The sequence below is a fragment of the Pagrus major genome, chromosome 5 (genome assembly GCF_040436345.1).
Source record: "Pagrus major chromosome 5, Pma_NU_1.0".
In the NCBI taxonomy this organism is placed as follows: Eukaryota; Metazoa; Chordata; class Actinopteri; order Spariformes; family Sparidae; genus Pagrus; species Pagrus major.
Window position 1 is genome coordinate 7,972,172 of NC_133219.1, and position 60,948 is coordinate 8,033,119.

Genomic DNA, 60,948 nt, shown 5'->3' on the forward strand with positions numbered 1-60,948 from the left:
CACTCGTTATTGATTGTACTGTTCTGACAGAGATCTTATCTATTAAACCTGTTGGCGAAGGAAAGAAAGATGTTTGTTTTTCCTTCATCCACTCCTCACAAGCTTCTGCATATTTACTGTTAAGTGGTTTTCCACAATGACAAGCATGTGGAGACTGCCTGGCCACACCCACGCTCCACTCTAACAAGGATCTACATCTGTGTAAACTATAATATAGATCCTTGAAATTTTCATTCCTATCTAAACCAGGTCCAAACTTTACATGCGTCAGATATTTAATTAGTTAAATAGTCCATAAATCATCGCCGCTGTCTTCCCAACCACACCCTCAGAGATTGCATCAATACCTTGAAGGAGAGCGGACCTAAAGCTGGCACATCTCGCACCAAACTTCCCCAAACTCTCACACCTAAAAGCTGGAGAACAGATGTAAGAAAGAAATGTAAGACAGACTTACCGTGTGGCTTTTAGAAGGAAGAAGTTTGTCTCGCTGAGTTTCCAGGGGCGTTGTAGCAGCAGAGAGAGTGTATTTATACACATGATAAACCCCACCTAGTAACCGGTCCAGCCCATCCTCCTCTCCACAGCTGCCATTGGACTGAACCGCTGCCAGGCTGCCGCACACATCAGTGCAGTGCGTAACGGAGCTGCGTCCAAATCCGTGCGTAAAAATGGAGGAACAGCTTCTCCTCCAGCTGATTGGAAACAGGCACGCTACTTAGACTTGAAAACATGTGTTTGTTCAAGTTTCAGGTCGTGATTTTTCATTAAAGGGGGGATTTCATGGAAAATCACTATTACCAAGGACAGATCTGGGAGTTAGGGGGAAGTTTATAATCCTTCACCTTGTTGTCCTTTTATGGTTTTGTGCTCATAATGAGGTTTCAATGCAATATTCAAGTTATTTTGTCTGCACAGGAATTTCTATTTATCGTAATACTTGATTTGCTTTGTTTATTATTTTCTATTCTATTATTTTTTCGCACTTTTTTATATAGATAAACTATGATTTCAAGCTCTCTTGACATTTCAATTTACAGACTAGACTCACTAAATAGTCGAAGAATTGCTGACATTGGGTATGACTGGAAAGCTATTTGCAATGATTGGAGAAATTGGATATGACTGGAAAGCTATTTGCATTCATTGAACCCAGCTGTATTCATGCGTGGTGATATTACTCCCCATAGTGACTCTAGTCCTGTTAGTTACACGTTTTAGCCAACAAGCTGTCCCACATGAACATTAACATGCTGGGGGTCATGGTATGTTTGAAGGTGTGTAGCTTCTAAAAAAAACGTTGTATTCACATTTAATTCCAACATAGAAATTTTGATAAATAATAAATGTTGAATGTTAAATGTTTTCCTACAAGTGAATATTGATGGTTTTATAAAATGAACACTTTTTGTGTGGTGTTAAAGGACTAGTTCACCCCAAAATGAACTCTCAGTCATTACGAATGAAAAGTCTGGGTATGTTTCTTCAGTCCACAAAACATGTCTGGAGCCTCACAGCAAAACTGAAGTAGTTGGAGACTTGTTTTAAAGCGTAAAAACAACTGGAAAAGATAAAGAAAATGGCTCCATACAGCTTTTCAGCCGTTATCTGAATCTCTAGAAGCTCAGAGATCCCAAACTGATTTGAAAATACTTTATTTTCACCCTTTATTAAGCCAAACTCTTCATAGTAGCTGCTAAGCTAAAAGCATGTACTCTCATGCTCGACCGTGCATCAAGAGTGTAAATAATGTCTATTCAAATCAATTTGGGATTGGGTGAGTAGATAATGACTGATGACATTGTTGGGTGAACTGTTCCTTTAAGTATTGCTCTATCACTCTGTGTTTGTGGTTCATTTGCTTCTATTGATGTGTTTGGTGCAAGCTCAAGTAAGCAACACATTATTTGTGTGGTACTTATGGCTTACTATGAACACAGGTTTTTTCCACAGGTGATATATTCACTAAAGTAATCCAGAATAAGGAATGCTTTAATGAATCCATGACTCCACTGTGAATCAATCAGTGGAAAGAGTATATCCTGAGTATTACAATACCTGTAGGAAAGACTGAGCAAAGACCACCTCAGCATTCCTCAAAAGACTCTGATGAGGTCATAAGTGTCTATAAGGTGTGCCGTGTTGCCATGACAGCACAGCCAGAGCCTGACGCCACCTGCAGCCTACGTGCCTCAACAGAGGCTGCTGCTTGCACACAGCTGAGCTTAACAGCCGGGAGGATAATGACACATCTGACTGATGACTTCATGTACGAGCTCAGTCATACTGTGTCAACACACTGTGGGTAACAGCCCAAACATCAAGACTTCACAGGCCCTTAATGACGTCCATAAAACATTTGTCATATATAAATCATATATGTGTGTGCTGAAAGACAACCTTTGTTTTGTTGTGATGAGTTTATATGTGTGTTGAACAAGGGATGCACTTATATACTTATCACTTATCTCTTATCTAAGTACACATACTTTCTATAAGTACACTTATTTACAATTACTACTAAAAGTATTTGCAAATTTGTATACTTTTAAAAAGTACACAAAAGTACAACTTAAAATAAATAAACATTAAAGTGCACTGTTTGTAAGTCTACCAAAATGTATCTACAATTAAGTTAAAGTACAGGTCAAAAAAGCATACTGACAGTGTAGTACAAAGGACATGAAAATAGTATACTTTCTATTAGTACACTAAATTACTGCTCTAAGTATTTACAAATTGGTATACTTTTTAAAGTTCTAAGTTGCATATGTACAATTTACATTTTACACAAGTACGCTTTTTAAAAGTACACTAAAATACCACTTTAAGTATTGTTGAATTAATATATTTGTTTATTTTTTATTTAATGACATCTATTTTGAAGTACACTTTTTTAAAGGAAATTTAGAATAAATTTAAATTACATTAAGCACACGAAGTAAAAGTATACCAGTAATAAGGTTTCTATACTTAAATTATATTTTTAATCAAGTATACTACTACTCCTACTACTACTACATTTTACCTGGGAAACTTTCAAATACAGATTGGTCAGGAATTAAGATTCCAGTTTTAAAAAAGTACCGCAAATCCATCAAATTGGATCAAAATGTAAAGATTAAATCACAATTATGTGAGAAACTAGTGCATACAAGGTTGATAAATTAAACCACAGTTCACACAAGTAGTATAAATAAGTAAAAAACAAAGCATTCAAAATAAAACATAAATTTTTTAGCTCGAATAGGCCTGTAAACTTAGAATTGAATAGATTGGATTGACTCAGTATTGGACCATTATCTGATATCAGTTTCAGACTGGTACATCCCTATGTTTTATTTTTATTAGTTTGAAGTTGTCATATTTGATAAAGTGACACTGTATTCATCCACAGAGGAATATAGTCAGGGTAGGATTTGGATTCTGATAAAGGAAGGAGGGCGCAAAGCGGAATTTTCATTAAAGTGGCATCATGGGAGGATTTACCTCTAAGTAAGGTGTGTCAAACAGATGCTCAAGCTGTGGTCCAAATGTTCCAAATGAGTCTAAAAAGAAAGGAAATCCTCACAGAAGGGTTAGGCCAAGAACAACAGGGCAGAACGAGTGCAACATCTTTAATCGTCAGCAGCAACAACCATGAAATTGATTTTATTCTACTTCTTTAGGAGGTATATGGACGGACGGACACTGTACAGTAGCAAATGTTTTTTGTCATCACAACAACCCTATATAAAGATAACTTCCTGATACTCCTTCAGTGCAGTTCACCTGGGTCACCTCGTCTCGGGGTGTGTCGGGGTCTCCAGCAAAACAAACAGAAACAAGAAAAACTGAGTGAAGCGAGTGTGTGTATGAATGTGTGAGAGAGCATCTAGTTACAATCTCTAACGTACACACAGGAAACCTGAGGACTGTTTGGGGCATCTTTTTACCAGCAGGCTCTGTGGGGTTCAGGCCTGACCTGCATGGTGAAACTCCATCTCTGCAGGTTTAATATTTAAAGACTGTTGAGAGTTTGGTTCCCCTTAGAGATCAGGACCAACGCGTCCTGGTCAGCATAGCAGCACACAAACTGCACTGAATCACACTGAGGGGATCTCATCTGCTCCTGGACCAGGTAGTCATTTTATCACCAAGTCTTCCTTTTTGTTTTCTCATTAATTCATATGTGTGTTTTTGTTTGTATGGATCAGTTTCGTGGCAGTGTTGCTCATTTTGTAATTCACAAATTTCAGTTTTCAGCAGTGTTTTAAAAAGTACCTAAAACTCACACTTCAGTAAAAGTTATTGTGCTTAAATATTACTTTCGTAAAGGTGGAAGTTACTCTTATGAATAGTATTTGAGTAAAAGTCTTAAAGTATCTAATATTAAATGGACTTAAGTGTCAAAATGTATTTTCTGTCAATGAATTTACTGAAGTAGTAAAAGTAAAAGTACGAGTTAATTACACATACATTTATATGTATGCACATATATATACTGGATTCTCTGGGTTGACCCGTATTGGATTCAATATTCAGCAGTTTTTGATCTAAAATTGCTCTTTATATGGTGGCCCTGAACATTTCACAAAACACAACAACATTTTAGAAACACAACATTGCAGAAAATAAACTTTCCTGTTTTACTGACCAGAAATGTGTTTTCGAGAGTTGTGTTTTGACCCTCAGGGCCACCGTATATTGGGCTCTGATGCAGCATGCAAGCTGCAAAGTTATTAAATAAGTAAGTAAAAAATACAATGTTTGCCTCCAAAATGTAGTGAGATGGAGGTATAAAGCTACAGAAAATGAAAATACTCAAGTTAAGTACAAGTATATCAAAATGGTACATACATTGTAAGTACAGTACTTGAGTAAATGTACTTGGTTACATTCCATCACGGTTTTCTTCAATTCAAATGACTCTATATAGTAAAACAACTAGCAATGTGCCAATCCCTGTCAATCTTAAGATTTGTCCTTATATAGCACTGTGAAATCGGAGAATTTGATAAACAAAAAATAGACACACAGTCAAATTTGGGGATTTTTCAGTTTTTCCTGTTGAGAAGCTCGTAGCTTAAAGAGTCTTGGAGAGGCTGACAAGAGGATTACACTCCCTGGGTGAATCTGCTGTGTGCGCTTTTTGACATCTGCAGTTAGTTTGAGAGTTGAACCAGAGTTCATTGTATAGATTAAAAATATTTAGGGATTTTCAGTTGCATATGAATTAAAATATTTCATCTTTCTGGGATCTTTGCGGCTTAAAAATAATTTAAACCCTTTTTTTTCTGCGCAGAACAGTAGCGACAGCCCACACACAGTTATATGCACAATGTATATGAACCCTTCTGGAGCTGAGAATGGATCTTATGCATTGACCTTCCTGGGAAAGAAAGTGGGGAGACATCACTCTGTGGCCCCTGCAGGCAAGCAGCGTGAGTTTAAAACACACAAACAACTTATAATCACATTTACGTTTGCATTGACTTATATTCATCTGCATCCTTGTGTTGATTTCTGTATCAGATCTCAGATTTTCTGTTGTAGAAGAAGCTGCTCTGAGTGATGAACGGGTGACCAGGTTTAAATATTTCAGCTGCTTGGCTGCCTCCGTTGTGAAGCAGTGGAGCAGTCAGTGCAGAACAAACATAGCACATTGTTCGTGGCAGGTCCGGATGGAGATCTGGTTGTGAATGCCAGCCGAGTCCACTAAAACCAGACTTGCAAGCACACATGCTAAAAGACCGCCATGTGCGGACTTAATGCATCTTTACTGTCAGTAGAAAAACAGCTGGTGTCACGATAACTGTAGTAATGCTTTACATGTGTGCATGTGAATTCACATGGCATGCATGCAGAGGACTGTGAGTTCTTATGAGATATATAAAGACTGGCTTCATGCCTTCGTTATGTCACTGTTAGTTCTACCATCTTCTGTCCAGATGTTTTCAATACCTTAAAACCTGTTCTCCTGCTGCAGCTTCTTTTAGCGTTGTATCTAAAACAGTGACTTTAAAGCAACATTTTACCTTAAAATAGCAGCTTCAAAATCACTTTTTCGAATTTGATTTTCTCATCATGCACCATCTGCATGTTTCATTTTTCTCAGGCGCCTGGGAGACAACCAACAGGTCTACCTGCCTTGAGGACCCCGTGGTGTCGTTGCGGCCTGGACGGGTCCGGGTGGCAGCCCAGGTTCTGGATTTACCGGGCAGTGTACCTGAGCTGACAGATGAAAGGCCGCGTCCAATAATTCACACCACACAGTTTGACCAGTATGAGGATGGCACAGCAGGTCAGGCCAGTAAAGCACCCTCCCCGCCACACACATACAGAGTTGTAAACTTTCACAGTTCCTTGCAGAAGATAAATAACATTAAGCCTTTTGGATTCGTCCCCTGCCTGCTTTCCAGCTCAGACAGCTGATAACCTGAGTGTTTTTTTCTAACCAATTTTTCTCTGAAATTCCTGACATCATTTCTGTTTCTCCACTGAAAGGTGTTTCTGGGAGGAAAGTAGCAGCATGATGACACGCCCACATTCCTGTTTGAGAAAACAAAGAGGGGGAGAGGGTGGGATGGGAATGTGAGAGACAGAGGGGAGGCTTTTTATGCAATGTGTCAATATTTGAGATAAGCCTGGCTGCACTGATATACTCACTTAAAAATGAAAATAAACAGGGACTAACTGCTGTGTTAAAACTCATGCAATTAGGGAAATGATTCATGTTTTGAGTGTCATATTCAGAAATGTAAATAGACAATAAACTGCATGATAATCGCTCATCTTAAAGATGTAAACCGTGTTTAAAATCCAAGAAATAAAATGAAAAAGATTTCACTGAGATTTATGTGTTTTATTTTAAGTCTGCGTCCATGTAAGTGCAATAAAAATGATAAATGCATTTTAAACAAACACACAAGACACAGAGAAACTGGTGAGAGAAGATGTTGAAAGAATGATTTCATTGTGACTTTATCCAGTTGTTTTATGATTGGTGTGGCTGGTTTGTTCACTTTTGAGAGCGATCGGTTAAAATCAGAGCTTAATAAAGCACACAAACACACACACAGCCGAGCTGGAGGGGTGATTTATGAGCTTCTCCACCCAATAAAACTATTAAATTAGTCTGACATTCATTTGTACACTAATATGATAACATAAATGAATATTTGCAGTTCTCTTCAGTTAAATAACCACAAGATAATTCTTTGTATTGCTGGAATTTTTGAGGGGATTTTCTTTTTCTAACAAAGAAAGCATGAATTATTATTATTATTATTATTATTATATTATTATAATGATTAAAATGTTCTAACATATAATATATATTATTCTGTTCTGTTCAGCTTATTTAACTGTCCATTATTGCCCTGATATGTCTTTATGTTTTGATTGTGACAGTAGTTATTTGTTGATGTATATATATGTGTGTGTGTGTATATATATATATATATATAAAAGATAGCATGAAATATGAAGAGAGCCGAACTATCACACTGGTTATTATTATTAATTGGCGTGTGGTGCAATTTTAATCACATGGCACATTCACTCCATTGCAAAAAAAAAAAAGTAATAGAAGAATATGTGTTTCAGTGTTTTGTTTGCTATAACTCTTTTTACTCTTGCGGCTTACTCCACCTGTCAAGCTGTTTCCAACTGTTCCCCGACATTTGCTTCATTGTTCAAGCTATCATCCATCACAAAACTCTGTGGATGAGGAGGTGGGCCGCGTTCAGACGCTGGATCGGCACCGATCGCAGAAAACACCCAGGACAAGAGGTCAAACTAGGTGTGTAAAATGATGAAGAAATATGTGGAGGAGGAGGGATGATAGTGTATGTGTAGAAGGGAGGGATGATGATACTGCAGTTACATACAAGCCGTGGAGGTTGAGGTTAGTGAAATGTCTTTCACTGCATGCCTGCTCTGAACTGAAAAGAATGAAATGTGATTTAGAGCATGTTTCTTCTTCAGGCTCATCAGAATCTCAGCTGTCAGACAGCAGTGATGCACATCAGGCGGCAGAAGCTGAGAGGTCACAAGAAGTCAAGATCTACATCCCCTATGAGTCAGCTGAACTCTGTGTCACTCAGGTAAATGCTGAGCATGAGAAGAAGCACTGTGCTCCCACAGCAGTAAGCTTTACTAATAACACAATCTTGCAAAATGATAGATAAACTAACCAATGAAATACAGATAAGATAACTTTTATTCTATCTCATAAAACAGAGAATCTTTGTCAGACGTGTGACTCAGAGCTGTGTCCAGTCGAAACACAATGAAGACTCTGTCCGACTCTGTGTTGTGTTCTTCCTCACACTCACATGGCTGCCCTGATGCTGCTGGTGTGACCCTGCCAGGCATTCGATCAGTATATGCTACCAGGGTGTTATTTCATGAATGTGAGGTCTTTTTGTGTGTGTCATGTTTACTCCAAAACAGATAGCCGAGGACATGGAGGCGATGAAGAGAAGGCACCTGGAGATGGTGCAGGAGCTGGAGGAGAACTTTCACATCGCAGCACGGGAGAATCAAGTGAGGAGGCATATGTGTGTGTGTGTGTGTGTGTGTGTGTGTGTGTGTGTGTGTGTGTGTGTGTGTGTGTGTGTGTGTGTGTGTGTGTGTGTGTGTGTGTGTGTGTGTGTGCGTGTGTGGCCATGGGACTAACAGAGAGCCCTAACACATAACAGTGATACAGATCTTATTGTGTGGTCAGGAGTGGACTGTCCAGAGGATGAGATCTCATTACCAGAACAAGTTGAACACGCTGAGAAGAATCCTGGACCTCTACCAGGAGAAGGTGGAGAAGAAGAACGCTGACTGGGAGAGGAGAGTCTGGGTCAGTGGTCTTCATTTGTCTCCCTCAGTACAAACTCTTATTTTAAACCCAACCAGATCCCTGTCCAGTTTCCTGTCAACTCCTGCAGCTCTCACTGGTTCAACAATGCACTCAAACTCTCTGGTCTCTACTTTTACCTTTGGACGCTACACCATATTGTAGAAACAGCTTAATGTGTCTATTGTTCTTATTTCCTGCAGGCCTTGACTTCCCAGAATGAGCAGCTACTAGAAGAGCAGCGAGCTGAGAGGAGGAGGAGCAAAGAGGAGGTCCTGCAGTGGCACAGAGAAAAGGTTGGCAAGGATTCATAAACTCTTGTGCCAGCCTCTGAACTGGAGCACTCCCTTGTGGCCATATTAGAAAATAACAGGTAACTATTTTTAAGTCATTACATCATTGTTGGACCACCTTTGTTCCTGTTTTTCTTATAGAGCAAAATGCTGGAACTGTTCTCCAACAGGCTGGATGTCCTGCACAGCCACCAGGCCTCCAGTGAGTCTGCATGTGATTCATGGAGATCCATGTCTGACATATATATCACAGATCTTTGCATTTAACACGTTTATTAATGCCCTGTGATGCTGAACAGCACTCCGGGAGCTGCAAATGGCCCGACAGGAAGTGGGGAAGGTACAAGAAATGTTGATGGTATCATCACAGGAGCAGCAGGAAGCTACTGAGGAAAGTGAAAGTTCAGAGGACAAAGAGCTTTCAGCACAGCAACAGACTGTGGTGGGTTGGACTTTGTTACCATAGCAGTCGAAGATTATAAACACATCAACAAAGCAACAAAGGAAAATCTTCTCAGACACATTCTCAGGAACAATATGTAGATAAGGTCATATTACAAAGACAAGGATAGGCTAACGATTGAAACACATATGTGGAGTAGCAGAGGTTTCATAAGTGGTATCTGAAATATTAGCAGATAAGAGCATGACAATTTGCTGCCCTATATCAGAATAAATATGGGTTATGTATGTTTCTGCAAACCAAGGATTTGTTGAAACTTTACATTTCTTTATGTTGCAAATGTGCTGTTCTTTAGGCTCAATTTTATGTTATGAAAACATCTATGCTTGTTCGGTTAATCTGTATAGGCACAAAAACCACTTGGTTAGGGTTAGGAAAAGATCATGTTTTGGCTTGAATTACCCCAGCCACAAACATGGCTGGAGATGTCCCAACTTCCCCTCAAAAATATCCAACTTTTGTCACACAAGCATGACTGGAATCCCCCTTGGGTGTCCTTAACCTCCAGGTACGTACAAATGTGATAATTTGGGTGTACTGACCCTTTAAGGTGGTTCACTCCGCAGGCCTGCAATGAGTCAGATCAGCCACTGGAGGGGGCTAAAGCCCGTCTGGAGGAGCTGAAAGAGAGTTTGTACCAGAGGGAGAGAGAGATCACTGAGCTGCTGGAGGCAGAGAGGAGCCCTGTCCCTCCGGTGCCTCAGCCTCCCTGCAGCGTTCTGCTGCCCACCATCATACACAAGGTCAACTATTAAACTATATGTACTGTGCATCACATTATTTAAATACGGCATGCTGTGTTTTGCTGCTGGCAGGAAATACTTCATTCTATTTTCTGCACATCACATTGTTTTTGCTGATACTAGACTAGGGGTGGGTAGTAACAGTCAGTGGTGGAAAGTCTGTACTCAAGTATGCTTACATTTACATTACTGAAATTACAACTAAAAGTACTAGTAATAAAATAATACTTTACATACCTTTTCTATATGCTCTGTTTTGTTTTCCAGGCTCATGCAGTCTGCAGTGCAGTGGCTGAAACCAGAGCTCTTCTGGGCCAGATGATTGAGGAGAATCGTGTCGCTCTGATCGAAGCCAGAGACAAACTGGACAGTCTACAGACGTCCAGAGAAGAAAACAATGGCAGAGAGGATAAGAACACTGACGGGTTAGAGATCATGGAAACAATAAATGGCCTCTTTTTGGTTTAAATAGCCAGAGCCAGTCAGAGTTAAAGTGAACTAATTTACATGTTGCCTTCATTCCTTTTATTGTCTGAATTGTGGTTTTCTTCTACTTCTCAGGTTGGATGAATATGAGTCAAGTTTGACATTACTACAAGAAACAGTGAGGGGGTTTGAGGTCTGTCAGTTGGCTTTGGACTGCATCAAAACTGGAGAAAGTCCTGAAATAAATGGTAAATAAATATTATAGATAATTGATTGAAGCCAATGATAAATCAGTTATATAGTATATTCACATTACATGAAATCAACAGCCATTTTACTATTAAGAGGAGACACTACAAGTGAATAGGGTAAAAAAAAACATTTAACTAATAGATATCATCATGAAACTTTCCCTGTTGGTTTCTATCATTATACAATTTTTATTTTTATTATCTAATTAAAAATGCACTAATCTGCATACATTTCAACATTTGATGAAGCCACAATTCAAAATTCTTTCTTCATTTTGTTGACATGTTAAAGTGAAAGGTTTTCACAGAGGGAACATCTCTTTTTATCACTCCATAAATCAGAAAATACTGTCAAAAAAAAAAATCCCGTCTGTAAAAACCTTCAAAATAAAGAGGAATAAGGAATAAGAGTTTGGTGTATGTAAGTGTGAGTGAGTGTAAGATGCTTCACTGATATCAGTATTTGTAATCTGTGTCTCGTTCAGACTGCGATGCAGTCTCAGAGCTGGAGGACATCTTGGGACGAGGGACAATCCAAACCACAGAGGGAGTGAAGAGTGTCGGTCAGCAGCTTCTCTTGCTGCAGGATCAGGTCGGTTTTGGGTGCATTCCGTTGTCATACCAGGATTCGTTATTATCTGTGAATAAACACCTTTAATATATTGTTGCAAATCCATTCACTTTCCATATTTCTCTAAGAACTCAGATGCATTAAGTCAAAAGTTTTGTGTTATTATTATTTTTAATAATCTATAGCATGTTTTACACATATTCTTTAGTGTTATAGCTGTGTGTCATAATTCTCTTCTCTCCAGCTAAAACAAGTCAAAGACGAGAAAAAGAAAATAATTGAGAACTACACGTCAGAAAGGACGATGAGGAAGAAGTACTACAACATGGTGGAGGACATGAAAGGTACACATTAGCACTAAATGTCTGTATGAAAAAAGTGGGGCCTTCATGTGTTATTTTTCCTCTTAGGTAAAATCAGAGTGTTTTGTCGAATTCGACCTGTGAGTAGAAACGAGGTGGCGCAGGGCGGAGCCGTCGTTGTGGAGAAAATAGATGAATACTCGGTCACCGTGGACACACCTCGAGGGCAGAGGGAGTTTCAGTTTGACAAGGTGTTCAGTGCTGAGGCCTCTCAGGATGACCTGTTTCATGACACCCACAGGTGAGAGGGTATACGTATATCAGGGACCAGTATTCACAAATATACCACAGCGACACATACTGTATACTGTATAATGGGCCCTAAATGTAAATCATTTGGTCCACCATAAAGTTACAAAGTAGATTCTGATATTTTATAGAACAAATATGTTCCAATTGAGCCTCAAGCCCCCTTCATCAATATTTCACCCATTTAAGGTTATTTTCAGCCTGGCAACAGCAGATATACCATTTAGGGTACAAGTGCCCCCGGTTGTGAATCACTAACATGTGTAACACACTGATGAAGAGACTGTAATCAAAGTACAGATGTTTAAATGCTGTCAGCTCAGCAGTTTCAGATATATTTCCCCCGCAGGCTGATCCAGTCGACCATCGATGGCTACAACGTCTGCATCTTTTCGTACGGCCAGACGGGCTCAGGGAAGACCTTCACCATGGTGGGGGACAAGGAACAGAAGAAGCCCGGGATCATGCCGAGATCTTTTAATGCCATATTTGATCTCATACGGGAGAACAGCAATAAATTTGATTTCAAGGTAACAGACAGTATATCACCAAAGTACAGTAAGAAGAAGAATCCCACATCATCTGTATTCTCTTGTCTGTCCCTGTGCTTCCTCATCCTTTAACCTCAGGTTTCGGCCTATATGCTGGAGCTGTACAATGACAGACTGCAGGACCTCTTTGTGAGCCCGGCTGGTGAGGCCCATGCACAGCCCCAGTCCCATGGTCAGTCCAGGCGGGTGGAGATCAAGAGGACCAAAAAGGGGGTTGTGTTCGCACAAGGAGCAGAGACAAAGGAGGCTTCCAGTGCCCAGGAGCTCTACGCTCTGTTCCAGCAAGCCTGCGCCAACCGACACATCTCAGCCACCAGTGAGTCCTCTATACCGTGCCGTGCCGCCCAGTTCAAACAGAGCCCTGCTAAATGGTTTGGATTAATCGTGTTAGTTACAGTCAGTGTGAGGGGGCAGCAGCTAGGTACATCATTACTGGACTGAGCGGTGAGCAGCCAAACTGCGAATCAGCAACATTGTTTTACAGATGCACTCAGGTCAGCAGAGTCCTGCAGGATTCACCTAACAGGGAGCTGCAGGCACTGAGAACTACAAAGTTATTTATACCAATTACAAATACAGCGAGATGACAGTGACAAAAAACACTTGGTTAAGAGTTGGAAAAGATCATGTGGTTGCCACAAACAAGGTTGGAGATGTCCCAACTTCCTCTCAAAAGTATCTGTTTTTGTCTCGACGTCTGCTTAAAAATATCCAGTTGCTTCACACTTACAAATGAAACACAGTCTCGAACTGCGCTGTATGGCTTGCCAGCCTTCTTATTTGTAAGTCCACCACCAGATATGGCAGTCAGTTGATAAACATGTAATGTGAGCATCATATGACACATTTTCAGAAAAGTCAATATGGTACTTGACACATACAAATGTGAACACATCAGTGGTTTGCAGAAACTGACAACTGTCACATTTAAATTGTTTCATGTGTGGAAAGAAGGGTGGTACAAAACAATAAAGAATAGCAGTGTTTTCACATTTTTTATTGGTAATTATACATTTTTATATACAACAACTTGACTAGACTAGGATGATTAGATGATTAATTGATTAGTCAATCATCAGTAATATAATCTGCAACAATTTTGACTATTGTTTTGTCATTTAAGCCAATTATCAAGAGAGAAATGCCAAATATTCCAACTGAATTGCCAGGAGACATATTGTATGTTTCTGCAAACCACAGACAGATTAAAACTGTATTTACATTTTAACATTTCAGTTTAAGTTTTTTGTTATGACAATGCTGTGCCAAAGATATAGTTAGGTTGAGACCAAAAAACACTACCAAAGTTTGCAAAAAGAAAGGACTTTTATTCACAGATAATACCAAAATTAACCAAAACTATGGAGTATGGAAGCCAAAATGAACAAAAGGATGGGGGAAGTCAGGGGCAGCCACGCAGTGGGCTGCAATACCCAGAACCTCCCTCCCTTAACTCAGAAAAACTACTTAAACTAAAGTAAACTACAAACAAACAAGGCTGTGAAAACAGCACTACCAGACCTCCATCCTCAATGAAAACAAAACACCAACCGAGGAAGAAGACAGAAACACTTAAATGGTCAGGACTGCTTGGTCTGTAGAAGAGAGCTCTCTCTCTTCCAACCTCCCTTCAATCTGGGCAGGGCTTAATTCTCTGATCAGGTGCACCTGAGAGGAGAGAGTAGAGAACAGGAGGAGAGAAAACACAGAAGGAGGGTGCGTGTAAAAGAAAAGATCAAGTTTTGGCTTAAAATACCTTCTTGCCTTGCCTTCAGAAAGGCAACTCATGTACATGTAATCATTGTGAACGTAATATGAGATGTATTATAGAAATGTTGATTGACACGTAGAAGATGTACAAATTTAACATATCTGTAGTTTGCAAAACTTGGACTGAATAATCTCAAATTTGAGGATTTGCTTCTTTTTTCTCTATTTAATGTGATTCTAAAATATTTGGGAAATTGTCAACATCTGTATCTGAACATCAACAATTCGCATGTATCAAAATCCCAAATCCACTCAGGGCCTTTTTGTTTCCCAAGAGATGAATGTGGAGAGTTCCCGCTCCCATCTCATCGTTGGCATCATGGTGGAGAGCAGGAACCTGACCAATGGGAGTGTAAGCACCGGGAAGCTGAGCCTGGTGGACCTGGCAGGCAGCGAGAGAGCAGCCAAGACTGGTGCCAAGGACCACCAGCTAAAGGTTTGCCCATATGTTAGGGACTGATTGAGTAGTATCTGATATTTTCTCTTGGCCTCTTTAAATTCTCCTCTCCTCCTCTCTGCAGGAGGCCAACTCCATTAACAAGTCTCTGAGCGCTCTGGGTGATGTGATCTCAGCGTTATCTTCTGATCTGCCACATGTTCCATACAGGAATAGCAAGCTGACACAGGTAATAACTCTTAACAGTATACTTTGTCAAGCATTTGCTGGAGGATTTGCTGCTTTTCTTTGACATGTATGACAGTAAATGAAGACTCTTTGTGTTTTGGACTGTTGTTAGCAATTTGAAGACGCCCCTTTACAATTTTTGGCATTTTATTGATTGAAAAAATTAAATGATTACTCATATAAATGCAACAAATTAGTCGATAATGGAAATAATCATTAGTCGTATTCTTACTTTGCATCTCTCTCAGGTGATGCAGGACTCTCTGGGTGGAAATGCCAAAACCCTCATGATAGTCAACATCTCTCCTTCTGAATGCAACCTTGAAGAAACGCTCACATCTCTCATGTAAGAGACAAAGAGAGAATCATCTTTTCATGTATTTGAATGCTAACAAAGTCCTTAATAACGCCTGAACCTTCCAGTTACGCGACACGAGTGAAGGCCATAACCAACAATGTTCAGAGAAATGTGGACAGCAAAGAGATTGCACAGCTAAAAGAGGTGAGTCACTGTCAGTTGTTACAGCCAGTCCTTAATGATGACTAAAATAACTTTATTTCTGTTGTCTTTTCTGACAGGTGATCATGAAACTGAGGTCAGGACAGACGGTGGAAGAGGAGGACATCATATGAACTGTACTGTAAACGTTGCAAGTTGTGTATAATAGTGGAGTAAAGTGTTGAACTTGGAGCGTTTCTTGAGTGGCCTGTCTTGTACCTTGTATGCATTGTTTAAACTGTACGTGATTATGGATTAGTATAGACAGTGGTCAGGGCTGGATAGTAATAGATTGCATGTAGTTAGAATTACATAATCAGATTACAAATAATAAGAAACTATAAAGTTTAAATTTGAAACTACAATGGCACTCATTAGAGAACAGACCTCCGCCAAGGCCAGTTCCCTTTAATTCGGGACTGTAAAAAGGGGACTGTTGGGCCTTGGCAGAGGTATACGCTCTACAGAGTGCCATTGTAGTTTGCACCGTGAATGTTTTCAGATGTTAAAAGAACAATATTTTCAATGTTTGATTTCGAAGTAATCCAAAAATATGCGGATTAGATCATTTACTTATAATTGAATGGATTCCATTACTAATTACAAAAATTGCCATATAATTTGCATTAAGTGATCTGACCCAACCTTGGCAGTGGTGGAGGAAGTATTAGCATAGTATAAGATATAAAATATCAATACCACACTGTAAAAAATATTCCACTGAAGTCCTGCATTCAAAACATTACTCAAGTAAAAGTATATATGCAAAATGTACTTTAAGTATTTAAAGTAAAAGTACTCATTCTTCAAGAAAATATTCCCAGATGTTTTTGCAATAATATTACTGCTGAATTAATGTGTATGTTGCACTTTACGGCTGTAGATGTTTAAGGTTGAGCCCATTTCATCTACAGCAATGTATCATACTGTTAAAGATTATCATATGCTTGTGGCATGGATGTCCCGTGAGATTGACATGACTTTAGTGGGTCAACTTTTAATGGTGTTTTCTTTGTGACAATGAATTTTCCAGCTAATCGAAGAGTGTTTTTAAATAGTTTATTTAGCTGAAGAAATGTGGGAGTTTTCACAACCCATACAGAAACACTTCACCTTTTAGTTTATCAAACATTCAAAATCAAAACATCTGGAGACACAGTCTTCACTGAAATTGTAAAAGATGAAAAGTAACTAAAGCTTTCAGACAAATGTAGTGGACTAAAAAGAACAATATTTTCCTCTGAGATGTGGCTATAATGTATAAAGTTGCATAAAATGGAACTACTAAAGTAAAGTACCTCAACGTTGACTTAAGTACAGAACTTTGTCACATGCCCACACTTGGGTGGCATCATCACTATATAGGCACTGACTGCATTGAGGGGATTGCGTGCAGTTTGTTAATGGGTGCTGCCTGCCAGCATCGATAGAATGAGGCCGCCACAGTATACAGGGCCCCATGTGTAACTGAAGAGGCAGATAGGAAGTCAGTCGGTCATTCAGTTTGCGCTCCTATTGTATGTGGGAAACACCAACGAGTTTCTAGCCCATTAGAGCCTGAGCGGTTAAGTTTCTAGTGCCCATGATCCATTTATATACTGTTACGGGGTCATATCGCATGGCTGGGAATACACGCAAAGGCCCCATCTTGTTGTTGTGGTTTACTAAAATTAGAGCTTTATGATAATAGAAGGTGAAGACAACTGTGAGAAGATTTTAAAAGTGCGGGAGAAACAAGCTGATTTTTATCCCCCAAAAATAAAAATTCAGTCTTTATATATTCACCCTCATGCCTGGAAAGTCAGTTGAAGTTTCATAGTCCACAAAACATTTCTGGAGGTTCACAGCAAAACAGTGTCTCTGTAACTCACACCAGGATTTAGGTGCAAAACCTTTTAAAAAGCACTCTCACCAAAGACAGTGCAAGTTTGAGGAATTACTTACATAATTTGTCCACATGTCTGATGGTTGCAGCTGCTAATAGATTTAGGAGTCAGGAGAGAGCACAAATTAGGGGGGCAGTTCATACAAAATGGCGTTATAAGGATTGATGTATCGATGTTCAAATCTGCGATGTGCAAAGAAGACGAACTAAGTTTCTCATACAAGCTGCAGTGATGTGTACGAAAACCTGAATCAGAGACAAAACGCAATGTAGCATGAGACACTGGAACATTTTCAAAAAAGCAAAATTTGCATACTTATATAAAATATTACCATAATCAATTATAATCAGTTACTAATGAAAATGTCGCTTGAATTAATTTCTTCCTTGCACTAAAAGAAAAACAGCATTTCTTTCTGTAGCCCCATTCACACTGCCTTTTCAACGCAGGAATATTGTGCCAGTATTTCGCCTTGCCGTCTGTATGAAAGTTACAAAGGAGGAATGGGGGGGCCGTTTCATTCTGCCTCTGATCTGCCAGCGGAGGAAGAAACAGAGCCACAAGAGGCAAATCGACGTCTGTGTGGAAGGGTAAGTTGGCAGTGGGACAGGGGTGTGACGTTCTGATGGTGTTCACAGTCTGACAACTTAACAGATCCTTCACTCATCAAATAAAATACAATTGTCCCAAAGTTCAACCCACTACACAAAACCAAACACCAGTAATGTGGTAGCAAATAGTGTCTTTGGAGACTTGTATGAGGGGAAAAAATGCAGAATTTATACATGGAAAAGTCACCATGTCTGTCCTACCAAAACTTCATCACACTTCCACCTGAAAAACAGCTTCAATGACACACTGGAGCAGTGTTAGGCAAGCCTTCTTTGCAGCACTATTGTGGAATCTTTGTCTGAAAAGGACATATAATAGAGACCCAACTTCATCCTTGCTAACAACGAAGCAGAACTAAACATGATGGTGTCGTCTGCATAAAAAATCAAGTTTTAGGAACATTACAACACATTATTAAATGAATTGTAAATGAGATAGGACCCAAATGGACCCTGGAGGGACACCATTTTGTATAAAAGAAAAAATAGAAAAAAGACCATCAACTTCAACACTTTGTTTTCTACCACTCAAGTAGTTTTCAAAATACTGAACAGCTTTTGAAGACGGCCCTATAGTAACCAGTCTCTTTGTTGCATTATCATAAACAACTGAGGAAGATGGATAAAATGTAAAAAAAAAACAACAACTGGTCTTTACTTAAGTCGTTTAGGAGAAAACTGCAACGCTGTTTTGCTGTGAAGCTCCAGAAATGTTTTGTGGACCACGAAACTTCACTTGACTATCCATCGGCATGGGAGTGAGTAGATAATGACTTAATTTTCATTTTTGGTTGAACTTATCTACATCAAAAGATCTAGGCCTTGTTATAGGCCTTGGCTCAGTCTTGAACAGTCACAGAAGAGTCAATGCCTAAAGGGTGGCATGTTAGCTGCACTGAAGGGGGATAACCACTTCTATAAGTAGACTGTCCTTTGTCTGCAGTTGGGCCCAATCTTAATTGTTCAGCATTTTTAATCTATACTGTGGGCCCCACAAGTGCTTCTCTTTGTCTGCTATGATTCCCAGCTTTGCGTGCTATGTTTTATTGGCTGCTTTAGATCAGAGGCCACTCAGCACATGTTCACTGTGATTTGTTATTCTTTAATGGCAGCCATGGTTTAAATCATGCTGTGAGTTCTGTGGACTAGAACAAAGTGAGAGACAAAGACACAGAGAGCTGCAGGGAGTACGTGGCGAGGGAACAGGGTTGATGAGGGGGCTGAGGTCTCATCCTCCTGGTGTGTTTTGTTAATTAAACCAATTTACTGCTGAAAATGGTTTGTATACATGACCACACAAAGGGAATGATGCCTTTAATACAGTGAATGCCTGAAGGCCTGCTGTCATGAGACGGTGTTTGCACGTTCGGAAGTCACTGAGGGCAATCTGAGAGTTTGCGACATGACACATTTGGCCTGAAAATAAAAACAAATAATAAAAATATGACAGATGTGACACAGAAGTTGAGCTTTTTATTTTTTATTTTCAAATTACAAGATATTATGATATTCATTATACAAAGAAATTGTTAGAAGTGACATTTAAACTACTGTCATACTTGAAAATATTCCAACATTTTTAGCGCTTATACTCTGAACAAGAAACGGTTGGTGGCACTTAATCTGTTATTTTCTGTATAAGAATATCCAACAAAGTCTGTTGAGATCAATAACTGTGACAATGACATTTAACTTAAAAATGTAACGAGGTAATTCGACATGTTTACAGTTATAAATATTTTTACAAAGGAAAGAAGAAACTATAATACTACACACACAAAAAGTTCCAGGGATTTCAAAGTTAATTTCAACACTTTACAGTCATGCAACGAGGCTGTGCTTTGAGCTAAATGCCAACATCAGCATGCTAACATGTTTAAATTGTCAATGCTAATGTCTGATGTTAAGCTGATAGAAAGTTTCATGTTCACCATGTTCACCATTGTAATTCAGTATGTTAGCATGCTAATGTTTGCCAATTAGCAATAAACACAAGTACAGCTGTGACTGACAGGAATGTGATGCAGTCATTTGGTTGTGAACTACAGGGCAAACAGTTTGACTGATGATGGCGCTACATAAGGAGTCAAAGGACACCAAAGTGATAGCATTTTTTCCTGTTTGAATGTGTTGAGCAACTTTCATGATCTCATATCTCAATCCAGTTGAGATATTTCACTCAAAACCACTAAAGTGAAGCTGGTTTCGACAGACAAAAAGCCAGAGGACCACCAAAATGATTGCAATTCATCCTCCAGGGATCATGAATGTCTGTAGAGTGTACAAGTGTAACAACGCACTGGCCGACACTAGATGACTGTGTTTATAAAATGTTATCTACAGGTAGGTTTCTGCTAGAAAAGATCACGATCCCTCGGCAGACTTTCCTTGGATGGATTAGAGTTTAAGAGAGAATACTGTTGTGAAGATAACTTTCCATTTAAGGATGAAGTTCCACTTAGTAATTCTGCTTGACTCCTCTTTTAGTCATACATATTCTGCCACGCTTCTTTACATTTAACTTGTAAAATTAGAAATGCCTGACTTCACACTTCACTGTCCTATTTACCGCCCTCAAAGATGTGTCTAATCTGAGAGTGTGGGAGGTCACTGTACTGATGGGCGAGGAGAAGAATCTTCAGAAAGATGGGGTACTTGTGTGGCCTAATATATATTTTTTTGTGTCATTCCTCAGAGAGCCACTGGGGGAGACTTTGTAGATGGGAGTTGGTTTTTGCCTTGAAGCTACAAAAAAGAGGATGAGGAGCTATGGAATAAGAGGGATGAGGAGAGGAAGAAGACGAGGACGTGAGGGGGGCAGGAAGATGAAAGGAATCCTACTGATGAGGAAGAGATAGGAGAAAAGTTGAAACAAGGAGAAGGAGAAGAGGGCCGAGGATGAACCCTGCATGAACACAGTTTGACGCCTGAAGCACTGATCTCCAATCTGAAACAGCCTCTGTCTCCCTCCCTCAGTGTTTAACTGGAACTAATAGCTTGAGATAAAAGCTTTTAATGAGGCGCTGCTTTAAATTTAGTTTCATTTTTAATGTGCTGGGACAGGAAGGAGGAGGGAGCCTTTCAAAGTACAAGCACAGAAGCACTTTGAATGACCCTAGAATGTCATTAATATTGTGTTCAATTTAATCACGAAGTTAGTTAATATTCAACACTATTTCTAGACAATTTCTAAAATCTAAAAAATACATTTGTTCATACAGTATATTTCCCTTTTGTGACCCCATTTGCCAAAACAGAAACTCCAGTCTGAACAATGATTAGAGGTACTGTATCTTAAGAATAGCCAAATATGGAGGCTAATAATAATAATAATTTGAATTTGTGTTGTGATATTCCAAAACATCCACACAGAGCTTGATTTGCTTTTTGGCGGTCTAAAACCTTGAGGAGACGGTAATCCTGTATGGACGTGGTTTCATAGTCAGACCGAAGTCGGTGCTGAGATCCAACTCCTGCCCCGGAACATTTTCAATCCGCAGCCTGTGGAGCAGCGTGGTGAGGAAGACAAACATCTCCAAACGTGCGAATCCATCGCCAAGACAGCGTCTCTTCCCCATGCCGAAGATGAGAACCTTCTCCGTCAGCTCCTTGTTGAGGAGGCCTGACAATCCCAGGAAGCGTTCAGGGCGAAATGTGTCTGGGTCGCCCCAAAGATCACTGGAACAAAAACAGAAAAAACATATTCATTGATTAAAGAGAAGATTTTGAAAGAGACAGACACATTTCCCTCTTTACAGATACAGTATTGGGTCTTGTAAAGGCCAAAATCATAATGTGGTGATGATTGTTTGTGGCTACTCACATATCATGATTAACCTGATACTGGTTAATGAACACACATGTATCTTTGGGAATAAAATATCCATTCAGGGTGATGTTTCTCGTGGTACTGAAGAGGAGAAAACCAGAGAGAAGTTTTAAAAAACAATACAAAGGACTGTACACATGAATGTAATGTAATCAAAACTACTGTCTTACCAGTGAGGAATGGTGAAAGGGACATATGAAGCATGACGAAACACTTCATATATGAATGCCTCTGTGAAAGGCATCTTGGGCTTATCTGAGAACCTGGGCAGTCTGGCTGTGCCAATGTGGTCGTCTAGAAAAGACAAAAACACACCAAACTACATTAGAAATTCTTCGGTCGATGCTTATCTGATGTGTCACATCAATATGTCTCGTGACATTCCTTCCATCAATTTGTGAGGCTATGTAAGTGCTGAAAAACTCTCTCATCTCAATTGTATATGGTTATGGTTAAAAGGCTTCTGAAGCAGTAGCTTTATTATTTATTTATTTATTCTTAAAAAGACTGTTTAATGGTAAAGAAGGTTATATTAAAAGTTGTTTCATGAATTTGTATGATCACATTTTGTGCTCTCTCTCGGTCAGTGTGACAAAGGGCTGAATTACTTTAAAACAGTTCAATTATCTTTAACATTAATGTGTCTTTGTTTCCCTGACCCGAAAGAGGGGATGGATGGCAACAAAAGCAAACAACAACAAAAATACATCAGCCTAATTGTTATTTTAGACAACAGTATTGGTACAGAATCATTAAATTCCTTTGAAACAGACCCTGAACTAGGATGCAGGTTAAGTCTGTTTGTCCAGTAAAACCTTGACGTTTGGGTCTGCAAAGACAACAAATCACTATTTAGCTATAAGTCGGTTTCTGATATAATTACATCATCAGTACTTTTCATTCCTGACTTCTCTGTCTGTAGAGTTGAGCTGCACTTCAGTTCATTAGTGGTTGAAACGGCAGAGATCTGTGTTGTATCTGTGTTGTACTTCACAAGTAATTACACAAAGAATGCAAGTTATTTAAAATGTTGTCATTCATTAATAAGGTTTCCAGTAAAGTGGCAAGCGCATTGTAAGCAGTAACAGCTTCATTTAAAATTAATTGAAGTGGTGAGTAAGTGGAGAAATTCAAACTATGTGTGTTCAGTGCCTTGCGTGTTACGGCCTTTGTGTCAGTCTGGGACAACTCTCTAACCTTTCTTTCTTTCTCTGGCTGTTTGTTCCTCCCTCTCTCATCCCTCTCTGATTCATCCCGTCTCCTCCTTGTGTCTCCCCCTCTCTCCCTCTCTCTCTGTCTCTCTCTGAAAATGCAACGTGCCTCTGAACAGAAGAACAGACAGCACCAATTCTGTCAACCCACAAAAGTAGCTCTGGCGTCAGCAAATTGGACCGATCTTTTGTGAGGTTCTCTGGTGGCTGACGGATTCTGTCTGTTCGGGAAGGGCACTCAGGTTGGCCATTGTCGGGTTTTTATTACAACAGGGATTCCACAAAACTCGGGACATTGTGTAAAATGTAAATAAAAGCAGAATGCAATCAATTGCAAATGAATTGTGTTTACAGACAAAAGTTTTACAAAGTGTTCCCGACCCCATGTCGTAACATCCTTTATACAGTCATATGGTTCACAAAGTGCTCGTGAAGGACTGAGCCTTTCGAGCTCCTTTCATACCCATGTTCCAAACAGGTGTCTTTTGATTATTCCACATCTTGTTCTTGCTCCTGTCTCAACTTGTTTGAAACGTGTTGCTGGCATCAAATTCATTATAAGATTGTTGTTGAGAGTTGATGAGGTAAAAAATTCAATATTTTATCTCTGTATTGTTTTCAATCACAATTAAGTAAAAATCATAGGTAAAAATCGATTAGCAAATAATCAGCATGACCTCTAACTGGTCTAACTGTGTTTTTACTTAACCTAACTAACTTTTTTTGTTAATTAAACCTAACCAAACAGTGACAGAAAACTGAAAAGAAACCGAAAATAATAAGTGAACAACATAATAAAATGTTCCAATCAGGTTATGAACGCCACTCTTCAGGGTGAGAATCCAATGAACACCCATGAAGCTGAACGGCTTATGAAAGAGTGGCCTTTGTCACCTTTTCATAATTTGAAAAGATGGTCCTTTGTAATTACAATGTTCTGTATTGTGCTGGCAGTCTTTAGTTTATATTAGCAGACTAATTTGTAACCTACCGCTCTCTCTGTTAGCAGAGCGGATAGACGCACTAAGACGAGGCATTCGATAACTACAGTTTTGCATGCATGCAAGTCACATCCTTTGGTAAGAAATCCGCAGTCCAGCAGCATTAAACAACTCAAACAAATCATCCACAGGCTAATTTTTCTTGTCTTGTTACTATCTCCTCACACATGTAAATTGCTCCTTGCTAGAGCCCCTTTAAGAGCTGAACTTGGTATTGATCTCTGTATCTGTTTCATATCTCAGATATTAAGAGCTACTGTTTGTGAAGCAACATCGTCTCCACTAAATGTAATAGGTTTTTAATATAAATCAGTAGCCACAATCTTTGCTCATTAATTAGTGATGTGTTAATCATGAATGAGCAACTGTCTTATTCTGCGTTATGAGAATGAGTCAGTGCACGGGCCCTAATGATTTAGCATAGCATGAATTATTTCTCTTTAGATAAGATGCATGCAGTATTGCTCTCTAAGCACAAGGTATAAATAAGATTCATGACACAATTTGTCCATCATGGTCACATTTAAACATAAGATAACATTTCATAATAACCATTATTAAAAATTGGAAAATCTAGTTATTTGAACCTATTTAAATGATATTTGACTGTCGACAAACAATGAAATGCTTTATAAACCATTTATTAACGCCTCATTTTATAACACTTGAATAGGATAATAAATACTGTGTAGTTCATCTATAAACATTATTTGGATGGCCATTATAAAGATGCAAATGATGTTTATAAACATTTACAATTGCTTTGTTTAAAAAGCATTTCACTGTCTGTTAACAGTCAAATAACTATTAAATTAAATATACTATAAACCTACCATTTATTAATAATGGTTATTATAAAGTGTTAACGATTAACAAGGACAACAGGACATATTTTGTCCAATATTGGCAGAAGAGATTGGTAGAACATAAGTTTGTCTGAACGATTCCTGGGTTAAAAAACATAATAACAAATGGTTAATTTATAGTTAACCAATCTTTGCTAAATAGTTATTTCACTGTTAACAAAAAAATAAATGATTGATTAAGCAGCTGTGTGTTCTACAGCTGCAACTGATGTTTAAGATACTTTTGTAAATGGTTAATAAATACTATGTACTTCAACTATGAATGTTATATGGACAGCTATTTTAAAGTTGCAGCTGATGTTTACAAACCTAATGCTTAATAAGTGGCTTATACAGCAGTGAGATAAGTAAAATAACTATTAACAAAAGATTAACTATAAATATACCATTTATTAATGATGGTTATCATAAAGTGTTACAGATACTTTTTTAGTATATATTTTAACATTTAAGAGCTACATTTGGCAATGATCTTTGTGTTCTTTCATGTCTAGCATATTAAGAGCTATGGAAGCAACACCTTCTCCCTAAATTCAATGATAGACCACCAGCTACAATCTTTGTTCATTGCTGATACGGTATGTTAATCATTAATGAGCCACTGTCTTTTTCTGCACTGTGAGAATGAGTCATTTCACGGGCCCTCTTGATTTAGCAGAGCATGAATTATTTCTAATTAGATAAGATGCCGGCAGTTTTGCTCTGTAAGCACTGGATTTGCCAGTTAGAGATCCCTCATAAAGTATATATACGATATAAAAGATATAAGATTTATCGACAATTTAAAAGAAGAACAGAACACATTTTGTCCAATATGTACAAAAGAGACTGGTCATATTTAAATATAAGGTAACACTATAACCATCGTTAATAAGTGGTACATTAATGGTAAAGTTTAATCAACTATAGGCTTACCCCTTATCAATAATTCTTAATTCAAAGTGTCACTGATCGGTAAATATCAGTAAATATTTTAACATATAAGAATTAAATTTGATTGATCTCTGTATTCTTGACATATCTTGCATATGAAGACCAACTGTATGAGTACACCTGACACCTTCTCCACTAAATTACTACTAAAAAAATACTAGAATTATAATTTTTTTAAAATAATTAATCACCAGCTACAATCTTTGTTTGTAAGCGGTACAAGAATGAGTCATTGCCCGGACCCTCATGGTTTAACATAAATGAATGAAAGCATTTGTCCTATATTGTACATTACAAAACATCCAGACCCCTCCGGTCACGACAGGATTAAACGGTGTTCCTAGAATCAAAACCAAGCAAGGTGTATGGAAGAATTATCCTATCTTTATTCAAGAGCGTAGATTTTCAGTTTGAGAGCATGATTTCATTCCTTTTCAGTGACACAGCTCCTTCTCGTGCTCAGATTTATTCTCCTCACGCTCACATTTTGTGCTCACACTGAGATGTTTGCTGCTTTCTTTCAAAATGTGTGCTTGAACTCAAAAATCACATGCTTGTGCTCACACATCTTCTTCTTGCACACAAAAATTTCGCTCGCATTCAAATATGTCCTGTGCTCGCTCAGATCTAAAGTCTGCGCGCTCAAACCTAATGTGCACGCACTCAGAACAAGCACCTCCTCTCCGGTTGAGGAGTCTGCTCAGACTCAAGGCTGTCCCTCCCTGCGTTCAAAATATTGTGTTTCACCGGCCAATAGGGAGACAGCTACAGTGTGGGCCAATCAAATGATGGATGCCGCCTTGGGTGCGTTCCTTCGCACTTTTTTTGAGTGCTCCGTAGGGGCGGGTATATGGTCTGTTTGTAAAACTGCTTCTCTCAAAATAATCGTCACCTATTTAAGACGCCAGCATATGTATGTATAATTAATCTTAAGTAATCCTAAAAAGAGTTATCGTAGTTTAGACTTTTTTCAATTTTTCAATTGAGACTCCTCAACCGGAGAGGAGGTGCTTGTTCTGAGTGTGTGCACATTAGATCTGAGCGCGCAGACTTTAGATCTGAGCGAGCACAGGACATATTTGAATACGAGCGAAATTTTTGTGTGCAAGAAGATGTGTGAGCACAAGCATGTGATTTTTGAGTTCAAGCACACATTTTGAAAGAAAGCAGCAAACATCTCAGTGCGAGCACAAAATGTGAGCGTGAGGAGAATAAATCTGAGCACGAGAAGGAGCTGTGTCACTGAAAAGGAATGAAATCATGTTCTCAAACTGAAAATCTACGCTCTTGAATAAAGATAGGATAATTCTTCCATAAAGGTGAAGGAGCTTTTAGTTTCTATGCTCCCCACCTGTAGAACAAGCTTCCTGAATACCTGAGGTCTACTAAAACTTTGTTTTCATTGTCTTTCAAATGCATTTTTTACATTTTTTTTATTTCTATGTCTCTGTAAAGAAATTTGAATTGCCTTGTGTCTGAATGGTGCTATATAAATAAACGAGCCTCTAGCCTTGCCTATAAAGCAGACATTGGTCACATTTAAACATTAGACAGTACCTATCTCCTGGTGTATTCTGTCCTGGATGTCAGGAAACTTGATCAGGTACAACAGGCTCCACTGTAAACCAGCAATGATGGTGTCAAATCCTTCAAAAAAAATCACAAACAATACAACAATGAAAAAAAGACTCATCAATATGATCAATTGCAAGTTTTCAAGTTTGTCCTACCTGCTCCAAAGATGTCAATGACACTGTGAATGATCTGAGAGTTGGTGAGCATGGACATGTCCTTATTTTCATCTCTGTCCTCACAAAGTGCAATCAGAGCGTCTGTGATGTCACGGATACAGTTCTGCAATCACACACACACATAAAATAAGACAGGATATCTAACATTGATTGTGTTGCTGTCTTTCCGAAATCATTGTCAGTATCGTCACTGAAACATCAAGCTATCTTTATAACAATTATGCAGAATAGAATATAAATAGATGTTCAAAGTTTTTAAAGCAATAATTATGTAAGAGATGGTAATCAGTTACGGTATGACGCGTGTCTTCCAGTGGGATGCTAATCCCTAATTAGAGTGCGTGCGAACATTTTAGCCACTCTGCACAAGAACAAAGGCACCTCCCAGGGAACTTGTTTGTTATGTTTTTTGGCCACAGTCACTCTCACAGCTACTACTACATGAGTGCAATGTCAGATTAAATAGTGGACGGCAAATTAGTGGGACAGATCTAAAGAAAACAACACTTACAGACGCGTCCACCACATTACTGTTTGTATTTTGTGCAACACACTGCTTCAGGGTAGGATAATATTCATCAAACCACTGATTGATTAGTCAATATAACACATTATTATAATATTTAACTGATCATTGTTGTGGCTTGGTCTTGGTAAGCAAGTTCTTAGTTCTTTTAAATATCTATTTTCCATTGCAAGTCCAAAAACACATTTAAATATACAATATGTAACATTTTCACATGAAAATGTGAATGACTCAACCTTTCTTATATATTTTGTTAAGTTATGTATTTACATTATCCTAAATTTTTTGCAACAATGTTGCATGGTCATTTGTTGTTAAAATTTCCGAATAAAAATAAAATGATGAACTAGAGGATGGGTGGCTGACAAACAGGATGTTGTTTTGTAATGTACAATACCTAAATTACCTTGTACATTTATACCTGAGTCACGTTAGATCGACCTCCAAATTTTTTACTGTAATGTGACAGAGTAATTCATTTCCTTTCGTGATTTCTTTCCATTTAAAGAAATAATAACAACAAAAGTATCTTTTCTGCATTAAAATGAAATGTTTGTAAAAACGACTACGCTTTTTTTGTATTTTGCTGACTTGTGTGCTTCGATTATTTCCAATGTTTCCAACAATGTTCACACCCAGGGATATACTCAAATATACTTTTTTATTAAAGGAAACCTATGCCTATCTGTCACATCAGATATCATTTTATTGAAGACATGATCTCACACTCCCAACATCTTTTGTTTTGTTTTGATTGAGAGACCTCTCACGGTAGAAATTACATACTGTGCGTTTAAACAAAATTTTGCTCTACAAGTGTATCTGCAGCCTCCCTACCTTATCAAAGGTGTTGATGTGCTCCTCAATGCTCCGCTCCATGAATCCATTCATCCTGCGGATGTGCTGAACCATCTTCCTCAGAGACGGACTCGGAACGTAGCGGAACACGGGGAAAAAATCGGCCAGGTTTCCTGCCGCAAAGATCCTCAGGACCTCATTGTTGATGTGAACAATCGTGAGGAACTCCTTGTCATTGTAGTCGTATCGTTTCCCAAAACAGAGGGCACAAACCACATTTGCCACTGAGGTTACCAGGGGCATCACCGGATCTACACCTGTCATATCTCCTTTAGCAGCGGCCTGTTCCCGAATAACCTCCACCATCTCAGCTGCCTCAGCGCAGACGTGCTCCTCCAGCAGGCAGGTGGCACCAGATCCTCTGGGCTCAGCCTGGGAGAAAGACCTGAGGGCATTCTTACACAGCTTCTTATGGAGCATCCAGGCCGGTCCATACTTCTCACTGAAGGTCATACTGGTTCCGTTGGCTACGGCAGAAAAGGTGAACAGGTCAGGTCGGCCAGCGAAAGCTTCTCCCTGCCGAACTAGTGCCTGTCTGATGGTGGAGTATCCACTCAGGACGACAACAGTCAAAGAGCCCAGACGCATCTGAAGGGAAGGAATGAAGAAAAGTATTGAAGGAAATTAATCAAAATCCTCAAAAACACATTTTACTGTACATACCTTGAAAACATCACCATACTGCAGCCTCAAGTGGGTCAGAGAAAGATGAATCTGGTCCCCCATCTGGAGCAGATTGCCGACAAGGGGCCACGGCGTGGGGCCAGGAGGAGGGGGATATTTTGTGTGGTCCAGTTGGGAGTAGTGGTGATGGCTCTTTCGGCCCCTGAGGGCCATCAGCAGGAGGGTGAGAAGACACAGAGCAACTGTGACACCAGACAGAGAAGCACAAGGGTTCTCCTTGATGGGCAGAGTCTCAAATGTCAGTCTCATCTTGGCAGGTAGACTGCAAATACTGAGAGAGAGACCCTTAATAGAAAAAGAAGTCGAAAGTTAATTAAATTACTCTTAATCAAGAATCAAAATACACAGTGTATTTTTTATATAAAGTAAGTAGTTGAAAGAAGGAAACAGGAAACAAAGAGCGAATAGAAAACTCACCATGCAGTATCCTCTGTAACTTTGGTGTAAAAAAAAAAACACTGAAGAGCCGGACAACAGAGAGCAGAGCACAGACCAAAATACTCAGCAGGCTGAAGTTTGAGGTCTGATCCACAGGAACGATCCAGGACGTCCCTTTCAGCAGCAGCTGGGCCCCCTGCAGAGGGAGCTGCTGCCCGCTCACAATAGAGAGGCACACATGGCGAGAAACTTGGCTCAGGGTGAAGGACCAGTACAGCCCGGCCAGTCAGTGACCGCATCGGCCCATTTGACCGCAGACCGGAACCGATCACAACATGGGCCCCTCCTGTCCTGTTCCCTTGGTGCCTCACAAAGGGAGAGGCTGTTTGTTGTTGCAGTGCATTGGTTCATAAAGTATTTCAAGAACTTATATGTTATGAGATGTGTTTTAAAATATGCAAGAATGGAAAAAAGCCAACAAAACAAACTCTGAGCACCCTAAAACTGTACAATGACCAACCACCAATAATTTATCTTTAATTTTAGTTTATGACTTTTACTTGTACAAAATAAAATACTGTGATATCAGTGCTTTTACTTTAGTAAAGAGGCTGAGTTCTTCCTCCACCGGATGTTCAGAGACTTCAGCATTGTTTTATGACCAACGTAATACTGTAAAGTGTCACAAGGGGGCGCTCACGTCTGCTCAAATTGACTTAATGTCCTCTACAGACTGGACTGAGGTCATGCTTTCAGGCTGCATGTTATTCATAGCATCACAACCACAACACTTCAGGGGGTGTGGACAAAATAACAGGAACACCTCACAGTGTATTGCAATACAGTTTAAAATCAGATCAAATCAGATCAACAATGAAAGATTATTTAAAAGCTTCAAATTGTGTGACTTCAGTGTTAATGCAGTTGCTGGAAAACACCTTGTAGTTTATAATTACACTATGAAAAACACTTGTCAGTAATAGTTATGAAGCATGCATGATTGGCAGTCAAAACATCTACCAAAGACAGATTATATTGTGGATTTGTCCACCTAAATTAAAGGGTAACTCCACCAATTTTACACATTAAAGTGTGTTTACAGCTTTTGGTGAGTAATACTGCATATCTTAAAAAGTAGTATACAGCCTTTTGTGGCTCCAGAGGAAGCTGCATGTAATCTGATAAATTTCCTCCAGTGATGTCACATAATGGCTACGTTGCATTGTGGGTAATGTTGGTGGCAGGTTTTGAAAAGCAGCCCATTGCTAAATTGTTAAGGTTTTTGTCTCTTTTCAGTGCATTTATTGTTAATATTTCTAACTTTGTCATGCTGTAGATCCGGAATCTGTACAGGGTGTTTTATTTTGAAAATTGCCCAGATGCACTGGCGCTCCACCAGTACTATGGACAGTTTAAATTGAATAATCAGAAGCAATACAGCAGAACCAGAGATATCACAATTTTTATTCCCTGCATTCTTCTTCCTTTTCTGGTGCCTACATTACCCAAAATGCAACGTAACCACTGAGTGACATCAGTCACAGTCAGGGGGAATTAATCAGATTACATGCAGCTACCTCTGGAGCCACAAAAGATTTTACACTACTTGTTTCCACATGCAGTATTACTCCCCAAGACCTGTAAGCACATTTTAATGTGTAAAATTGGCGGTGGTATCCCCTAAGAGAACTGCAGAGTCACCCATCTATAATTTAGTGATTTAAAACATCATTCATAAATATTTTATTTATTGTAATATCTACTTTGTGGACTCTTATTTGATTTCTCTCCTCTCTTTTTCCCACCTTCTCTCTTGCACCTTCATCCCTCATTTCCCTTCTTTTCATCCATCCCTGTGTTACATCCTCTCTAGCTATCTCTCCATCTTTCACTCCTTTTTTTTCTCCCTTCTTTTTTTCTCACTCTCCACCGAACCGTCAATTTAGCTCAAGTTCAACGGTGGAACACCCGGTGCTGTCAGGCCGAGCGACAGCTCCTTTGACCTGGTGGTCCACGTCCTCCCCAGGCCATGGCGGTCCGACTTGTTGTCATTAGCTCTGGCAGACAGAGCCGAGACACACACTGACTCTGTGGAGCCAGTCTGGAAGGGGAAGGGTCTAGAAGGAGGAGTTTACTGTACATTCAAACATAAAGCGAGACCAGGGTTATAGAGCTGCCAAAAAAAAGAAATGAACACTGTGAAATAATGACAATCAGTTATAATTTCTCATGGAGGCACAAAGATTGACAAGCAGAATTTGGACAAATAGTCCAGTGTGAGTCCTTACTCACACTGCCTTCACAGAACAAGCTTCAAGTCAACTGTATAACAAAACAGAGCCACACACATTAGTATGGGAAGATGGGTTTCCACTGCAGTTCTGCTGATCTTTCAGTTGTTTAACAAGGGTTAATTACAGAGGTTGTGCAGTCCCTGGGGATAAATCTCAAAGGGATGTGTGTACAGCCAAGATCAAAATAGGCGCACCAGACAAAGTTATGTGATTGCATTGTTCCTGGGAGACAGTGAAGCAGCGGGAGGCCTCTTATCAAAGCAAACATCTTCCCAATTATGTTTGCTGCCGTGTAGATGGGCCGATCCTCTGCATGTGCTGCATGCAGACACGACGGGATGCAATGAAGCCGTAGGCGCAAGACTGAGAAGCCCAAAAAGAAGCTTTTTGTTTGTTTGTTTCAGCTGATGTTGTTATTATCTACTCACCCCAATGTTGTTGGAAAGTTTCATGGTCCACAAAACATTTCTGCAGCTTCACATCAAAACAGCATTCCAGCATTCTCCTAAATAACTGAAGAAGTTAAAAGTTAAAAAAACAAGTAAAAGATAACATATAATGGCTCCGGTCAGATGCTCCGGTGAAATTCAAGTCTCTGGAAGTTAGAGATCCCGAAATGATTTGAAAAGACGTTATTGACACTGTTTTTTTAACCTGAAATCTCACTTGTGTGTGAATGCGCTGAAAGAGACAACACTGAACTGAACATAACCATTTGAACCGAATGACAAGAGTTAAGAAACTCAGCTTCTGACTGGTAGACAGCCACAAGACTGCCGAGTGAGTGACCACTGGATCTTTTTGACAAGGTGCCACAGCGTTTAAACATTTGTAAACGTGACACCACTGGATACTTTTAAAGGGGCTTTATGTAACAATTTGCAGCAGTTTACATGCATTAATCACTTTTCTATTTGCTGTCTCTAAGCACATTGTAACGTGACATGAAAAAGGAGACCTTCCTCGTCTCTCTTGGTTGCCTATACAAGCCTGTGGACGATTTGTTTAAGTTGTTCAATGCTGCATGACTGTGGACTTCTTTGTGAAGGACTAGAATCAGATTTTCCGGGACAGTCCGAAGGATGTGACTTAATGCGTGTTCTCGAGTGCCTCGTCCCAGTGCCTCTGTCCGTTCGGCTAACAGAGAGCAACAGTAGCTTATGTTAGTTCAGAAATGGAGTCTGCTGACATAAACCAACAACTGGCTTCCTGCACAACACAGAAGTTCCACAGAGCTCCTTCAAGGAGATTTTGAGACAATGTCCAGCCATCGCGTCATGATCGAGCCGTGATTGTGGAGACCAAAACAGGTATTTTAGGCCAAAACCAACCCAACAGCCAAAATAAATATTAGCTAAGTAAGTTTCTGCAAAACCACAGATAAGTTAAAGCGTTCTTTATGTTGCAACTTTACATCTGTTTAGGTTGAATTTTCTATTTTGTCTTGTCAGAACACGGTGCTTAAGCTCTGGTTAGGTTTACGCACAATAAACACTTGGTTAGGGCTAGGGGAAAAAATCATGGTGTGCCTTAAAATACCGGTTTTGGTCGCCAACATCACAGGTGGCGATGGTCTGACGTCCCCTGAAAAATAGCTGGTTTTGGTCGCCACAAAAACAGCTCGAAATATCTCCAGGTCTCCTTAAAAATATCCACTAGTGTGACTCGAACTGCGGTCTGTCGTTTGGAAGCCTTGTTGGTTTGTAATAATGCCTGCACCTCATGATGTGAACAGTGGCTAATAAACATAATGTGTATGTGATACGCCACGTTTCATACAAATCTTAACCTCTTGTGTATCTGTGGTTTGAAGAAATGTTTGAAGATTATATCCTGGTGACTGGGCTGGCCAAAACATGATGTTTTCCAAACCCTTACCAAATGTATTTTTGAGTCTAAACCTAACCAGAGCGTAAGCACAGCATGGTGACACGAATAAAAGTAAAAATTTACCTGTCGTTTGAAGAAACGCACTTTGCCAACATTTATTCTGGTGATTGGTTTGTAAATGTAAAAATTTTACCAAAATACTATAAGTAATATGTTAAAATTACTTTGTCAGTGATAAATTGCTGTTGCTTGTTAATTTTTTATATTGCGTTACACTCAACACATTTTGGGGTTGGGGATAAACAGTCAGCAGATTCTATTTAAAAAGAAAACCTCAGAGCAGCACATTTAAAAGAAAAAATACAAGAAATGAACGTGAAAAAGTTCATTTTTGGGACTGTGAAGTTAGTTCAAAATTCAAAATTATGAACCATGAATGTGAAGTGGTTCATTTTAATCAGTGTAAACTGAATTCTGAACTTTGAAACAGCTCTTGTGAAGCATGTACTTGCACCACACTGACACTAGCTGCCAAGCTAAAAGGGTTAGCACACACCCTGTCTGAAGTGGGTTCACACGTTGGACCGCGCATCAAGGGTTTAAATATCATCTTATGAAATCAATTAAATTGTTTGGGGTTTTTTTTATATTTTAAAACAAGTCCCCATCAACTTCACTTGTTAAGGTGAATGCTGCAACGCTGTTTTTTCTGTGATTCTCCAGAAATGTTGTGCGGACTCCAAAATTTCACCCGTATTTCCCTCAGTATAGGGGGCAAGTAGACAATGGCTGATTTTTTTTATTTCGGACACAGATAGACAGGTTGATACGGTGATTAACTACGTAAACGGACATAAATAAACTGGGGCAAACTGATCGATGAAAAATACCTACAACAACAGCAAAGTATAAGGATGCTATTAGCTTACTTATTCACCAAAAGTAATGAGCTAAACAAAGTCCTCCTCCCTCCTAACTGTTTATAACCTACATTAACTGTGCTGAAAATATCAATGAACAATAAATATAAACTCATTTAATTCAAGAATATAAATACTTACATTTCACTTTACTGTTCTTCATCTTGCTGAAACAAACAAACTGAGCAGCGCGCGCGCCTGCCTGCCTTGCTGCCTGGCGGGGCACGTGGGCTGAGCTGGGATTGGCTCCGTCTGAACGGTGAGCAGCGCGTGCAGCGGAGGAGCGGGGAGGACTCCCGGTGCGGCGGGACTTGATGCAGCCGTTCCGCGTCCAGCAGCGCTCAGAGCGGCACGTATATAAAGCTGCTCGGCGGCTCTCCGCTCCACTGACAGCGGTGAGAGGAGGCGGACACACAGCTGCAACATGCCCGATACCGGAGTGGGGATCCAGCAGACTGGAGGCACCTCAGCACCACCTTCCACAGGTAACACCACTTTCTAAGGCTTCTGCATTAAAAAGCTATCACAGTCTTCAGTTTACACAACAGATCTGACAGATATAACGTTATGATTTGTGTTGGGACTACATCTAAACATGAGATAAACAGAGGATATCAGACAACTTTATATCAAGATTTAAACTTTGACTGAACCTTAAATACTAATCAACTTTTATCTATTTTTTTCTACTTTCTCAACTGATTTTTAAAGATTTCTATTCTTTTTAGCAGCATTTTTGTGGTTTCTTTAACTTTCTAGGTTTTTAATGCACTTTGGTTGGCTTTTTCTGTGAAATAAACTTGTTTTGCCATTTGATTTTCAGGTTTTTATTTATTTATTGATCATTTCTGTATGTGCAATTACTTCTGGAGGAAAAACTGGCAAGCTATTAAGCTATATAGCAAATTATTCATATTATTCATAATGTTTTTAGGATTTTTTTGTCATCATTTTCATCAATTATGCTGCAAAAGTCAATACTTTACTGAAAGTACCAGGCCTGGCCTATACACACACACACACACACACACACACATACACACACACACATATATATATATATATATATATATATATATATATATATATTGAATGGAACAGATTACAGAAATATATTTTTTTGCAGGTGTCAAATTCTTAATCATTTCTTTTTCATTGCTCCTTTCATTTCCAAACTCTAACAATTTGAAATCAAAGTTTAGAGTTTTCTGGGGACCACCTCTTGTAATACTTTGCATGCATCCTGCTCTTCTGCACTCCTCTCTGTCCAAATGAGGTCAGCCCAATCCACAGCTCGGAGCCGGCCCGAATTTACGGTGCCAGTCATGACCTTAACCCCGTGGTGTTACCCTGCGGACAATGCCAATACCTCATTTGGCACAGTGTCTCTTTCAGTGGGATGGGGTAGCAACTTACGCACAGGGTTATGACGAAACACGAAGGGGACTATTCTCACTTAGCGATCCAGATATTAACTTTCCCAATCGAATGTTCACACACACACATGCACTACTGTGTATGGGTAAACACACACGCATGCACACAAACAGGCTCAAGTGGACTTTAGGGGTGGAACAAAACATCAATACGGCAATATTTATATCGTATTGCTTTCTCTTGTGATACGATTATCGATACACTGGAGCCTACTGTTGTTATTTTTATTAAAACATGCCGGAATTTCTAACTTCGATACGATACCTTGAAAAGTATCGATGTTTCAATACGATGTTTGATACCACTGGGAAAAACTGATAAAACATTGAGGGCATAAAATGTTTGATTTTTAATCAAATATAAGTATAGCAAGCCTTGCATACTTTGTGTTAAGCACAAAGCCTCTGTGGAGACTGCAGCGGTGTGTGTGTGTGTCAGAGGGAAGAGAGAGCAAGATATTACATCTGGTATCAGTATTGATACCGTGGGAAAGGAATATTGAAAACGTTTCAAATATTTAGTATAATGGCTTCCATCTGTACTTTTCAGAGGGAAAGCATCCCAACATGAATTCCAAGCAACAGTCTGGTAACGGGTGCAACCACCAGGGTCCAAACCAGAACCATAAACCAGAGACTGTAGGGGCACCTGAGACTCAGGTCCTGCCCATGCCAATCCCAGACCCTCCCATTCAATACACCAAGGTAAGCTGCACCAAACAGGCAAGTGATCCACAACTGATGGTAGAGAAAGGCAAGAGGTGAAGAATTCTACATAATTTACCAATAAGATGCTCAGGATTTAGGGATTTTACTGGAGTATCAGCAGCGGTTGGCATATGTTGGTTTTGGCTTTTTCTGTCATAAGGATGGTACTGTATGCAGAAAACTCCATTCCAGAGTGATCCTTGTATGTGTTTTACATCAGGCAGTCAAATGTTACAAAACGTCAAAGTTAGTTACAATTCTCTTCTCCATTTTGAGTCACAGATTGGGTAAAAAGTTAAAAAATTGCAGTTTTTATTGGTTTTGATATTTCCTTTTACCCTCATCCTAACATGCATTATGTATGCTGGGGGCAATATTCTTCAAACCAAATGTGTAGGTGGTCTGGGATGCATGCGACCACATTCTTTCAGCAGTGTGTTCGCACATGTGTCCTGGCCCATATTGAATTCACCTGACATCCTCTGTGAAACAAGAAGAAGCCACAACAGCAGGCAGTGTGGTTCAAGTGGTTCACTGTAACGTAATGCTTGGGGCCTTTGAACCTGCCAGTGTTAGCAGCAGATGTTGCTGAACACACTGTCTGTTTCAACTAACCATTGAACTAATACCCACAGTATCACCGGACTCCCTTACAAATTGCATGATTTTAAGACTTGTTGAGTGAAGAGAAACTTTGCAGAACGGGTATGACAAATTCAAAATCTGTGTCTTCTTGTAAATTCAGCATTAATTGCGTATCTTAAGTGTGTCTTGCCCCCCAAAATGTATCAGTTTAGCACTGAAATTAATTTATGAAAGAAGACAAAATGTTTTGGGATGGTAAACACGTCAAATTTAACAAATACTGTTAACAGTAACCAATATAGAGAATTGCCCTGTCACCCGTGGAGAAAGTCCCCAGACTTCCTTTAAAAATTGCTCAATTTTGTGAGTTGTAGGGTTTTGCAAACTTTATAAACTTTGTGAAACGCAATCTACAGCAAATTCTTAATTATTTGGGCATATCTTATTGATTTGGCAATATTGTACACATACAAGAGAATGCACCTGTTGATAAATGGTTGCCCTTTAATATGGCACTGTGTCCCAATTTACATTCATGGTTTGTGTCAAAAATCAACATGAAAAATGTGGTGTGTCGGCTTGTAGCTAGAGGAGAATGGAAACTTGGTTTTAAGAAGGTGAAGCAAAAGGAATGGGGGCAATATTTACTGGTCCTTTATCAGTCAGGGTACTGTTGAAGGTAATTGCCTGAAAATACTCGTCAAGCTTTACAGCATGCAGATGCATCTCATAAAAAATATCAAGAGCAGACAGAATGAAGCCCACTAAATACAGGTTATTAGTATTCAGGATGGCCTTTGATCTTCTCTGAGGCAACGAGTGGGGGAGGTTCAACTTTGTACTAGAAAACATATCTGTTTCTGTGTGCATTGTTCTTTACTGATTCTCCTCTGATATCTTAGTTGTTCATCAATAACGAGTGGCATGAGTCCTGCAGTGGAGGGAAGATTCCTGTGTATAATCCCGCCACAGGGAATCTGCTGTGTGAAGTGGAGGAGGCTGACAATGTGAGTACATCACCAAAAAATCAAGTGTGTTTTACAAAAGGGGGTTCATTAGTGAGTTATTCCTGATGAGTCAAAGGTCTAAGGATAGAGAGTATTGTGTGCTGTACAGATATTAAAGCCCCTCAAGGCAAATTTGCCATATTGGACTATTTAAATAAAATATACTATATATATTGTGACCACCTCCTCCACTCGAACCTCTTGTAGGAAGATGTTGACAAGGCAGTGAGGAGTGCCAGAGCCGCCTTCGAGATGGGGTCACCGTGGCGATCCATGGACGCCTCAGACCGAGGTCAACTCCTGAACAGACTCGCAGACTTGGTGGAGAGAGACCGGCTTCTACTGGCAGTGAGAAACACACACACACACACACACACACATACACACAATAATAAATCACAAAAGTATTAACAGTGCTTGTATAATATTGCATATGTTTTTAAATTTTTAGACACTGGAGGCTATGGACTCTGGCAAAGTGTTTCTTATGGCATATTTTGTGGATTTGATGGCAACAATCAAAACCTTGAGATATTATGGTGGCTGGGCAGACAAGATTCACGGCAAAACCATCCCAGTAGGTGAGTTGCAGTTGTTATAATATCGGCACCAACCGACTTTAAATGAGAGATTATGAAACATCGGCATGTTTGACGATTGTGTTTAAAATAAACAATAAAAGCCATAATGTATTTAAAGCTATCATGAATTAACTATTCATGTGTTTTTTTTAGATGGAGAGTATTTCACTTACACAAGACATGAACCCATTGGAGTTTGTGGCCAGATCATACCTGTGAGTAGAAACACTAGAGAAACGGGATACACTACATATATGTCAGCATCAGGTCCAATAATGGCAAAATACAGTTGTTTTGTAGGTATTCTTAATGGTATTTTAGAGGTTGTAAGGTCTTGGAAGATTAAAAAAAAAATGTTGATGACATCCTAAACTCGGGGGTGAATGCAAATTTTTCATTTTTGACATTCAGCGATATTGCCAACTGTAAACGGCAATCAATATCTGTGACAAGTCTCTCCCTAGCTCCATGTTTGACAGGAAACATGTAACTATGATGTAGCAAGTAGCACTTCACTAGCCATTTCATGGGAACCTTAAACATCCAGTGTGTAGGATTTTGTGGCATCTAGCGGTGTGGTCGCAGCATGCAACCAATGAAATACCCATCATCTCACCCTCTCCTCAGTTGGCCGCTAAAAACACAAAAAACCTTGAATAGCCTCTTTAGAGTAAGTGTTTGGTTTGTCCGTTCTGGGCTACTGTAGAAACATGGCGTTGCAACATGGTGGACTCCGTCTGTAGATCTAAAAGGCTTATTCTAAGGTAACGAATGCACAACAGTTCTTAGTTTCAGGTGATTATACACTGATGAAAATATAATTAACTTTAACAGCAAATGTTTACCTAATCCATTAGTTTTCACAGTGACTGCAGAAATTGTATTGAGTAAGGTTGCAGTTAATGTAAGTATAAACAGTCACTAAAACATTTACTTTTCTATTTAGGATAGAATATCAATGCCTTCTGTGCGCATGTCAAGTTAACAACACAAAGAACACCAAGATATCTTGCAGAATATTTCAAATCAAGATATTTGATGACGTCTGCATCACATAGTAATTTCATCATCATATAAATGCATTTAAACACACAACTTGGGAGTCTTCATGTTGTTGTAACTCAAACATGTCCATGTATTTTGGCCGACAGTGGAACTTCCCGGTGATGATGTTTGCGTGGAAGATTGCTCCTGCTCTGTGCTGTGGGAACACTGTGGTCATCAAACCTGCTGAACAGACCCCATTATCAGCCCTGCACATGGCTGCACTCATCAAAGAGGTACTTGGATTACTGCTGTTTCCCCCCTGATAATGACATATGAACAAAGAATATGCAGTGAAAAGCCATAAAGATGCATTTAGAAATGATTGAGACCTGCGTATCTGTGAAAGTAGAGAGGCCACTCTAAATTCTTAGTTAAAGATGTGTCATGGCTGTTATTAATCCCTCCATCTGTCTCCGTCTTTAGGCTGGGTTTCCTCCAGGTGTGGTGAACGTGGTGCCTGGTTACGGTCAGACAGCAGGCTGTGCCATTTCCCACCACATGGACATCGACAAAGTCGCCTTCACTGGATCTACTGCTGTTAGTATCTTTTGAATAAACAGCAAATTTATCTGGTGTCTCTTGTCTTCTTTTGTCTTCTTGTCCTGTTTGTCTTCACTCTTTCACCATAATGTAATTGTGTATATCAAATTGTTGTCATTGTTGCCAGGTTGGGAAACTCATCCAGAAGGCTGCAGGTGACAGCAACCTGAAAAGGATTACACTGGAACTCGGCGGAAAAAACCCAAATATTGTCTTTGCTGACTGTGACTGTGAGTAGTTTTATGTATTTATTTATTTATTTAACAACTGGATTTGTTCATATTTACTTTTTAAATGTAGTGATTAGGGCTAACTGTTATTAATTATATAGAAAAACTAAAACTACTATTAAAATCATGATGATGGGGCATTTCTTGGGGACTGTACCAAACAGACGTGTTTTTTTTACGTAAAGAGAACAAGCTTTGTAGGCATCTCTGCAGCACTACAGCACTTAAGATAGGATCATTTAAAATAAAATAAGTCCAAACTTTATTAATTCCAAAGGAAATCATTATGTTCAAAATTAGATAAAACATAAGAATAAAACACAGAAACAGAAAAGACTAGTAATTTTTTTTTTAAAAGTGTACAAGATAATAAAAAAGTGTAAAAGTGAGTAAATGCTAATGTCAGTGCAAGTAAAATAAAAATACAAATAAAATACTATAAAATTAGGGAAAAAAGTAAAATACAATAACAACTAAAAAAGAAGAGGTAGTGAAAAATAATATTGAGGAGCAATAAAAGGTCAAATTGCACCTAATATTCTAAAAGTAGGATTGTACACTGAAAAAGTAATATAATTACAATTAGTGATATAATACTTAATTTATAATGTTGTTTTGTCCCAAACATCTTTATCAAAAATGGTAGCTTCTGTGATTTTGATATTGCAATTGGCCATATTGCAATTTTGATAATATTTTGATTAATTGTGGGGCCCTAGTAATGATCTTTTTAGAGGTTCACCGTGTGTATATACTGTATACTGTATGACATTTCAGGGACTGTATTATTCAGTGCACTGTTGATGATGGCAACAAATTACTGAAAATTAGGGATGCACGATAATGTCGGCGTATCATCAGCATCAGCTGATGAAGGCTTTATAATGTTTGTTGGCCAGAAATGAACATTTCTGCCGTTGTGACAGGCCAATAAGATCAAGCTTTTTAATTATGCACATGGGATGCAATCTCTTGAAGTACTTGCCCAGTGAATGCGAACATTGGCATGCAATCAAGATAAAAATAGACATAAAAATATGTAAATTTCACTACAGGAGAGCCTTGATTTTTTTATTCTGCTATTGGGGAAAAAGTATGTGCATATATCTATATTGGCATCTGCAACTGGCCAAAATAAGTTAGAAAATATCAGCATTTCAGATAATCAACAAACGTGCATCTCTACTGAGTTAAAATGTCATCAGTGAACATATAAGATTATATATTAATAATATTAGAACATAATTGATACACAGAATGAAGTTCAAGTTTACATAAAGCAAGCCTTAGAAACTTAGCTTGAACATGTAAAAACAAGACTATGCAGACCGTGGTCTGTGGAGGGATAAATACAGCACATGTTCAAACATATTAGTAGGTGCGACTCCAAACTCCAAATGAAGTTCAAACAGGGACTGCACTATATCACCGTTGTTACTTCCTGTCAACAGTGTAGCTGCAGCATTTTAGACCATATGTCCATGTGTGTCTTGCAGTAGAGTACGCAGTGGAGCAGGCCCACAGCGGCCTGTTCTTTAACCAGGGTCAGTGCTGTCTGGCTGGATCCAGGGTGTTTGTAGAGGAACCGATTTACGAGGAGTTTGTCCGCCGCAGTGTGGAGAAAGCCAAATCCAAAGTCCTGGGAAACCCACTGCTGCCGGGGGTCGACCAAGGACCACAGGTACAGGACACAGTCAGACTCCTGCTTCTACTTCACTGCAAATCTTACCACAAAGAGAAACTGATTTGAGCTTCTGTTTTCTGCAGATTGACCAGAAGCAGTTTGATAAAATAATGGAGCTGATAGAGAGCGGGAAAAGGGAGGGGGCCACGCTGGAGTGTGGGGGGTCTGTGTGGGGTCAGCAGGGACTTTTCATCCAACCCACCGTCTTCTCAAATGTCACGGACGCTATGCGTATCGCCAAAGAAGAGGTACTGTGTTCTAAAACACACACCTGCACAGACACAGCCACACACATTACAAACATATGGATTATCTGCGTCCTCTCCCTCCTGTGCTCTCACTCTCTCAGATTTTTGGTCCAGTGCAGCAGATCATGTGTTTTCATAGCGTCCATGAGGTCATCCAGAGAGCCAATGCCACAAACTACGGCCTGGCAGCGGGAGTGTTTACCAACGACATCGACAAAGCACTGATTGTGTCCTCTGCTCTGCAGGCTGGCATGGTCTGGTAGGAATCAGTGAATCTAAAGTGTCTGCTGTGCAAATCATCACAGAAATCTCCCTTAAACTGCTACAAGACTTTAATAAGATGTTTTCATTTATCACATGTAATGAGGTGAAACTTTCTCCTCTTTTAAAGGGTGAACTGCTACAATGCCATGAGTGCTCAGTGTCCCTTTGGTGGCTTCAAGATGTCTGGGAATGGAAGGGAACTGTGAGTGATGCCATATATTATCTCAGGTTTAGCGGTGCCGGTCGACAAGAATGTAGTTTGATATTAAAGGTGATGTGGGGGCGGGATGGGGGTGATGGGGAGCACAATGAATTTGAAGGGCCTTCTATAATAAAAAATAAAAATGGAGTACATGGATTCAATATAAATATTTTTTTCTTATATAGTAATGTTAAATAAAATAAATAAGCTACTCACTCAGTATTCACTTATAATGACAATGTTAGTATATTAGTAAAAAATGCCAACTACCATTTCCAGTGTCAACAACAAACCTTTGAAACTCAGTAATTGTCTCATTTCAGAGAGTTTTGTCCTTTACACCATGATCTTTAAATGATGATCAGTTAGAGCATCTTTTCAGGAAAATTAGCTGTTAATAAAAACATTGACCTAAAAATGCGGAGTTGGTGAGAGTTTTTTTTAGCCCAGAGTACTGTCTGCAGGCATGCTCACAAGCTGCATATAGCCCCAACAGCCTCCATCGTAACACGTCATCATACCTAAACAACAGGATAGGTCAATTGCCAGTGACTACCTGAACCACATACAGTATATGATACAAATGTACTATATAATCTTGTGAAGTGGTCACAGTTTGAAATATGCGGGTGCATTGTGAAATGATTGCAGTTTGGTTAGGTTTTGATGTGATGTAGACAGGTCTCTGTAAAGATGTGGTGTAGACAGGTCTCTGTAAGGTTGTGGTGTAGACAGGTATCTGTAAAGATGTGGTGTAGATAGGTCTCTGTAAGGATGTGGTGTAGATAGGTCTCTATAAGGATGTGATGTAGACAGGTCTCTGTAAAGATGTGGTGTAGACAGGTCTCTGTAAAGATGTGGTGTAGACAGGTCTCTGTAAAGATGTGGTGTAGACATGTCTCTGTGAGGATGTGGTGTAGACAGGTCTCTGTGAGGATGTGGTGTAGACAGGTCTCTGTGAGGATGTGGTGTAGATAGGTCTCTGTAAGGATGTGGTGTAGACAGGTCTCTATAAGGATGTGGTGTAGACAGGTCTCTGTAAGGATGTGGTGTAGACAGGTCTCTGTGAGGATGTGGTGTAGACAGGTATCTGTAAATATGTGGTGTAGACAGGTCTCTGTAAATATGTGGATAAAGATCTGAGCAAAACAGTCTCTGATTTTCTGTTGCTTTGCCAGCCTGAGTCCCATTTCGACATTAGCCAGGAGCGGCCTTCAACCTGTCTAGCCCGTGGGCAGTGCCGCTCTTTCTTCTCTTTCTTCTCCAATGCTGATGAATTTAGGTCTACACAGCTACATGTACAGTAGTATTTTAGTACTAGAACTGAAGAAGCCTCTTGGATGAGAGGTGAAAGTCTTCAAGAAACTAAAAGTCCAGTTGCCTACAATATAGCACTTAGAATTACCATGACCTGGATGACGGAGAACCTTCATCAGCATACTTTAGTACATGTAACATTGCAACTAAACATATCACAAGTTCCTGTAGCAGTTTTTCTTTACATATCTCTTGTGTTTGTTTGTTTTTCATTCCAGGGGGGAATATGCTCTTCAGGAGTACACTGAGGTCAAGGCAGTCACCATCAAAATCTCACAGAAGAACTCCTGATGGCTTCAGATCCTCCACATTCATACAGCACTGGGATGTTTCGTATGCACCTCCATGAACATTTACTCCTGTTATTTCTCCTAAGATATTTCTATTTTTTCAACCTTTTGTCAACATTGTGCTAACTTCCATGTATCTATGTCCCTCTAGTGCACTATCTCAGATGTATTTAACAGTTTAGTGGACAGTGTGTTCTCTCTAGTAGTGTCTTTTATGTTTGTTAGCTAAAGAGGTAATGAATTAAATAGCACTTTGCCAGAAAATAATTATTTTAATAGGTGTCATACAAAAAATAGAAAGACAATTTACATACTACTTACAGGGATTTCCAAATGAAATCAATAAATCTGTCGACCTTAATCAGTAAAACTGATTGCAATGCAGTAAACATGATCATTCTATCTATCTGTAAACAAAAAGGAACTGTTTTGTTTTGCATTTTGTTGTAGTGAAACTAGTAATACAGATAAAACAGTCATATCTGTGTCCATTTATTCATCTGTTGAAACTGAGGATATGGTGGATGTTGTCATGTGATTTTTTTTCATTACACTAAATTGAGTAATTGGCATGTAATGATACCTTTCATAAATTGATGTAGAATCATCACTTTTCATCAGTCAATTACATTTAATTTAATTGAAAAATATGATTCGTTTGTGTTCAGTTGTTGGTATTGTCTGGATTTTAGTCCTTGAGTCTTATTGCCTTGGAGGCCCAGCCCGACCTCTCCCTCTCCCAGGCCCAGGTTGAGGCCCCCTTGCGTTTGCAGGAGGCCCTCTTCTTGGCCCCGGGCCACGGGTCACCGGAGCTCTGGGGTTCGGGGCAGCCAGTGAAACCTCCTTTTGCAGATGAACTCCTTTCCTTGCTGCACCTGGCTTAATTTTGGGAGACTTGCCGCCCTTCTCGATTACAACATCTGAGAAGACAGATGGAGAGCAAAGAGTGAGCGGTGAGGATAGTCAGGGGTAAATTGGCTGATAGCATGTGCGATAGAGGAATATGCAGGTGTGTGTGTGTGTGTGTGTGTGTGCGTGTGTGTGTGTGTGTGTGTACCAGGTGGAGGTGGCTCTTCCTCAATGGGAGGTGGTGCCAGAGACTTGTTTGGCAGCAGGTCCTCCAAGTCTTTCATCACCTGATTAGTGCTGTCCTTGTTGTTCCTACGGTTCTTCTCCTCATCTCGAGCCTAATTCATCCACCAATACATGAGAATTCGATATTTTTTGGGGGGAAAGGGGAAAACAAGGGAAACAGAAATGTCATGGCAAGTAGGTGGTATTCACTAAGCAACGTATTTGAAATTTTTTTGAAACCATCCCCAAATTATCACAATAATTACCTCAAATGTATTGAAAATTAAGCAAACATTTTATAATAATAATAATCTGCTATTTTCCCATTAAGCAGTTGATAAATAGATGGTAATTTCTTTAATAAATTTCCAGGAAACTTCCAACTGGTTTCTGCTTAACTTCAGCTGATCATGCCATTTTAATTTCCAACTAGTTATTGTCTAACTTCCCCTTATCTCAATTTACTGTGCTGCAGAAGTTAGACAGAAACTAGTTAGAAACTAAACTGCAACAATTCACCCCAATTAAGGGGCCTGTGGAGGGGAAGTTAATCAGAAACTAGTTGGAAATTCAACTGCAACACCTCACTAAAATTCCATTGCCTGCTGAGGAAAAGTTAGACAGAAATTAGTTTGAAATGGCATGATCAGCAGAGGTTAAGTAGCAACCACTTGGAAGTTTCCTGGAAATTTAATTAAGAAACTACCTGCTATTTATTAACTATTTATTGGAAATTAGCAGAATTTTGTGTTGATTGTGGGGGTATTCTCAAAGAAATTTCAAATATGTTACTTGGTAATTATGATCTACTTACCATGAAATTTGCAGACCTGTAAAATAAAGCATTAGCCAATTAAGACAGAGCAAGAGAGCGCTCATACTGACCATTTGCATCTTCCTTTTAAGGTCCAGGTTTGCTTGTTGGTATCCTTTTGACACTGCATTCAGGTAGTAAATGGCCAACCTGTAAAACAAAGACACAAAACAACAGTTATGACCAGAGTCAGGCTTTTGGACACAAGGTAGTAGACATTACTGCCCTCCTAAGATTTATGTCTTTACTTTCTAGAATTAGACACACTGATTGTTTTTATAATTTTTTGTAATCAATATGTATGCATTTGTTCTACTTAAGGCCAAAACATAAGATAAAGTCACTATGTGTAGGATTTGAAAATGTCTGACTTTGGTGCCCCCCTGTGGTAGTATAAAAAAGACACAGTGGGAGACAACAATACAAACCACTAGGTCCAATACGCAGAGGCAAAATTTAAAAGCTTCTTTTTCCCTTCCTCTCCAGTAAAAGGGAAATATTTTCAGCTTTAAATGTTCTCTTCTTCAGCAGACAGCACTGTATTCAATTTGATATTTAAACGCTACTCACGCCATGAGGAGGACAGCAGGCATGATGAGTCCAGGGTTGGTGGCATATGTAAAAATGTTTCCTATGAAGGCTGGCAGGTCCTGTTCTATAGTCTCCATGATCACATCATACATCTTCTCCTGGCCACTGTGGGGGAAACATGGAACAAAAACAATACACTGTTTGTTATACTGTTTGTTATAAAAGGTGTCCAACTTGTAAATGTCATACAGTTTTAGATTGTGCTTGAGTGACCTGCCAAGGGACTGAAGGTGAAAAGTAGCTTTACACTAAAAAGTGACTCAATGGAGGTGTCTGCACCTGCAAAAAACACAGATGTGCTTGGAGCTAAATGCTCATGTTAGCATGCTAACATGCTCTAAATGGCACTGCTGACATGCTGTTGGTAAGATGTTTAGCAGGTATAACATTTACTTTGCCATGTTTACCATTAGTTTAGCGGTGAGGTGGCAACCAACAGAACATCCCTCGTCTCACCCTCCTTTCTAAAAGCATGAAAGGCTTTCTGTAGAGCCATTTTGTCTATTCTGGGCTACTGTAGAAACATGGCAGTGCAACATGGCGGACTCTGTGGAAGAGGACCTGCTCCCTCCTTAGATATAATAGGCCCATTCTAAGGCAACAAAAACACAACGACTCCTAGTTTTAGATGATTATACACAAATGAAAACATAATCATGAATAATATATTCCATTTCTGCAAATAGATCCCCCTTATTCCCCCGAAATCCCACAAACTCTGCTCCTCAATCATATTTCACTATCATGTAGTATCCTCTCTCCTACTGTGTGCAGCTCTTACTGACCTGAATGGGCCACAGTCGAAGGATGGCGACAAGGTCATGATGGTATAGACGACAGGCAACAGACTGAGAAACAGCACAAGCAGCAACAGGCCCATGTAGAAGTTGTTGGATCGTGAGGCCTTGAAAACTCGCTCATGAGGAACGTTACAGCACATCACTGCCCAGCACTGGTAGTACATCGAGGTCAGGAGACGCAGAACGTTAAGACCCACCAGACCTGGAGCGTAAAATGCTCCCATCCTGAGGAATACAGCAGGGTGAGCAACTGAATCAACCAACTGTCAACTAATCATTTATATAAATCTTCTGAGTTTTTGTGGTTTAATATGATTTGAATAAGTCAATGTCAACAGTGAAAGGAATAACAACACGCCACACTACTGGAGAAAAACAGTGTTAGACTGAGTATGTTTGAGGGGCAAAACAAATAAAAAGGGCACCCTAGTGGGCACTTTATCATGTTTTGTCCACTAGAAGGGCAGCCTAGAGGACACTTTATCGTGTTTTCTCCACTAGAAGGGCACCCTAGAGGGCACTTTTTCACATTTGATCCACTAGAAGGGCACCCTAGAGGACACTTTATCATGTTTTCTCCACTAGAAGGGCAGCCTAGAGGACACTTTATCATGTTTTCTCCATTAGAAGGGCACCCTAGCGGGCACTTTATGCTTTCTCCACTAAAAGGGCACCCTAGAGGGAACTTTATCATGTTTTCTTCACTAGAAGGGCACCCTAGTGGGCACTTTACCATGTTTCCTCGGCTGGAAAGGCACCCTAGCGGGCACTTTATGCTTTCTCCACTAAAAGGGCAGCCTAGAGGGAACTTTATCATGTTTTCTCCACTAGGAGGGCACCCTAGAGGGCACTTTATCATGTTTTCTCCACTAGAGGGGCACCCTAGAGGTCACTTTATCATGTTTTCTCCACTAGAAGGGCACCCTAGAGGACACTCTACTATGTTTTCTCCACTAGAAGGGCACCCTAGCGGGCACTTTATGCTTTCTCCACTAAAAGGGCACCCTAGAGGGAACTTTATCACGTTTTCTTCACTAGAAGGGCACCCTAGTGGGCACTTTACCATGTTTCCTCGACTGGAAAGGCACCCTAGCAGGCACTTTATGCTTTCTCCACTAAAAGGGCAGTCTAGAGGGAACTTTATCATGTTTTCTCCACTAGGAGGGCACCCTAGAGGGCACTTTATCATGTTTTCTTCACTAGAAGGGCACCCTAGTGGGCACTTTACCATGTTTCCTCGGCTGGAAAGGCACCCTAGCGGGCACTTTATGCTTTCTAAGCTAAAAGGGCAGCCTAGAGGGAATTTTATCATGTTTTCTCCACTAGGAGGGCACCCTAGAGGGCACTTTATCATGTTTTCTCCACTAGAGGGGCACCCTAGAGGTCACTTTATCATGTTTTCTCCACTAGAGGGGCACCCTAGAGGACACTCTACTATGTTTTCTCCTCTAGAAGGGCGCCCTAGAGGACACTTTATCACGTTTTCTCCACTAGAGGGGCACCCAAGAGGAAACTCTACTATGTTTTCTCCACTAGAGAGGCACCCTAGAGGACACTTTATCATGTTTTCTCCTCTAGAAGGGCACCCTAGCGGGCACTTTATCATGTTTTCTTCACTAGAAGGGCACCCTAGTGGGCACTTTACCATGTTTCTCAGCTGGAAGGGCACCCTAGCGGGCACTTTATGCTCTCTCCACTAAAAGGGCAGTCTAGAGGGAACTTTATCATGATTTCTCCACTAGGAGGGCACCCTAGAGGGCACTTTATCATGTTTTCTCCACTAGAGGGGCACCCTAGAGGTCACTTTATCATTTTTTCTCCACTAGAGGGGCACCCTAGAGGACACTCTACTATGTTTTCTCCACTAGAAGGGCACCCTAGAGGACACTTTATCACGTTTTCTCCACTAGAGGGGCACCCAAGAGGAGACTCTACTATGTTTTCTCAGCTGGAAGGGCACCCTAGCGGGCACTTTATCATGTTTTCTCCACTAGAAGGGCACCCTAGTGGGCACTTTACCATGTTTTCTCAGCTGGAAGGGCACCCTAGCGGGCACTTTATGCTTTCTCCACTAAAAAAGGGCAGCCTAGAGGGAACTTTATCACGTTTTCTCCACTAGGAGGGCACCCTAGAGGGCACTTTATCATGTTTTCTCCACTAGAGGGGCACCCTAGAGGTCACTTTATCATGTTTTCTCCTCTAGAAGGGCACCCTAGAGGACACTTTATCACGTTTTCTCCACTAGAGGGGCACCCAAGAGGAGACTCTACTATGTTTTCTCCACTAGAAGGGCACCCTAGAGGACACTTTATCATGTTTTCTCCTCTAGAAGGGCACCCTAGCAGGCACTTTATGCTTTCTCCACTAAAAGGGCACCCTAGAGGACACTTTATCATGTTTTCTCCTCTAGAAGGGCACCCTAGCGGGCACTTTATGCTTTCTCCATTAAAAGGGCACCCTAGTGGGCACTTTATCATGTTTTCTCCACTAGAAGGGCACCCTAGAGGACACTTTATCATGTTTTCTTAACTAGAAGGGCACCCTAGTGGGCACTTTACCATGTTTCTCAGCTGGAAGGGCACCCTAGCAGGCACTTTATGCTTTCTCCACTAAAAGGGCAGCCTAGAGGGAACTTTATCACATTTTCTCCACTAGGAGGGCACCCTAGATGGCACTTTATCATGTTTTCTCCACTAGTGGGGCACCCTAGAGGTCACTTTATCACATTTTCTCCACTAGAGGGGCACCCAAGAGGACACTCTACTATGTTTTCTCCGCTAGAAGGGCACCCCAGAGGACACTTTATCACATTTTCTCCACTAGAAGGGCATCCTAGAGGGAACGTTATCACGTTTTCTCCACGAGAAGGGCACCCTAGAGGACACTTTATCATGTTTTCTCCACTAGTGGGGCACCCTAGAGAGAACTTTATCATGTTTTCTCCACTGGAAGGGCACACCAGATGGCTCTTTATCATGTTTAACTACCATAGGGGCATCCAAGAGTGCACTTTCGCAGTGTTTTTTCGAACAAGGGAAATGGGGGCACCAGTCGACAACAAGGAAACATAAGCTCATAAGCTCCAGAGAAAGAGATAGAAAACAAATAAATGAAGATGTGAAGTACTTCACCATATCATTCCTTGATTAAAGATGAGCCCGAGCACATTCCCACTGATGTCAAACTCTCCATATGAAGGCTGGAATCAACACAACAACATGATTAGCATGCACACCTGAATAAATAAAAACCAGGCCATACACTTAACTCTTCCCCCTCTCTCTACCTCTATCTCTCTCTCTCTGTGTAATTAAGATCTCAGTGCAGTGTCCTGTTTCACTCAATGTTAGGGATCAGCTGTCTTGCCAGATGTCATTGTGTGGTATCAGGTTGACTTGGACCCACTATGACCAGTGCTGTACTCACACAGTGTTCAATAGTACCTGAATGACATAGTATAGTATAGTATAGTATACAATGATGTCATAAAGACAAATGATACACCCACTTGAAATTTAGTCACAACACTTAAGTTAAAAAAGGCACAACTGTCACACCTTATTTTATGTAACATGGTTTACAGCACGGGACATAAGACGTGTAATGTCAAAAGAGTTAAAAGAAAACATAATTAATTCATTACTTAATTTGACCAACCAACCAAAAACAAACCCACGTCATGTACATGGAAACAGACACCGTGAGTACTCACAAATCCAGCCTCCAGGTCCCAGCACCAGCAGTAGTTCAGGAAGCGCACAATGACAGCTCGCACAAAGTCACCAACCAGGATGGTCAAATAAGTCACTTGAATGTCCGACACAATCAGCTTCACAAATTCCTGTAACAAGGAAAGAAGGATCCAAGGAAAAGGATTAAAACCTAACACAGACTCAAGCAGGGAAATCAGACATTTAGCTTCTTCTGCTTGATTAAGTAGAGGAAGGATGCTGCAAACAGACTAAAAACTGTGACCACTGCAGCTACTACTGTGTATAGTATGATACTACTGACTATTCCCACTGCAGTCTCCCAGCAGGGTCCTCTGATGACGTCAGCTGGGTGCTCAGCTGGTGGCGGCACATCTGTTGTGTTGAAGAAGGAGCTGTAGTTGGCATGGTACTGATTATAAGTCCATTCAGTGGCATTTTTGATTGACTTCTCACTCTCCAGCTAAAGAATAGAAAACGCATCATAACATAAAGTCAAGGCAAGTCAGACTTTATTTATTTAACTCAGTTCACACGGAGAAATATATACTTTAAGGGATGGTTTTAAAGGAACAGTTCTACATTTTTAAGACATACTATATACTTAGGTCTAAGGTTAAGGCGAGAAGGCTGCCATTGACCACAGTTCAAGACTGTATAGCTGCACCACTGGATGATTTTAGGGAATCTTCTGGAGAATTTCCAGTCGTGTTTTTGGCGACAACAGCAGATATTTCAGGCCAAAATAAAATCTTTTCCTCATCTTAACCAAGTGTTTTTTGTGCCGAAACCTAACCAGACCATAAGTACAAGGTTGTCATGACATAAAATAGAAAATTGATCCTGAAGAAACATAAGCCGCTTAAAGAAATGTAAGGTTTCAACATATCCATGGTTTGCAGGAAATGGTTATTGAACATTTAATCTGGTGAATTGTTTGGAAACAAACATATACAGGTATATCTTTCATACCTTGGCAGTAACCTCGTCAAACAGGGCGAAGAGGAAGGTGTAAAGATTTCCAAGGAAAAGGGCAAAGATTCGTCCCAGCTGCCACTTGAGGGCGATACGAGGGTGATAATTTTCTAATTCTGCGATGGTTTCAAACAGAGGAGGACACACCAGCCCCAGCAGAGACATCACAAACTCCACCTGATTGAACAATAGAAGGGGGTTGGCTAATTTTTAAGTCCCAACACTGCAGCTCAAAATCTCCTTGTGTTCTCTATAAAGATAAACAGAAAGATCATTGTTGAAGTGTAAAAGGTAACGAAATATCAAAATGTCAACCTGCCTCGTTCTTTTCAAACCATGAGAGATTTTGATTATCCGTCTTTGCAAACTCCTGAGAACGTTTCACCACAAAGTAGATGAGGTACCCGCTGCCTCCAAGGCAAGAGATGATCATAAAGTTTGCCAGAACCCTGAGGAACCGCCGCAGATGGATGTTCTCATCTTTCTGGTTCTCCTGTTCATCCACGATGGATTCCTACAGTGGGGAAATTTAATCCATTGAATTAAAGTTACAATGACTTGATACTTGACACTTTTTGACACGTGCACACTGCAAACTCTTTAAACTAAAACATTTCTTGTAAATGCATTGTATCATGGTCTGTGAAGGCTGCTGTTGGTGAGGAATTGGACACCTGCTAACCTTAAAACTGGTTGTAATGGAGGCATATTTATTGTCTGCAGTCTCAGGGTTTCCTATCAGGTAGTCCCAGCTGGTGAACATCTTCCAGCTGAAGGTGAAATCTCCCTCCTCCGCCCCATCTCCTCCTTCATTTGCATTACGAGCCATCCTGAGAAGAGAAAAAGACCAGAAAGAAGAGATAAAAAACACCCAAACATCTCAATCTATATACATGTACATCTGTTAATCTGCCTTACGTTCGTATGACAACCATCAGGCTGTATCCAAAGATGCCAACGCCCACCAGCAGGTAAGACAGGGGGAGTCTGAACTGCAGCAACCCGATCGTTCGCTCGTGGTCATAGTAGCCGTAGAACAAAAAGGAGTACTTGCAGTATCCCTGTTGATGAGGTATTCAAAGATATATTCAGACTAAAAGTACAGATATAACACTATGCCAGCATGTCCACAATGACAACGCAAACCTGCAGACAGGAAGAATTTATGTTTACAGATGATGGGAATATCATTAGTATTAGACCAAAGTATTTGTCAAGGTTTTGAGATTTAGTTGTTTTCTGTTTTCCTCATGTATCTTGTTGGGATTTACACTTCCTGTCTTTGTGTTTTTTCCCACCTTTTCTGATTCATCTATTAGTCTTCCCTGCCTAGTGTTTTTACGTCGTGTTTATCTCTCTCTCCTTGTGTGCTTGTGTTATCCTGGTTTGTTCATTTAGTTTTTTGCTATTGGTTTTGGTTTTGTTTTGGTCTTGGTTCTTGCTTTTGTCGTCAGCTTTTTATTTCCTTCCTTTTGTTTTGTGGATTCAGCTTTATGTTAATAAAGCCTGCTTTTTGTTATGTCTTCATGAATACATTAAGGTACGTGTGCACAGTATCCAGTGTTTCCACACTTCCCATTCATTGTCTATGTGGGAAGCCGTGCAATGCATTCTGGTAGCGGTGCATGGTGTTTCAAGAGATGGGCATTGGGTTTGTCCGCCCCTCATTTGCATAAAGTTGAAATCTAGCTGCTTCGTGCAATGCAGGGGCATCCGGGATGACGCAACACCTCTGGAAACTGCATGGCTAATTTCTCGCCTAAAATGTCTTCTGAAACACATTTAGCTGAGCTATTTTTGTAATATTAGAGAAAGTTTCCAAACGAGCCGTGTTGGTCCAGTTGGAAACCCTGGAGCAGCGGCCCAGGAGTAGCATTCGTCCAGTCAGGTGCTTTTGGCGTGGGTTGCCAGAGGGTGCAGTCTGTCTTGGTTAAGTGTGCATATGTAGTACATATGTAAATATCATCCACCTATCACATTTACATCCTATTATAATAAGTAAATCGATAAATAAAGCTCCGATCCTTACTCCAAACTCAAAGAGCACAGAGTAGTCCATGGCGGTGGGCTGCTCCTCTCGAGGCACAGTTTTTCTGGGAATGGAGCCATAGGGAAGACCCATAAGAATCTGAACATAGAGGAGAGAGACGGAGGTGAGGAGGCATTACATTATGTTTTACCTGATAACATGTATTATGAGAGAGGCTGTACCTCAGGCAGCATCACCAGGCCAAACATGAACCCAAACAGGACCAGATTCAGACCGTACATCCACCTCAGAAAAATAAAGTAGGATGCCACCGATGATCCAAAATGACCTGAGAATAGAAATGTAGTGACAGGTTTTTAGAAACAGTACATTTGTGGCTCAGTGATTATTTCTGATAATGTCACAGCGGTACCAACTTTCTACTTCCTTTATCTTCCTCTCCCAGGGGATACAGGCTGTTTTGAAGTTTTCAAAGTCACGTTTAAACTTGATTAGTTTCTGAAATGTAAAGTTTAAAGTGGTTATTTCCACAATATCACCCTCAATATAAAGTTTGTATTGTTCTAGATTTAAATGTTTGAAAATGAGCAGATTACCTTCGACATCATGACTTTGAATGCGTACAGCTTGCGGCCTCTTCCTTTCCCAAGAGCTCCTTCAAATTTTTCAACAAACTCTTGGGCCTCTCTGTCGGACCAGTCAGAAAATGACAATCAAGTAAGCGACAATTGATCCAATGATCCTAAACCTAAGCCTATGAATAAATTAGTTAGTGGTAGCAGGATGTAGAGAAGACAGGTTTGGGATGCCTGTCTGATTGATGGTACATTGTATGTGGTAAGAACATCGGGAGGAAGTCTTGGCAAGCAGCAGGTCAGTCGGCCACAACAACATGCATTAAATAGTGTCAAGCTCATGAAAAAGTCAAGAAAGCTCACCTATCAGGTTGCCTTGCTTACACTGATCTGTACATAAAGAAACATACACACAGAGTACACACACACTACACAACCCCCAGCTTTGGTTCTGGCAAGGCAGCTAATACTGTTTACAGTCTTATCACACAGAGGAAGATGGGTAACAGGCTGAAATGTAGCCAGTCTCTGTCCAGTCCAGTTACTGCTGCTGTGTGTTTTTCTGAGATTATCATTATCATGTGTCTACGGAGCATCTCACAAAGGGGAGAATATAAATAAATATAAAATAAAATTGTGAATGTGGGAGAGCAGATTTCTGCCTGGATCTTATTAGTTTCAGGGGGCTGAAAGGCTGCGATTTTATGTTGAGTGCTTTCACTCTGTGCAGAATTAAGTTTATCTGAGAGAATGTGCACACATGTCCAATTTCCTTTAAAAAAGGATTGATTTGATTTGAAATATCTCCTTAAACAAATCTACTTAGTGTTTGTCCAGAGCAATTTTGACTTTGTGAAGTTTACAGCACTGATAAAGAGAAGTACCAAGCAGCTAAAGTAGCGATGAAACAAGTTTTAATAAATGCATGATCAACATCACATGTACATGACATGAGTGATGGCATGAAGGAAAGTGCTCGTAAGAAAGAACAAAAAACAAATCAGAAACGAGCAAAATAACAGCAACAACAAAAAATAAGCATGAAGCAACAACCAGAAAAAACAGAAATCACGATCAGGCAGAGGATGTGAGGATGTAAGTTAAAGTTGGCCACTGTTTTGGCTTTTTGTTTTTACTTGAGCACCACGAGTCTCCTCTTCATGCGCCACGGTTGGTTCCTTAATGTAGCGAGCACTTTCTTCTTCTCCTCTACCTGTTCCTTCAGGGCCTCCATCTCTCCCTCTGACAGCGATTCTTCAGAGTCAGAGTCAGAGGACGAGCTGATAAAGGGAAAGACGTGTCACGTTCCAGGACTTTGACAAGGCGCTGTAGAAGCTAAATCTAAACCTCAGACACCAACATCAGTGCAACTCAATGAATGTCAAGTCTTTAAAAGGCATCCTGGGTTGGTCCTGTGTTTCTGCCTTTATTGTCAATCTGCTGTTTCACTATGAAGCTCCAGAAATGTTTTGTGGACTACAAAACTTCACCCGACCTTCCATTAGCATGGGCAAGTTGATACTGACTGAATTTTCATTTTTGGGTGAACTTATGCTTTAATTTATGACCAAATACCTGTCTCAACTTTGCTTTGTGTTTAGTGCTGCATGTTAACATGATGACATTAGCATTTAGCTCCCTAGTTTGTACTACTTCTGAAGGCAAAAGCATTTAAAGTCATTGTGAGGGCACACAAACCCTGCTTTCTTCCTCAACTCCGCAAAGCTGGACAATCACTGTGGGTTTGAATTTCAGATGCTCATTTTCAGAAAGATACAGAAATAGTCGGACACATGTTCCCCGCCATCAAATTTGGGCAGTTAACTTTTCTGCAAATCAGGGATGCGTGCAAAATTTGTATGCCCCTTTTCGACAACACATGCCATATCACGTTCTAGTTACATGTATATAACTACTTTCATGGCAAGAGGTGGTGAGAACGGTGGTGGTGGAGTTGCATCTTGGGATCAAGGCTGCCAAGGCAGTGACTGCAGTTCAAGACTGCGTTTCAACATTGCCGACATTGATTCTCTGTACTATTTGACCATCAAGCGGTTCTGATGGAGCACACTGGCAGCTCAAGTGTATTGTTTTTTTCAAGTTATTGTGTCTATTTTGTTGTAGATTGTGTCTCTTGTTATTTTTTGAGTTTTACACATTTTTTTCCATCATTTTTTTTTTCATGTGTTGGTGTCTGCCACAGTTTTTCATAGTGCCACAGGGGGTGCCAAAGTAAGACAATTGCAAATCAAACACAGGGTAGCTTTAAATCCAGTTCCAAAACTTACAGGTTGCAATTTAAAGTTGCAAGTTAAAGATGAAGATGAGGGATGAGGTATTTTGAAAGGTTGTTCACAAATTAAGTGATTATATTATAAGTTGAATGGGTGAACTGGTTGATGATTAAAAGCTTCTTTCTTGACACTGGATAGTCTGATCTGTTAGTTAGCAGCTTTTTAAAATGCAGCCAACTACCAAACACTCCCAATGAAACAGTAGCATGACGTGTGTCACAGGATGATTTGTCCTGTTGCCTGTGCAGTCCATAATTAATGAACAAATGAGATAACACCATCCATTACATCAGCCTAAAATATTGTTGACCATAACTGACTTTTTTTTGCCATTTGTAAACAGTCAGTTGGATGATGGTATCATGTTTTCTGGTGCTTAGAAGCTCAAACTCACACAAAAATACAAAAAAACCACCTAGTCCAATAAAAGTATTGATGCTATACATGTAGTTGTTGATGCATCAATACCATCATTAAATGTTTCTCATTAACTTTTCTGTGTACATTATTGCTTATATACTGCTATACCAGATATACTGTAAATGAGAAATATTCAGGGAAATCAGTGTGTATTCTGTGCTTTAATAATATTAGCATAATATGAACACTGTTAATGCTTCAACTCCCTGAATATTTGCCACACAGCTTCATAACAGAGTCTGTCAGGGGTCTGAATGGAGAAAGCCCATATGGGTGTGTGGAGCATGCAGGTAGGTGAGAGACTCTCAGAGAATACTGCACCTGCTCAACTTCCCATTCTTCTTTTTCTTTTCCTTTTCACCACCTTTGTTCTTCATCCCTTCTTTCCCTTTACCATTCACCTTCTTCTCTTTATTCTGCTCCTCTTTCTCCTGTTTGGACACGGTCTTCCCTCGTTTTTTCCCTTTCCGTCGGTCGTCCTCGCTCACCTCATCGCTCTCCTCCTTCGCAGCTTTCCTCCTGGAAGCTTTTGAGCTTTTGCTTTTCACACTGCGGTTGTCCTCCTCTTCATCTTCATCGCTGTCCCGGGGTTTGGCCTTCTTCTTCCTTCCTCTTTTCCTCGGTGACTCATCCTCGTCCTCCTCTTCCTCCTCGTCATCACTGACCGGTTTGGCTTTACGCTGTGGTTTGGCTCTTCTGTTTTTAGCTCTCCTCCTGGCTTCCTCTGGGACACACATACAGTATGTACATTTTTAGATACGTAGCAGAAACATTCATCCTTCAAGTGGTGCAACAGAAATATTACATACAATTTTCTCCCCTGTTCAGCTGCACAATATAAACAAGGCTAAGAAAATAGGCTCACATCAGCAAGGTACAATCAACACACAAACAAGCTAACAAACTAGCATGTACAAGTTTTGCCACTATAGTCATTTCACAGCAGACGATCTCTACACCAGGGATCCTGAGGTGGCAACGTTTGATTGACAGCTCATTTGAGCAGATATTAGCTTCTATGCCCACCTTAGCCCTACAACAGCCAATCAGTGAATGTGTAAAAAAAGTGACCCACTTTCTGTTCTCCTTCTTCTCTCCTAAGCCACTTACATGCCAGCCTTCAGGTGACTGATGCATCATGAAGCCAATGAGATTTCAAATCCAGTAATACACGGTTTATATCAGTTTTTAAAGCCCTAGACTTAGAAATTATGCACGTTTATGTGGTTTTACGCGTTTTGCTCTTTGAATAGTTTTTGCCCCTGTTACTCACAGGGGTTGAGTGTTCATTTTCAGGGATATTGCTAAGTTGAACTTGGACCAAGTAAGAATATATGATGTGCATCCATTGTGTTTTCCAGCTAATAGGAGCAGTTACAGGCCATCTGCAGGCTTATTTTTGGATAAAAAAAATTTAGGCAAGAAAGGTTCATCAACAGCTGTGAATTGACTTTGAGCTTGACTGGGATGGCTGGAAATCAAAGAGAAGATAAACACAACAAGAATCCTCTGAAATCATTCCAGACAGATTCTTTGAAAGAAAAGTTTTGAATCAAAGAAAAGCGATAGAACGGGGGAAAATAAGCATTAATTAATGCTTTCTTGATACAATAATTTGGCCATCACACCATAACAAATCTTCAAGATGCCCAATTGAAATGTTTCCTGATGAAAAGCAAACAAAAAGTGTTCCTGGTGACTCACCTTCACTCCCACTGTCCGACGCAACATCCACCTCCATCCCAACTATGAACGTGTAAAAAAATACACATAGATTAAGGAATAAATCGCAAATAGATATTTATCACCTATGAATGAATGTAGAAGGTGAAAGCCAAAAATGAATTGTAAGAAACAAATAAACTTTGTTTAGACGTATTTTCAGCAAAATAGCATAAAAAAACATCTTCTCACCATCATCGATCTTAATTATAGTATCGTTTTTCCTCTTTGGAGGCATTTTCTGCTTCTTCTTTAGTTGTTTCTATCCTCCTTTTCTCCAGTTAGTCCTCCTCTTCTCTCTTCTGCCTCCTCTCCAGCCATGAGTTACTCAAGTGTGAGCAGCTGACACACTTGTGAAGGTCCTGTGTCAAAAAGCCAGGATACACACGCAAACACACACACACACACACAAACACACACACACACGCCGAAACAGGTGTGTCTTTGTTTAGGCTGCTCAAAGACTGGACTCCTTGACAACCATCAAAGACACACAGTCCACCGGATGATAATCAGGAGAGAACAAAATCCGTCAGACAATGGACTTGTCACTCAAAATGCTAATTAACATTTGAGTGAAGCAACAAGAGCTTGTATAAAGTCAACATGCTTTAATCCACACGTTTATTCAGA

At 40.0% G+C, this 60,948-nt stretch overlaps 4 protein-coding genes across 5 annotated transcripts in view; 1 reads left to right on the forward strand and 3 right to left on the reverse strand.

The window, feature by feature from the left end:
* anxa1a (annexin A1a) overlaps positions 1-505 on the reverse strand; it is a 5,922-nt gene extending 5,417 nt beyond the window's left edge. The window contains exon 1 of the mRNA XM_073466589.1: positions 458-505. The gene's annotated coding sequence lies outside the window, so the exon portion shown is untranslated. The remainder of the gene's footprint in view (positions 1-457) is intronic.
* Positions 506-21,525: 21,020 nt separating this feature from the next.
* cyp1d1 (cytochrome P450, family 1, subfamily D, polypeptide 1) lies at positions 21,526-30,038 on the reverse strand. Its single transcript, XM_073466153.1, has 7 exons — positions 29,769-30,038; positions 29,085-29,693; positions 27,701-27,824; positions 27,528-27,617; positions 22,130-22,253; positions 21,954-22,040; positions 21,526-21,808 (listed from the first exon to the last, which is right to left on the reverse strand). The coding sequence occupies exons 1-7, from the start codon at positions 30,036-30,038 to the stop codon at positions 21,526-21,528; spliced, it is 1,587 nt and encodes a 528-aa protein (XP_073322254.1).
* A 5,597-nt stretch (positions 30,039-35,635) lies between these two features.
* On the forward strand, positions 35,636-45,351 carry LOC140996015 (aldehyde dehydrogenase 1A1-like). Of its 2 annotated transcripts, XM_073466215.1 has the most exons (14): positions 35,636-35,696; positions 37,198-37,352; positions 38,843-38,947; positions 39,155-39,295; positions 39,399-39,528; positions 39,682-39,743; positions 40,680-40,808; positions 40,999-41,112; positions 41,243-41,345; positions 42,842-43,026; positions 43,113-43,277; positions 43,379-43,536; positions 43,669-43,743; positions 45,279-45,351. In XM_073466215.1, the coding sequence occupies exons 1-14, from the start codon at positions 35,636-35,638 to the stop codon at positions 45,349-45,351; spliced, it is 1,656 nt and encodes a 551-aa protein (XP_073322316.1). The 2 variants fall into 2 exon arrangements, with proteins under 2 accessions (XP_073322316.1, XP_073322318.1); XM_073466217.1 differs by lacking the exon at positions 35,636-35,696 and having other exon boundaries at positions 37,317-37,352; positions 38,843-38,951; positions 39,159-39,295.
* A 701-nt stretch (positions 45,352-46,052) lies between these two features.
* tmc2b (transmembrane channel-like 2b) lies at positions 46,053-60,553 on the reverse strand. Its single transcript, XM_073466602.1, has 20 exons — positions 60,508-60,553; positions 60,298-60,339; positions 58,915-59,317; positions 57,016-57,159; positions 55,901-55,991; positions 55,721-55,802; positions 55,526-55,632; positions 55,344-55,442; positions 54,233-54,375; positions 53,997-54,144; positions 53,634-53,828; positions 53,312-53,491; positions 52,644-52,802; positions 52,342-52,470; positions 51,761-51,828; positions 48,615-48,854; positions 47,809-47,934; positions 47,310-47,388; positions 46,408-46,537; positions 46,053-46,270 (listed from the first exon to the last, which is right to left on the reverse strand). Exons 1-20 carry the CDS (start codon positions 60,551-60,553, stop codon positions 46,053-46,055), a joined length of 2,829 nt encoding a protein of 942 aa, XP_073322703.1.
* Positions 60,554-60,948: the final 395 nt, after the last annotated feature.

What these genes read in the sequence shown, in the direction of transcription:
- cyp1d1 (XM_073466153.1), bottom strand. Translation starts at nt 30,038, where the DNA reads ATGAGACTGACATTTGAGACTCTGCCCATCAAGGAGAACCCTTGTGCT. An exon ending in ACATCAACACCTTTGATAAG is followed by an intron (nt 27,825 to 29,084) that starts GTAGGGAGGCTG and finishes GTGTGATTGCAG; the next exon opens with AACTGTATCCGTGACATCAC. An exon ending in CATTGACATCTTTGGAGCAG is followed by an intron (nt 27,618 to 27,700) that starts GTAGGACAAACT and finishes TTTTTTTTGAAG; the next exon opens with GATTTGACACCATCATTGCT.
- LOC140996015 (XM_073466215.1), top strand. Translation starts at nt 35,636, where the DNA reads ATGCCCGATACCGGAGTGGGGATCCAGCAGACTGGAGGCACCTCAGCA. An exon ending in TGTCTTTGCTGACTGTGACT is followed by an intron (nt 41,346 to 42,841) that starts GTGAGTAGTTTT and finishes TGTGTCTTGCAG; the next exon opens with TAGAGTACGCAGTGGAGCAG. An exon ending in TCTGGGAATGGAAGGGAACT is followed by an intron (nt 43,744 to 45,278) that starts GTGAGTGATGCC and finishes TTTTCATTCCAG; the next exon opens with GGGGGAATATGCTCTTCAGG.
- tmc2b (XM_073466602.1), bottom strand. Translation starts at nt 60,553, where the DNA reads ATGCCTCCAAAGAGGAAAAACGATACTATAATTAAGATCGATGATG. An exon ending in GGGAGACTGCAGTGGGAATA is followed by an intron (nt 52,471 to 52,643) that starts GTCAGTAGTATC and finishes TCCTTGTTACAG; the next exon opens with GAATTTGTGAAGCTGATTGT. An exon ending in TTTAATCAAGGAATGATATG is followed by an intron (nt 48,855 to 51,760) that starts GTGAAGTACTTC and finishes TGTATTCCTCAG; the next exon opens with GATGGGAGCATTTTACGCTC.